Source organism: Ruditapes philippinarum, unplaced genomic scaffold (assembly GCF_026571515.1).
Source record: "Ruditapes philippinarum isolate M1 unplaced genomic scaffold, ASM2657151v2 ctg803_1_1_1_1, whole genome shotgun sequence".
Taxonomy (NCBI): domain Eukaryota; kingdom Metazoa; phylum Mollusca; class Bivalvia; order Venerida; family Veneridae; genus Ruditapes; species Ruditapes philippinarum.
The window spans coordinates 344,397-416,485 of record NW_026866327.1 but is presented as its reverse complement, the minus strand read 5'-3'; the positions used below and the strand labels follow the sequence as shown (position 1 = coordinate 416,485).

The window sequence follows — 72,089 nt, the reverse complement described above, 5'->3', positions numbered from 1 at the left end:
TTAAATTCAATTCATTAAACAAGATACTGTCAATTAAAGACACAAAGGAAATGTGAAAGGGATTATATACTTAATATACAGTGTTCGAAATTAGCAGTAGCCCGATAGCCCCTGACTACTAAATTTCTCCTCGGGCTACCAACTTTTCACAGTAACAAGCCCGACCAGGCTACCATATTTTCAGAGGTAACATAAACAACTGTTTAAATGAATCATGTTAGTGAAATGGCTTGTGGGATAGTTAATATTCCAATCTGGTAGTCTGTCACCAGGCCTAGTGGATTCAAATTCGAATTTCTTACACTGAATAAATTATATATCAAAGGGAAATTCACACAAAGGTTCAATAGAAAGATTATTCTACAATAAGTTATATCACTTTCACTTTAATTGAAATTAGTATAAAGTATAAAGAAATAAAATTAAAAAAAATGAATTAATAACTTTGTGATATGAGCCTTTTTTAGGGCAACAACAACAATATATATTCATTAGGGCTGTGTATTGTCAGGGTGCAGGTGATACGATATGATTCACGATACAGAGGAGCAATACACAAATCGATACTCCAGTAAAAACCTGGATAACTGAATATTTAAAATGTTTTGTGTTAAACTATCATATCTTACATGAGACTTTATAATTCAGCAATTCAAATATATAGCAGAACACATTTACGAGCATGAACATTAAAGTCGTAATCTATAAAATATTCTTACAATATGAACATTCAGATTAAAGTTTTATTTTGAACGTACATGTATGTTAACATGTTTTACAAAACGATCAGGTTAAGTTCCACAGAACAGGTTATGAAATCTCAATGACAAGAAACAAGAACAGTTTCAAAATTATAACTGGTTAGAAAGTATCGCGATGTCCCAAGAGTTTGAACATTCGTTTGTTTGTATTGGGTTTTACGTCACATCGACACAGTTTAGGTCATATCGAGACGTTCCAGCTTTACTTGTAGAGGTAGACCACAGGTGCCCTTCTGTGCATTATTTCAGGCACGAACGGGCACCTGAGTAAAACCACCAACGTTCCTTAAGCTAGCTGATAGCTTCCTCACCTCACATGAAAAAATCCAAAGTCCCTGTCGAGATTCAAACCCACAGCGGCGAGGGGCAAGTTATTTGAAGTCAACGACCTTAACCACTCGGCCACAGACGCCCCTCGGACATTCGTTACAACCCTAATATTCATTGTCTTTGGTCAATTACATGATAAAATAATGATAAAATATGTTAAAACAATAAACATAATCACTATTGAATACATTTAACATTTTCTACATAAATAGTTGTTTAACACAAAATAAAAAAATGGGGGATGAAGTGTCTCAATCAAATTTCTTAAAATGAGGGGTGAACCGTCTGAGGGGTGACTTGTCTGCAAAAAAGGGCCTAGGGTAAAGTGTCTGCGGGGTAAAGTGTCTGTAAATCCCCCTTTCATAGGCTTTGCCTACTTCCATACAAGACGTTTAAATCTTTTCAAAACGGCTTGTATTAACTTTTTTTGATAAATGTGATCAGTACATATGCTGGGATTAACAAAAATACATTTTATTTGGGTTTTAAAGGCGTTTTGAGCTCCACACTCCAAGTGTTTGTGGCTTTATAGATGGAAGTGGCTAGCCCTACGGGCCCGTACGGCTAGCCAAAAGTTCTAGCCGTACGTGAGTCACGTACGACTAGCAAGGACACACTGTATCGGCTAGCCGTACGGCATTTTCAAAATTAGATGGAAGTCGAAAATGCATATGTTATTTTATGACTTTAAGCGAGGATTTTAACCAAGAAACAGCAATTGTCTTCGTATGTTTACTTTTTAGAGATTAATCGCCTTGTTGGCTACAGTAAAAAAAGTACGAATATCGATCTTTGTCATCTCAAGACGTTTAGAAAAAATAGCGTTTGGTCGCAGTTAAATAACATCAATTGAAAAAGTTTACAAAATTTTGATGATAATCCGTTTTTGTTTCATTAAGTTTAATTTTCGACACCTTTAAAATGAAAAATTGTTGTTGGGCTCTGATAATTGGGTCAATTACCGACGGTATAGAAGTTTGTCCATCATTAAGGAAAGTTTGCATGTTCCGTGGAAGGAATTTTAAAATTCTATTGTCAGTGCCTGGTAGGCTTTAATTAAGGCTTATTACTTGATTGTGCTTTTATGTACGATATTTATCTACTGTATTTGAAAATGATACAATAATTTTTGCTTTCAAAGTTTTTTTTTTCAATGTTCTTTTTATTTATTCCACTCCGATCATTATTTATTCGATCCATGTGCTTAATGAACAAAAAATCACCTTTCATACAAATAAAACAACAAATCATAATCATGAGGCACAAAATAACATATGCATGTTCGACTTCCATATAAGTTTGAAAAGTGCCGTACGGCTAGACAATATGTACAGTGTGTCTTGGCTAGTCGTACGGACCCGTACGGCTATCCACTTCCTTTATAAATCATGCAGTTTTTAAAAATTCATCATGTAAATCTACTTGAACATGATAAGAACTTTTGCAAAGAAATCCTCTAATCTTGCAATTTCTGCACTCCTTTCATGATTTCCTTCTTGAAGTTTTAGGTAAGAAAGCAATTTATATATACCAGCAAGCTGAAAGGCAGAGAGTGGAAAGCCGTGGTCGACTGTAACGTTCACTGTCGCTTCTGAAAAGCTGTTTCCATCTGCTGAGGCATCACAAAAATCAATGAATAATGGACATGCTAAATAAACTGGCAAAACACAATCTCTTCGGCATTTACTTTCAAAATTTGTCAAAATTTGCCGTAAATTTTCTTTTTTCGCCATCTTTAAACAACAAAACTGGAGGGTGGTCTCCCTTGGTGCAATTATAAAAGACAAGCTGTTAAATTTGCTAGGGTATTAGAACTGTGGTGGTCACTGACCTAACCGAAATATAGTGGTGTTTGACCTTGGTGAGATGGGACGTCCCAGTATTCCCAATAATGTCATTTTTTTTCATCTATTGTTGTCCCCAAAACCTAGCAATTTTTGAAAGAAAATTGCAGAGGAATTTTTAAGAGTCATATTTTCATAATATTGCTTATTTTCAGGCAGAAAGTGGTGCGATATTTTTTATATTGCATAAATCAAAGAGCGATATTCTTTTAATATTGCTTATTATAGTTACTGTAAGGCACAATATTGTAGTATTGTGCAGGTGTGTGGAACAAAATAAATTTTATTTCGGAAATTGGTTTACAGTAACGGTAAGTGGTACTTTGCATGACCTGTAATTGCCTGATATTTTTAATTATTTGTAATAAAAATATTGTAATAAGTAATTATTAATATGGCAATGGCGATGAATAGGTCAGACACAAAAGGCCCCCACACCAATAAATCTCGGGTTGCGATTAATTTTGTTTCTAAGGACGAGTTGGTTAAAATTCTTGGGCTTAGTAAGAAGGTTGCTGCTATTCTCCTATCTATAAGTGGGACTGGCGGTGATATCACAGCCGACATATTGTCTGCCTGAAATATGTCGTAAAAAGTTTACAGGTGCGGAATTAGATATGATAGATTTTTCACCAAATGAGGTTTTGGAAGAATCCCCTAGGAAAGAGGAGGCTTTAGAGCATCATACTGAAGCTTCTAAAGGGAAAGGGTCCTTGGATAAGTCATTTAGGTCCTTGGGTCAGTCATTTTTAGACTTTTCGGAACCAAAGCCTGGGGCAGTAAAGCCTGATGTGGCCAGAGGGTCAGCTGGGGTGAAAAGCACTTCAGTATTTGGGCGTAGAGAAGGTAGACCTGTGATGGGTGGTAGCATGGGGTATAATGGGCATATGTTTACCACACCTAGGGTTCCCCAGGCTATTCCTGCTGATTTTGGGTCTATGCGGTCTCTATATAAAGAACAGGTGACCACCTCATTGGGGGGTAATGTGTTTGAGCCATTATCTCATGAGGGATGGGAACCAGTTTATCCTGTATCAGCCAGGTCAAGACTAGCGTTAGATAAAATGCCCACACATTTATCATTTGATGACAAGGGCAGCTGGGAAGCTTTCATTTTTAAGTTTTCCAGGTATGCCGAGAGGTGCCAGTGGTCAAATGGGGATAAACTGTGTGCGTTGTGCTGGACGTTAGAGGGCAAAGCTTTAGATTATTATGTAATTATGAAGTGCAATCGTATGCTTCTTTATAAGATAAACTGGAGGCTCGGTTTGGTGACCAAATCTCGCTCAAGGGCAATTTTATCAAGCTTTGCAAAACCCGGGCGAATCTCTTTTGATTACTGTATTCCTAGAAAAGATTTCGCGCATTTTAAGTTAGCGGTTTTCGCGGTAGGCATGATTCCGCGAATCTTTATAGCCGCGAATATGTCACTTATAACAAATCCGCGAACATTTCTAGCTTCAGCCAAATATAACTTAAAAAGTGCAGAATATTTATTATAATCTACTTACACAAAAAAAACCATATAAACACAGGTGCTATAGAAATGTGTAAAGAATAATTTATGTATGTTATTGATACTAGTTTGCACGCTAAAAAAACAAAATATCAATTATTAGTAATTATCATGCTTATTGACGTTATTTGCTAGTTACAGCGTTGACAAACGCATTTACAGTTTGCGAACATTGAATGACTTGGATTTTATTTGCTTGGAGTAGGTGTAATCCTTTGTTAAAAGTACAAAAGCGATAAAGTGCTACATTGATAAACAGCTGTTATGTTGTTATAATGAAAGCGATATACAGTCCGATAATGTGTAAAAAAAGTATCGACATTTTGAAGATAAAGTCAGTTAGGATTCAAATGAGAATAGAAGCTAGCGGGTCTGACTAAATCTTACTTAATAACATAATGAAAAAGGTAAAGAAATATGAAAGTGTTCACGGAAAAACCGTTCTTGTTCAACTAGTCAATAGATGAAAATGAATCGAGTAACGTTGCGCTTTAGGCGCGACTTGTCAAAAAAATAAAATTATTAAAAGCACCTAACAGGCAAGGTCATGCAAAAAACGTAGCCTCTAAAAGCTGTAATTTAGACCGTAGCGACTTTACATTCGCGGAATTCGCGGTTACTACATATCCGCGAAAGTTTGTCTCCGCGAAAATGCCGACGTTGTGAAAAACGCGAAATATTGTATCCGCGAACATTTCTAGGAATACAGTATTTTGCAGACAGGTTATGTGCCTTAGCCGATAAAGCCTTTCAGGGGGTATGTGTCCAATTTATAACAAGTCAGTTTATAAGTAGGTTTTGCCATGGTTTATTAGACCAACAAGCTGGGTTCCATGTTTACATGCATGATCCATCCACGGTCGAACAAGCCAAATTATTGGTCCGTAAGTACCAACAGAGCCATGAGGCCATTTTTGGTAGGAGCAAACGCAGTGAAAGGTGTAAAGGAAAGAGGGTTTCTTCAGTCAGTACTGATAGTTATGAAGTTCATTCTGATGAAGATAACTCTTCCGTGACTTGTGAAACTGTGATAGAGGCTATTGAGGAACTTGAAGATAAGTTTGAGAAGGCTTTCACAGTTGATTAGGCTAAGGTCAAAGGATAGCCCTAAAAGTTTATAAAATGCTTTTAGTTGTTTTAAGACGACAATGTTGGGTCGATATCATGTTTATTCTAATGTGTGGTTCTGCTAATCCCAAAGGGGGGAAGGGAATTGGAAAGAATAAAATGTAGGATATTGATCTGGGGAAAATCATGTTGTAATCATGGTGTTTGGATCCAGGGTGCCATGTAGGAAATCAACTTGAGGTAATTCCTTGTAGTTGGAATAAGTCGTAGGGACTAAAAGCCTGCCTCGTACCAGTTAGTACTAGTGGGGTAAGGGTAGCAGCAGGAAAAGCTCAGCTCAGCCAGTTTGTGATGTTGGGGGTGAGGGTAGCTGCAGATAGGAACCGCCATTGGGGTAATTAAATTTATCTGGTGATTAGTCAGAGAAGAACTTCCATGGGGTAATTTAATTTATCTGGTAGTTTAGCTGATTGCATACCATAGACTGATCACTCATATAAGGTGGTTTATTGGTTTTGGGAGCCACAAGGTAATTTGGCGGGATGGTTGAAGGATCTATCCCGGTGTAAGTTGCTGCAGCACAAATCAAATCGTAAAATGATGTAATGTCTAGTACCATGTGGGAAATCGATTTGGGGCCCAGAACAAATCGTAATCATGGTATTTAAAATGATGTAATGTCTGGTACCATGTGGGAAATCGATTTGGGGAAAATTGCCTTGTGGTAGGTGTCAATTAGTTTATGATGGCCCATGAATTGGGGGATCCTTTATTGACGATGTAGATGTGGTGCTATTGGCAAGTAAAAGATCACTTGGGTCACTAAGGGTCTTGGGAAGCCTGCCAGGGAAGGAACCAAAATCTACGGGTTTCAGGTTAAAATCGCATCTGTCATTGAGTGTGTTACAATCAGTCTTGGTAATTAGGGACCTTGGGAATGAATCCCAGGAGTGTAAGCTCATTATCTAGGAACCATCTTAGTAATAATGAGTTGCGAGCTTATTGGTGATTATGTTTCAAAAGGCCCTAGAGTCCATTCTGGTGTTATTTACAGAAATATGAGTCCCAGAACTGAGATGTTAGGTAACAATATAGTCACCATTAAGAGACGGTTAGCTCCCATATAGACAAGCAAGTTGCATCTGGTCAGTTAAGTTCACTGCTATGTAGGGGGTCACCAAGCACGCAGTTCCCGTCTCTTCTGAGCTAGATGACCTATAATGTAATTTGGTAAGTTGCTTGTTAGGCCGACAAGCAATTTATATGACAGTTTGTATGGGATCTATTTGGATGCAGGCATCTGTTAATAGTCATCATTACAAATGTTCAGTACAATATTGGATTGCGTGGTTGGGGGTTTCTTATGGCAGAAAAAGAATGAGCATCTTGCAGAACTGAAGTAGTAATTGTCATGATGTTATCTGTTGGGTTTAGCTCTTGAAATAATGTCAGAGTTATAACAGTTATCAAAGGAAATGTGTTGTCTTTTTTGGGAGGTAACAATATAAGACTGGAGATTTATGATTCAGGTTATTGTAATGTGGTATCACAGCTTGCGGGTGAAGGTTACTTCTTGTTGGTCATTGAATATAAATCTGAGTCTGGATTGTTGGTTGTCAAGATAAGGTCTTATATTGAGGATTGGGGTATAATCCTCAAGATGCTCATGAGTTAAGCTGGTAGATGTGATAGGTGTTGCGGTAGTCTCTAGATATAGGCTGCATATCCTTGCATCTGAGTTTGAACCAGTGCATGAGTGGGTTAGAGTGTTTTGACAGTAGTAAGAGAAAAGTCTTCAGTTAATCAATTAGACCTGAAGGAGGTTTCTATGTTTGTTGGTGATTGTTAGAGACTAATGTTGGTTAATTCTTCTCAGGGTGCTACTGGTGACAATTCATTCTAATAAATTCTACAGTGGGCTGCTCAGGTGATTGAGTGAGTCGTAGAATTCTGCATAGTGGGCTGTTTAGGTGATTGAGTGAGTCGTAGAATTCTGCATAGTCGGCTGCTCAAGTAATTGAGTAAGTCCTAGTGGGGCTGCTCAGCTGGTCAAGTCATAGCTGAGCTGCTCAGGTGATTGTTAATGATAATCACCTATTTGGTACATGTACTAGAGCAGGGTACAGTACCAGTACTGGTAAGGATCCAGGAAATCATTCAATAGGCTCGTATTGAGTGCTGGATTAGATACTAGAAAGGTCTTATCTGGTAGCTAGCCTTTTCAAATAGGACGGGGAGGAGTGTGGTGGTCACTGACCTAACCGAAATATAGTGGTGATTGACCTTGGTGAGATGGGACGTCCCAGTATTCCCTCAGTCCACATCCTGGTTTCCTGTTGAATGGACAAGCAATAAACTGCTCAGATTAATCTATCTGATTACATCAGTGTGTCAAAGTATCCAAAGAACTTGAACATCTATGTAATTAAGTTTGTTATACCATTATAGATTTACTATAGAACACTAAAATTATCCAGTGGTGCCACTTAAATATGCAACGGAGATTTTTGGCGCAACGAACACAACGGTGGCAACGGAGTTCAAAATTTAAAATGTGGCAATAAAATACAATTATCAATGCATTTTATTAATTTATATTAGTATGTGTTGAATAAAATAATATTGTCTATTCATAGAAATTATCTAATATGAAAAAGACAAAGCCTCAAAGCGAGCTCGATGTACTTTTAACGTGAAATAGTATTATAATCGCTCATTTTTATTTCAAATGCAGTGACGAGTGCGTGTGACGTCACACGGGTGGGAGTGGTTTCGTCTAACTACCGGTTCGTCTAACTGATCTTATATAGTAAAACAGGTAGTGGTTTCGGCTAACTTAATTTATATAGTGAACAATAGCTATTGTATAATGGGCACATTTATCACACATTTTCATGCAATTATAAAGACAAGATATTGAAAATTTAAACATATTATTTATTATTTTCTTTAGTATAATAATGATATTTACATAAAATAATAACACAAGATCTCAGTGAACAAACAACATCATAGAAATATATATATGTTTAAAAGTACAACCTGAAAAAAAACTAAAGAGTCAACACAAATTACATTTCACACAAGTTTATTTTTATAATCTATGTCAAACTATATATACAAATAGTTAAAGCTGAAAAAAAATGCTTTTAATCAGAATAAAATCGACATATATACTAAAAAAAATAAAGCTCGAAAGATTACGTAATCATTATAAACAACACATATTTTTTAAATACTTTATTTTTTCTCTATATAAACAAATGAGGTATGCATATTATTCAAAAGAATACATCATGATTTCTATGTAATAAACAACAATTCTTTATTCACCACTCAAAAGATATAAAACTATGATTTAAACGTTTTTATTACATTAACATATACATAAATAAATATATATATACGTATATACGAAAGTAAAACCTGAAAAAAAGAAATTTTTTAAAATTTACACAAATATATACACATTTAGTGAAACCTGTAAATTTTTGTATTCTTTATTCATCACTTTTATATATAACACTTAAAAACCGTCCTCATAAATCCCGTCGTTGATGTTGTTGCATCCTATTCCGGTGATGTGACTGCACAGTCTCAGTAGTTGGGAAGTAGTCATCTCATCATCTTCGTACTTGTCCCAGGCGTCGAATAAGGCTCCATGGATTCTGGCGTAACTTTTACGATGTAGTCTTGTCAAGAGATGCTGCGAAACTAGACGAATTTGAAGATCAACAACCTCGGCCTCCCTCTATAATAATGGTAGTAACATGTACAATCCCAAGTCCGCACGTCCTGCTCGTGTGTTGATCCTTCTGTGCCATCATGTAATAAATAATGTCGGAATAAATGTAAAGTTGATTTAGTAAACATACAACGTCAATGATTTCAAAAATAATTTCCTATAATTTTTTATATATATATGATTATTAATATATTATTATTAATGTATGATTATATATATTGATTACAACTATAAATCTTACGTCAAATCAAATTCCAGATCTGTTGGTTCATTTGGCCTCAGTTTCTGTCGGTGTAGATTTGCTGCCCTGGTAAGAAGTTCGGGTTTCTGTAAGATGTCCCCGTTTGTTGTCATCTGCGTCATCACTGTATCCACTATTTCGGCAGCCGGTTTAAATACGTCTTGTCTGGACATCTCCTTCAGTTGAAAGACATGTTGATAATTGCACAATATGAAAGTTATTTAATTGTTACATTATTGTATTATTATACGAATACAATCAGAATACATAAAATTGACATTTATATATTAATTCATTTATTAAGCAAGTATGAAAAGGTACCTTAGCTGCTATCTTCGTCTTCTTCAATGCGCCGGGCTCAGGTTGGTGTTGATGCCCGTTAACACTAGGAGTGAACAGGTCTTTGTACTGTTTTACGTTGGCACCACACTTCAGGTTTTTATTTCTGACACTACATCTCCAATAAATTCGCTCTCCCACCGTCCTCTGAAATAATAAAATAAAACGTGATTATAGTTACATCTACATGTATATATCTATATATTAATAAATTGAACAGAATGACATAGTCATTAATGGTGATTGTTTCTATGTAATGGAAGACTATAGATAGAAAATAAAGAAGAAATTAACGACATACCATACGAGTATATGTGTGACCATCACTACTGACAGGTTTCGGTGCCTCACGCTTGGTACCCCCATCTACGAGTTCGAAAGTCAATGGCCCGTCTGGTAGTATTACATCATCTAGCGGAATATCTGTAGGTAATCTAGCGTCAGGTGGGCCTGCTGTCGGTTGTGGTCTCGTTCATTGATATGAAAGGATCTGTCTTCTAGGTAGGTTGAATTCGTGTTCATGACGGTTGACTCATCTTCTTGCATCTGGTGGACTTCATCGTCTTGGACAACGTACGTGATGTTCATCAGTTCATCTTGTAATGGAGAAGCTGGTGTATTTTCGGGCGCTTCGTTGATACATCTGTCACAGAACCATTCTAACTCTAGCGTTCCGTTTACCATCTGTCGGTACTGCCCTGCCGTCAAACCAGTACTTCCTCCTGAAACAACAAATAGAAACAATTGTTATATATGAGTCTATGAAGTTCTCTATAACTACTACAATAGATTAGAAAATAACAATTGTTGTAAATAAAATTTGTATATTCAATAATTTTTAGATATAACATATATATGCTAATTAAATATAAAAGTTAAAGAATTCAGTTCATATTACATTTTAAAAAAACCCAGTTTAGATTTCATTAAGTATTTTACCTAAAATGAAAGTCATTTACTTTTCTTGCACTTCCTGTGCTGCCAATTTTGCGCATCCGTCACAACAAACAGCCTGCTGCCGCATGGTGACCATCTCGGAGCAGTTAATACATGTAAATACGTTATCAGCCATGATTGCTAATGACAGATTCGTAAATTGTTAACTTTTTATATTGATATATCTTGAAGACATGCATCACTTTTGTCAGAATAATCATACAGTTTCACTGTAGATAGTTTTTTTTTACAACGAGTCAGCGATACACTGAAGTGTATCAGATTTCAATGTACAGTTTCATTTATAAACCTGTTGCTGGGAGTATAAAATATGTATACATGTTTAAAGGTCAAATCGTTTAAGCTAGCAAATATGCGCGTTTTGAGAGAGATTTTACATCAGTTAGGAGAGACACGCTGATAGTGTGTAGCGGTTATTTTTTTATTGAGAAGAGAATTTTGTTGTTTTGAAGGGAGTTTTGTTGGTTTGTTGAAGTGGTTGAATATAATTGTGGTGATCTTAATTGATCAGGGTTTATTGGTTGTAATTAGTTGTTTTGGTTGTTGAGTTATATCTGTTTGTGAAGATATAATTGGTTGATATTGGTTGAATGTTTGTCTGGTCAAGTTTATATTAGTTGATGCTTTGTTTTGAGGATATATGTAAATATTGGGTGCTTTAGTTTAAGTTGTTTTCTGATGCTGATTAGATTGTGTGAAGTAAATATTGTTGGATGTATGTTTGTGGTTTATACTGTATCTTAGAGTTGTAAAACTATTCATTTTTGTGTTCTTCATTTTGTGGTGATTTTATTGTTTTGTTTGATCATAAGTTGTTTAGAGCTTGGGCTCGCCAGGTGTCTTGTTTCGTATAAAAGACGTATGCGTGAAAAGATATTTCATATAAGTGGCTGATAAATGATGTGTGTTTGTTTTGGGTGTACATAATGATCAGAGTTTGTTGTTTAAATGTATATATTGATTTGAGATAGAAAAAGATAAAAATACCTAAAAAAAATAGTGTTAACTAAACAACTACATGCTCGTTTTTCCAACTGAGAATATTTCAATTTTATGTCAGGCGGTGCTGCCCAGCCCCCATATCTTGGAAATTGATTCAAGTATTTATTACTAAATCTTTTGTTAGATTAAATAACATCAAGGCAGACATTTCTCCTGACAACTTTCATATCTAACTAATTTCAAGCGAAATAAAGATTATTAAAAGTGAAATAAATGTGAAACTTAAAGGGAGACACAGGCAAAATTTTCATGTCTTAGTTTTGAATTTTTCATTCATTATTCTATAAAATTTCTCAAAATGAACACACTTAACAGTCAAAGGAACAAAACTTTTCTCCATATAAAGAATAAAATGGTGTTTTCCTAACGTGACCCGCGTGGGTCAGGTTACAGCGAAGATTTCACAATAGTTATCACTTTGTACTCTGGAAACGTTAAAGAACATGTTAAATCAATTACTTAGACTTGTTTCAATCATACAATATCCACAATACCTGTTATTGTAATTTGCAGGGTTTGTTTAAATTACATGACTTGTTTTTAAACTATTCGGTGATTCTGTTGGCATCTAAATTTTGTTCAACATATATAGATATATTTACACTTCAAACCCAAAATATATAGAATTTATACAGAAATTTATGCTGGGACTTTCAAAAATGTAATTTTAGGGTGATTTGAGTACAGAAGATCATTTTTATATTTTTGTCATTATTTTGCCTGAGTATTTACCCAGTGCCAAAAAATTATCTGGAACTCTGCAGTATCCCTTTAAAACGTTTGCGACATTAAAATAGCGTACTTGATTTGATTGTTTTGCACGTGCTGTTTGGCGCTACACTCTGACGTCACGTAAACAATACTTTAAACGTCTGTTCAGCGTTAACGACTGAATAAAATATATTGGTGTTCGGATTCATTTTCTTAGTTAGACCATTTTCTTTCATTCTAGATAGTTTTCACAACAAAATTCGACAAAAATTGTTTTTATTTATCAGATTTTTCAAACAAAATGGCGCCTTCAATTTTCATTTTACATTTTCCGTTTTAAAACTGTCATTCGATAGTTTATACACAGCTTCCGTTATTCTGGTTCCCTGTCCAATAATGGTTCCCATAGACGTGCGCGGGTGACCAGTCTACACATCCGTTTTCAGTCAGAATTCCTCAGTTTTTATCGTTATCTTTAAATTCGAAAAATTGCGATGTGTCCAATTTGGTATTTCGGACGAAAGTTTTCAAAACCACCACTTAGCAGGTACTCGCGTTACCGTAAAGCTCGCTTTGCGAGCAAGCCCCTAGGGCCAGCTCGTCGAGCTCGCTATAAACAATATTTTCTATGTTATAAGAATATATATCAATAGAGTAAGATTGCGGAGTCTTATTGATGTTTTATTTAACAATAGGTTATCAATACATCAACACAGTTAAAAAGTGGCGACATTTTTTACGTTAACTGTCTAGAAAAGATTATAGACAGAACCATCTGTAATTGACTCGATAATTGACAAATCTTTGATATAAATGTTCTGTCCAGATTCTTAATGGTCGATTCGCGGTAGTAGAGTTGCATTAACCTTTTCCCTTATATAAGCGTGTTTCGACGGCTTTTTGCCCCCCCCCCCCTTTTTGAGGCCTCAAACAGTGAAAAATGCCCTATTTAGGTCCCAAACACTGTCTTTCGTTTGAGAAATGTTGTTAAAAAAAGTGACGATTTTTTCGGCGCCGTCCCCCATCCAAATATTACATCAGGGGGTTGCCAGAAGGGGGATGTGCCCCCTTCTGTTTGGGGGGTTTGAAGGGGGGCGGAGAAAATTTTGGACTTGTGAGAGGCTTAAAATGACCCCAGGTCGATCATAAGGTAACGTGTAACCAACGCTGAAAAGCCTTTGACTCTATCTCAATCCCTTGAGAAGTTGCATCACTTTGAAATAAATTTTGATGGAAAAAATCGAGGCAAAAAAGTGATTTTTGGCAATTTTGAGATGTCCCCTCGTTGCCATGGTAACAGGAAATTTAAGACTGAGCATGTCGTTACAAAGGCAATGGTCCAGTCAACATTTGTGCCAAGTTTGATTAGTATTGAAGCATTTTTCATAGTTTCATAGCAGTTTGAACTTGTAACAGGAGGCTTTTCAGTGAAAATGGCCATTTTTCACAATATGCTCATGGGGGAAAGGGTTAACACAACATCATGCAACCCATGTTCGATCCAGCTTTTTTGAACGGACAAGTTGTCGGGCTTCAAAACACAGTCACTCTCGAAACTTTGTAATGCTGTTCTGTACAAAGATTCCGTCGCCCATGTCTTTGCGCGCTTCGTAAAGACATTGCCTGGCACTTGAATTCCTACATTTGACTATAACTTTCCTACAGGTTAAATATTCTTTTTTTTTAATTTACCATTGCGATGACAGCAGCCGGGCTAAATATGAATGCAGTTGTATGTATGTCATTTAGATAAGTGGAAATATCGCATGAAATACACGCAGTAGTAAGAAAATGTTATTGCACGAATATCTGCAAATATTTATTAAAAAACTAACGTTATTTTCGTTAAAGTTTACAGTGGTGGCTGATTTTTGCCATGTCGCAGGTTTGCTTTGCGATCGCCAGGGTTAAGCACGAAAAAACGAAAAGTCATAACTTTATTTTATAATCGTATTTTTGCATCGCTCCCGACGGAGCGAAAGTACGACAAAGATGTGACGTAGTTGTATTTTTGTGTTTTTCGTCTGGCGGTGCGAAAGTATATGTTGACTTTTAATAAATGCCATTTCGTATTTTCGCCCCGCGGCGCCGAATAAAACAAGAAAATAGGTTATGGTCATTTCAAAAAGTATAAATATTGGAAACAATGAGTCAAGTGAAACATTGAATGTTTTAAATTAAAGCAATATGGGCAAGGGACCTAAAAGAGAACAATTTTTAAGGTCAGTTTCTTGCTTGTTTGGCGCCAAATGTCAATGCTTGATTTTCAACTTTTTTACCTCAATTCGATGCGTCTCAAATACATACATAGCTATCAAAATGTTTAGATTTGGATAAATACACTAAAATACTGACAGATGGAATATTTCAAAATGATCAATGGATAAAAAAAATCTGGAAACAAAGTGATCCCGCGGAAGCATTACTCACAACAAAATACAGGAGAATTGCAGACTCGGTTTGATTGAGTCTGTACATGAGGGATAATGAAAACGTGCAACATCCATCACGCCCCTAACACCGGTTGAGCAATACTCAATTCTCAACACTTAATAGTGCTGGCATCAATGATCCTGAAGGACCAGAAAAATATAACAACACTGAAGTGAAGTACGGGGCAACTTTTTACAGCTGCCACACAGCACTTGACACCTGCTGTTGTGAAGTATAAAATATAGTTTAGGCATGATGACTACTCGTCTATATTAATTACTAGACAATGTTCAAGTATTCCATGCAATGAGTGACTTAAAGAGAGTACAAGAAATATTAAAACAAAAATCAAGCATATCAAGGGGGTAACTTACACCAAACGTTGCGGTAAATGGCGGATGCCACAACTTTTTTCTATATACCGTAAACTACCAGATTATATGAAATTGAAGTTATATTATTAAAGACCAGTCATTTGAAAAATATGAAAATATATTCAAGGGCGCACAAACACTATGTAGAGCCGGTACGGATTCGGAATTGATTTATGCGCTTCAATATGCGGTTCTGTTCCAAGTTCCCATTTGTTTGCTTACACCTCTTTGTAGATTTCAGTTCACTTTTTTGTTGGTGTATCTTTTCTGGTTCTTCTTGGTCATTAATGACCGTAAGTGCCTGAAATAATGCACGGAAGGGCATCTGAGGTTTTCGTCCACCAGTAAAGTTAAAATGTCCTCATATGAAATACGCTGTGTCGACGTGAAAAAAAAAAAAAAAAAAAAAAAAAACAAAAAAAAAAAACAACAAACAAACTTGTTCATTGATTCAGCCCAGTAGTATTAAAGAATGAATACCGCTTAAGCCGGTGCTATGGGGCGTGAGAGATATTGCACTTTTACACTATCACCCATGAACAATATCAATCAATCAGACTGTTCTATGGAAAGCCTTGACTGTCTTGTGATTATAAACCTAAACGTTGTTATGTCCAAATAGAATATATTGAGTCAACATTTCCTTATTCAATGTGCACTCATGAATATATTATGTTGATCTATAGACAACTGAACAATATATGGTCTCAATGTGTCTTTATATATGATGTCAATCATTATACGATGTGCATTTCTTAAAATATTATGAGGAACCATCCTTAAATAAGGTCAAAATAACTATACATTATGTCAATCTGTCCTTATATGATGTCAGTCTGTCATTGTAAGATGTGAAAGTAAGAATATATTATTTTGAACCATCTTTATATAGTGTCAAAAATATTTGATGTCCATGTTACATTATTTATCATTATATTATGTCAAACTATCAATATACGATGTGCATTTTTCACTATATTATGTGAAACCATAATTAGACAAGGTCAAAATACCAGTATATTATGAGACATCATCCTTATATGGAGTCAACTTAGCAATATATGATTTTAATGTGACATTATTTTATGTAGAATCGTCTTTATATAGAGTCAACTTAACAATATATGATTTAAATGTGTCCATATATGATGTGAATCTTTCATTTTACGATGTGCATCAATATTTATGAATATATTATTCTTATATATGGTCAAAACAACACTATATTATGTTGAATCGTCTTTATAGAGTCATAATAACATTAGATTACGTCGATCTGTCTTTATATGATGTCAGTTTTTCATTATATGATGTTCAATTACGAATATATTATGTGGAACCATTCTTATATAGAGTTAAAACAACACAATATTATCTTGAATCGTCTTTATATGGAGTTAACTTAACAATACATGATGTAAACATGTCCTTGTATGATGTCAATCTTTCATTTTACGATGTGCATTAATGAATATTTTATGTGGAACCATTATTATATAGAGCCACAACAATACTATATTATGTAGAATCGTCTTCATATAGAGTCAACTTAACAATTCGTCAGCAGTTTAGTACCGCCTGAGATTCCTTCAAGTCTTGAGATTTTATCACGTGTACTTCAATCGTTCCCCGCTACGAACAGAGCATAGTGAGATATAGCCCGGTAAATTTAACCCCATCGGTATAATGACAAAAGCACACGATATAAAGATGTATGCACTTCACATAAAGAAGCGGTCTGAATAATAATAGATGTAGATCGTGTAATAACCATTATATATTCATAAAACACACATCGTATTATAATCGATTCACATCGAAAAATGAAAGATTGACATTAAAATTTATATTGATAAGTTGACTCTGTATAATGATGCTACTATATAATATATTCATTAATGCACATCGTATAATAATATATTCACATAGTATAATGAAAGATTGACATAATATATTGATAAGTTGACTGTATATAATGATGCTACCACATAATACACTCATGAATGCACATAGTATATAATAATAGATTCACAGCGTTTTTATGAAAGATTGACATAATTTATTGATAAGATGACATTATATAATGATGCTAAAACATTATATATTAATAATTGCACACCATATAAGAATTGGTCGACATCATATAAAGACACAATGACATCATACATGTATATTGTTCAGTTGAAATCATATAATATGCATAGCCATACTATATTCATGAGTGCACATTGTATAAAGAAAGAGTGACACAACAACATTAATCTTTATAATTATAAGACAGTCAAGGCTTTCCATACTGTTCTCTTTTACAGCAATCCTTGAAGATGATTACAACATAAACAACGGGCATTCAACCGAAACTTTTGACCCGCGAACTGTAAAAGGCATTTCTTCATGTCAGACCTGGGTATGATTACATTGATCAGTAATGGATTTAATTACAATTACTTTCAGATTTTAAGGTCATTGATTAAGATTGATTACTCTCACTTGCCTCTGTAATCAATTAAATTACAGATATTTTAAGAGAGTAATTGATTGATAATTGATTACATTCAATGTAAAGTAGAATCCCTACTTCAAGCCACCCCCTACATATGACTGTTTTTTACAAGATTCTTTAAGTCAATGGTTACATGAACAACCACTCATCCACTTTTAAGACCACCTGATTCAGTCCAAATTCTTTGGTTTTCTCTTAATTTGACCGAACTATTGAGACCAAAGATATTAAAGTCAACACCTACATGTATCTAGATCTTAAATTTGTTGTTATGATCTGCTTAAATGCTTTGCATGACACTTAATTTCACAATGTGTGAAAAACTGTTATATTTGGCTCATAATGTATGAAATAAGGTGAGAAGGTAAATTTTAGAGTGGTTTAATGTTGCTTTCAGCAAATTTATTTTGTGAAGAATTAATTTTTTATTTGATAGTTGATTTATGTATATCATATAATAATTGATATTGAAATCTGACCAAAGAGAATTTTATGTTAAATTTCTTCAGAAAGATGTTTTCCTCTCATCCAATTTCAAAGCATGTTTTATAGTGTCCTTTATATTATATTTGTAGCTTAAGATACATGAATTTTTTTCCATAAAAAATGACTAAAACAGACCATGGTCATAAAGTATGTTAGCAATGATAAGAGTATTCACAATTAAGACCGTTTTGGTCCAGCCCAGATGATGGTCTTAAGTAAGGGCTTTTACTATATAAATGTAAAACAAAAGTTAAACTGTATGGCATCCGTTGGCTTAAAGTAGTTTAATGCGAAATCTAAAAGTAATCAATGTCAATCAAATTGTAATCATAATAACTGACTGAATTTTAGCTGTAACTGATTAATTACAATTAAATTAATCAATGTTGGGCATCATAATCAATTACATGATGATTACAGTGTAAACATGAAATAAATTAAAAAATCAATGATTAAAATTAATGATTACCCCAGGTCTGCTTCACGTTACCTAGTATTGTGACTGTGGATATCATTATTGGGAATGAAATGCTTATCAACATAATCGGGGGTTGTGCCTGCAACAGTTTTAAAGACTTGCGAGAGCGTAATTTGATGAATACTTTTTGAACAGGTAACAAATATCAAGATTTAAATTATTCATAAACAATATGAGGTCGTCGGTCCGAATTCAGTGGAAACCAATATTTTGAATTATCTGTCACTTACAGTTATTAGCATGTTGCTGAGGAGGCCATTGAATCGCAAGGTAAATTTTGATTCAGTGTAATTAGATACATTTGATTTGGATGTAAAGCTGGTTTTTTGCCTCGGTTTTACATAAATTCAGGACAACCTATCAATGGACCTTTTGCTGAAACTGAATTTAAAACCCAGATATTTTTAACAAGCCACCATTTTTCAAAAAATACATGCATGACATAAAAGATTTGTAAGGACAGTATACATACCAAATAAAGCGTTTGAAAAAAGAGTTGCTAAGACCGAGGTATGGGGAACACCATAAGAAATAATGAAGTAAGAGAAAAAAGTATTTAAACCATCAATAAGTTGTCATTCAGTAAGGTACTACTTGTATCACCGGCGCTACCAAGTTCATCTTCATTATAATTATAATATTGTCAATGTCTTTTAAAGGTCCAAAAGTTTATTCATTTGAAACTTAATAAAATCTTCTGGGAAATGAGCAAGAGAAAAACGAAATTATCACATAACGCCTAAAACAACATAATTGAAAATGTTGCAGACTTGGCTTGGTTGAAACATGAAACATTTTATTTGAGTAAACGCCTATTTCAATAACAATTCTCAATGGCGTTGTACAATGGTACATATAAAACATATAAATGGATAAAATGATAAAATCTTACTAAAATAAATGGAAAATAATTGTGAAATCAATTTAAACAATAAAAGAACATTTAGAAAGCTGACATACAAAGAACTCCTCCCTCAAAAAGCAAAACACACGCCAGTCTCCTAAGCTTTGTGTCTACATTAGTCTTCACAGCAAGAATATGCAAACTGGGCTGATCCAACTAATATAGCCACAAACGCTCGCACGCACACCCACAAGTTTAACATAAGTAAAATATTTAGAAGCTGTATGAATACTATTATTATTATTATCTAATGTAAGTTACTATCACATTTGTACTTTATCAGATCACTTTTCTATCAGAAAAAAAACTATATGAATATCCAAACTAGAATAAAGAGAAATAGTCTCTGAAGTACCATGTTTTCAGTTTACGTTTGAAAATGTCTACAGAGTCTGACTGAAGAATGCCTATTGGAAGTTTGTTCCAAAGGCGTGGTCCCACTGTACTAAATCTTCTGTCGTTGAATGTCTTTTTCTTATTGAAGGGAAAAACATAACACTTCTCCGAAGAAGCTGAAGAGCGAAGAAGTCTTGAAGGCATTTTTTTCAGTTAAAAGACTAGTCAAATAAGCAGGTGCATTTCCAATGGAACTTTTGAACATACATTGTATATGTACGGATTTTGAATGTTATTCGAGCGTTGATTTGTAACCAGTTGAGATCGTAGAGTGATTGCTTTGAACTTTCATATTTTCCACGGTTTAGAACCAGTTTTGCACACATGCTTTTGATTCTTTGTATCTTTTTAATTTCACACTGGGATATTCCATAAAGTATTGCATTACAGTAATCTGAATGAGAGATGACGAGAGACAAGACTAATATGTCGGTGGTTTCTTTTGTGAGATATTTCCTGCTGTTTTTAATTTTCAAGTAGTTGAACATTGCAGTGCGCATTTGCGTTTAACATGGTCTTTGCAATTGAGATTTTCGTCCAGATGTTCACCTAAATAACGAATATAGTTCTTTGATTCGATTTCATCACCAGCAATGTTACTTTTGTCAAGAGAGAATTTGATAACTGATGTTTGCTGCCAAACTCGATGAATTCAGTTTTTGTTGTATTCATTATTAATTTGTTTCCATTCATCCAATTGTTTGTTTCTAAAGCACAGTTTTCAAGAGTTTCTATGGAAATCTTTCCTGCATTTATGTTTGACGGGTTGAAACGTATGTTTTCCATGTGATTGTTAGCAAAGCCATGAACCGTGACTGATGGTGGTATAATGTAAAATAAATGATTTAATATAATTATGAAGAACATATTCAATGGACATTCAAAATAGTTCTTTATAAACTTATATGTAAATTTGAATAATACGCAGTAAAGAATCAAATGCTCATTCTTTTGTTTACATTTGTGAAGTGTTTTGCACACTTGCTTTGAAAAATTATCCGTTCACTCGAATTGTGAGTGATTTCTTAATGTCGACTTAAACATAAATCATATCAGACACTTAAAAATTAAATTTTAGACTGCTGTTTTAACGTTCATTCATCGCACATCTGTCACGTCATTGGGATCAATGCAAGGTTTAGGGCCATATGCCCATTCCTTTATATCTGTGATTGTTTTTGCATATTTGTTTTGATGATTCATCCTTTCACATAAGTTGCACATAGCTCTTTGATATACATACAAATACCCAGCTGAGTAATATTGACTTTTTCGCTTTAAATAGTCAGCGTATGTTTCAACACTGATGTGTTTAAGAAAGTGTACAAGATCTTGAACAGACTCGAATTCATCGGTGGATAAAAATGTTCCCTTGGGAAACATTTGTTTCGTTTCGCCAGGGCTTCCACCACGTACCAACATAATTAGATCATAATTGAAATTATCGTAAAACTTCTCTGTTATATACTGATGACAAAACGCATTTTCGAAAGCTAGATAAAACCTAAAAGTTGTATTTAACAGTTTAAAGCAGTCTTCGTCGTGTTTGTAGTGAGAACCACATGTCCACTTTTTCCCACAGTTTCCCAAGACTTCAACGTCAACATATTCCTTTAACTTATTTACATATTCCTGACGTTTAGACCTGGCATTACAATGGGAAACTATTATTAATAGAGTTTTGTTTTTCTTTTGTGAAATTGATTTGTATTCCCGTATTACTTCTGATTTGTGTTTCAGTATTTCTCCGTATGGCAAATATATGTCAGAATTATCTTTGTCATAAGTCATCGTCCAGTTGAAGGAGTAGTCTTTATTTCTATACCACCATGTCCCTGTGTCGCCGTATGAAATAGGAGATTCGTGAGCTGCGAAAATCCATATCTGGCCATTTGGACGAGTGAAGCTAACATTCTTTGGCATTCTACGACCATCAAAAATAACAGCCTGACTGATATTTGCATCAGATGTATTTACAGTCATATCACAGTTATTGTATTTGCACTTTTCAAATCCACAATGCAACGCATCTTTATGATATGTTAAATATGGGGCTGGGTTATACCATAGAATTCGAAACTTTTCCTTCCTTGTAATAATTGGTTCCATCGTTGACAACTGCACTCGATTCTTTAAGAATAAAAACGAAAGTTCCTTTAGAAATGAAATGATATATGCAAAGATGCTTTTTGGAGTTTACCGTAACCCACATGTACTTACAGACTACTTCTAAAATCATGGAAATGATAAAAAGGAAACATTTTACCTTAAATGCATAATTTTACCATGTTTTACTTGAACATTAATATTAGTACTTTTTATAACAGTGAACTTGTCATTCGCAACCGCTTCAACCGACCCGAAGAACATCATTTGTTAGTGACTTTTGTAGTCTCCATGGGAATCTACTTGTTGTATCAGAATAAAAGAATTAAATTGGTAGTTAAACCTCAAATGTTAAAAGTTAAATTTAATACACCAGTTATAATTTTATGATACAGGTGTGTCTAATGTACTTTGTTTCTTAGTTTCTATGAATGGTATGAAATCGTCCCGTCATGGGCTTTATATTCTTCCATGTTAGGAAGATATACAGCTAGCATTCGAGACATCGGCGGGTTAACTAAGGTACCTGTTCTTGCCAGGAATAATGTACATAGGGGCTTCTAAAGTCTTCCTCCATCAATAAAACAGGAATGACTTATACAGTTGTTATTCGACGTAAAGAGCAACCAAAAAAAAAACTTACCTCATTTGCATTCGGAAGTTTTAACAACCTGTTCAATGACAAGAACACACACATCGCTAACACAATGGTTAACTGTAAAATGTAAAAGAAATACTGACCTAAAGCCGATAGATAAGGATTAAAGTTATGGATATACATACAGCACTAGGTTCAAGTTTCTGTTATATGACATGATTGACGTCAGAGAGGACCTCAAACTCAAAATTTAACTTTTTACAATTTAGGATCTGATAACTTTATTATTTATAAAGAGTTTTCTCCTGTTAAAGGAATATTTTAAAGATTGATACTAATCAACTTGTTTGTGATTTCATGAGTTCATTTAAATTTACTCTCTTTTTCCGAATTAATGCCGAAAAAAATCAGCTACCTTTAAACATTTGCTCCTCTTAAATCCTTTTTTGGACGATCTTGGCTTTTAAGTGCTTCTGTGTTAATTACACTTGTCAGAATATTTTAAAACACCTTTTTAAGTGGAACGAAGACATAAACAAATAAATAAATAAATAAATAAAATAAAATAAGCATTCCACGCAGCCTACTTGACTGCACAGATAAACCTAAAATTACCTTAATATTTTGTCATTATTGCGTTGAATTTTACATTGCAAGAATATCGCACGTAAAATTCTATAAAAAAGGCTTTGAATGTATCGGTATCGTTTAGTTTTTAATATTACGTTGCAGTCTTCTTATAATTTAAGTAGCTTTATAGTTTACCTGATACTTTTTTTATTTTCAGTTATTGGTCAATCACCATTATAAAAGACAATCATTTGAAATTCATTATTCAAATATTGAGAAAAAATTATACTACATTTTGTAAACAAATACGAGCTGAATGCAAACTACGAATCAAAATGTGTACATGGAGAATTGGGTCGAATACCAATAAACAATTTTTATAATTTTGATAAATATTTCAAAAACTATAGCATGCATAATTGTCGAAGACAAATATAATTTCCTTTTGTGTTGTCCAACACACGTAAAACTGAGTAATAAATAGTTTTATTGTCTAAAGAATTACTTAAGATTTATGTAATTTAAAATATATTTATTTGCATTTTGCAGTAGACTTTAGTTTGAGTATCATGCTTTTCACATGCTTACCATTTATGTTTTTTTATCAGTCCGCTATAAATATGGCAAAGTTTATGAAAAAATCAAAGCACAGAAGGCGCTGAATTTGTTTTGGTCTCAGAATGTAAGAAAGGTACAGGTTGTGAGAGTATATGTAAAGTGGCACCAATGCTTTCCAGCGTTTTAATTGTAGTAAATTGGCTATAAGACTAATTGCAAAACTGATATTCAATCCAATGTTTATTTGACTTAAACATTTTGAAAAAAATGAGTTGCCTTTACTGGGATTTTAACTCCAGACCTCTCGCTTCCTAAGCGAGCGCGAAAACCCCGCAGCCACGGTGAATTTATATGTGAACGGCCTGAAGAAAACCATATTATTCTAAATTAGGGCTTGTAACGACTTTAACTGTTGTTTAACACAGATGTAAATAATCCTGGAGCTTACTATAGGCATGTATATTTATAAAGAATCAAAGGGCTGCAAGCTCTGTGGTATTTTCTGATTTTTGCAATCTAAATCGTACTGTATATCTGTATGTATTTTCCTGTATAAGTTTATTTTTATGTACTATAATTCATCTTGCAAGGCACCAGAGTTTGATACAAACGGAATTTTGTATAACTAGAGTAGCATCAAAAAATCATTTATGTTCATTTTTTATGACAGCCACACTTAAACCTTGCATATCATGGCTACTTCCTTAACAAAGACACTTAAAATATGAATTTAAAAAAAGTTTCCTCGACAGGAATTTGAACTGCAGTCCTCTCACTCACTAAGCGAGCGCGTTACCCCTGCACCACGGAGAAGTTACACATATGTCTGAATAACATCAAGTCATTCTGACAATCAGAAGCGAGGCTTAGTATAAGCTACAAAGCTTTATCCTCTATTCTGTATGCTTTACTAACACAATGATTGTTTTTATTATATTTTTATTTGTTATGACTAGATTGTGTAAAATTGTATAACATATGTGTAAATCTATTTGAAAAATAAATATTGTTTAAACCAACATCAAGTCATCCTAATTTTAGAACTTCCATTGCATTTCGGGTTTGTAGTCCTTATTAATTTCGAGGTATTTTGTTCATGTTTAAAATTGAAGTAAATAATTTAGCGAAAATCTTCTCGCCCAAACAGTCCGACATGTAGAATCTATATATTCCACTACTCAGTTTGTGTAGTATTCGGTAATCGACATCGCTAAAAATAGTATTTTCTTGATAAAATCATATTCATCCGCGTAATTTGTGATTGTGCATTTTATTGACAATTCTATAAGCCAACGCTATTTTTAAACTTTGCATGCGTTGTAATTTGTTGGATACTTGTAACAAAATAAAAATATTTCTTTCTTTTAAATCGCTAGTTTTAAGCTGTTTTGAGAACTACTTGTTGTTAGGTTTGTCGTGAAACTTCTGTGTCAGAAATTGAATGTCCGCTTTGTATTTACTTATTTTTTTCTTATATATTCAACATTTGTTCTTAATTCAAACATTTTAAAGATAAATATTGATAATTTTCTTATAACATTTTCATTTTGAGATGTTAACAATGCAATAAATTTTGGTTTATTTGTTGTTTTTTTTCAATATTATTTATATATGAGCTGTCTTGTTCTCAAAACATTGTATTGTGGACATTCTAATAATACATGGAATTAATCTTCTTGTTTTAAGCAAATATTACATTTTCTTTCATTAAAAGGAATTGCTTCAGGTTTATGCCATCTACCAGTTTCTACTTTTAATCTAAGCGAAGAAGTCCTGAAACTTGATAAAGATATCTTAAAATTTTCAATATTAACCATTGACAGATATGATTTAAAACCAAAATCACAAAATAATACATAATTGTTTGCTCTTGATGAATCTCTTAAAGTTGCATACCAATTTTGTATAAATGTATCTGCTAATCTTTGTTTTACTACAGCTAAAACTAAATTTATTTCACCAACGCCCTGATTAATCTATACTTCATTGAAACCTAAAGATTGTAACAAAATCATAACAGACTTAGCCCAGGACATTGAATTTGGTTTAAGTTCTAAATATCTACACATAAGATCATATACAACTTTGACATATGTTGTACTACTTGACTGAACAACTTTTAACCAGTATTTTACAACATTAATAGCTCTCATTGTTTTTAAAGATGTCCTTCCAAGTTCACCATAGATAAAATTGTTTTGTGTTTGTCTTTTAACTCCTCAGAACTTCTTACAATACTTTAAATGTATATTTTCTAATACATGACTATCAAGTAAACCCCATATTTGTGATCCATAGTTAAGAATTGGTAAAATAAGTTTATCAAATAATTCCAATTTATGCTTAACTGACATACAAGGGAATCTTATCAGCTCTTTTTCGGGTTTATACAACGCCTTCAATGCTTGTCCAGAGAGTGTTTCAAAAGTCATATTCAAAGATCCGCCAACAGAAAAAAAACAATGCTTAGATATGTAAACTTTTTAACTAATTCAATTGACTGACCTTTATAATAAAAATTCAAATTCTGTCTAAGTCTACCCCCTTTTTTAAAAGTCAAAACCTTTCTCTTTGTACAGTTAACACTTAATTTCAACCTATCACAATATATTTCTAATAATCTTAATCCTTTTTGTAAGCCCACCTCTGCTTCAGACATAATCACTATATCATCTGCATACAATAATAAAAAATATCTTTAAAATACCTAAGTCAATACCTTCAAAACCATTTAACATAAAATATTCTTCTATATCATTTAAATACATAGAAAATTAAAACGGCGAAAGGGATTCGCCTTGTTTTACACCCAAGTAACATACAAACTCTTCACTAATAGAATTATTTTATTACAGAAATTTGTCAAAGATTGATCTATTTCATGGCTACTTACAGCATCATCAACATTTTGACATATAATTACAAATTCATTCATAACGCTATTACTACATAAACTACAAATATACAATTCCTTTTTACTGTTTCCCCATTTATAACTGTAAGGTATAGTTGAATTATCAGTTTCAGTTTTATCTTCAATTTCGAATATTTTACAAGATTTTAGATTAAAATGCACACAGCAATGATCAGACAAAATATCTGGGTCACTCTCTTCAAAGTGTGAAATAAATTGTATCAAATCTGATCTACATAAAACATAATCGATTACACTGCTGCCTTGTGTATTAATGCATGTATATTTACCTACATTATTATCTTCACAACATCTGCCATTTAATATTCTAACACCAGAAGCTTTATAAAACTCTAACAATAATTTTCCATATTCATTCTCAGTTTTATCTAGACTTTTCCTAGGCAATATTTCATCTTGTATATATTCTTCTGGTAAAAAATCATGTAAAATATGGTAAGATTCTTCAACATAATCTAATTTTTCCCCAACTCTAGCATTGTAATCTCCAGTTATAATTACATTTATTATTGTACATATTTTCAAAATTCAACATGTCATCAAGAAAAATTTCAAATAATGATTGATCATCAATATTGTCCCTACTACTAACCTTTGGGGTGTTATAAGGCAAATACACAAATCATTTTCAAAAATAAACAATGGTTTACTAAATTTCATCCATATCAAACAGTCACGTGAAAATTTAACAAGTTCAACATACTGTTTTAGTTTATGATGGACATATATTATTAAACCACCACTGTCTCTTTTTCTATGTAAAATATAATAATCAAAGTTTGTAACTTCATATTTAAAAAGACCATTTGACCATGTCTCCGTTAAAAGAACAATATCATTATTTTCGAATAAATGTTTCATTTCACTGGAGTCTGGTTTATTGTATGTTTTCCCTGTGAGCCCCTGTACATTAAGAAAACAAAACTTGACCTCATGGTCACCCCTGCTGTCCTATTTCTGCTCTGTATTGTCATTGGTCGTCCCCGTGCTATTATTCGTCCGTTTCACATTTCCCTGTACATTTTTATTCTGGGATTCCGCTTTACGCCTAATATCCGGTTTCACATTTTAAATATATGTTCCTTATTATCACTCAAATCATGTGTGAGAAGATTCAATACTCTAGCTTGACTATTTCCAGAAGTCTGACCCCCTTGAACGTAGATTTTGTAATAGCAATTATTTTTTTCTTCTTCATTTCTCACAAGATTTACTTCCAACTTCAAACCTCCACATCACTATATGCTTCTTAAAAATTGCAAAGGCCATATATGTAAGTGTGAATAATTTTATTAACGCCATGAGAGAGGTTTGAAATGTTGATTTTCTTTTTTTATCATTTCAGCTGATGGACGAATTTTTAACCCTATAGCTTGTAATTAAAAAAAGGGTTTCTTTACCAATGGTATCATTAATCAATATACAATGTGGATCTGTGACGAAGTTTGTAGAGCACTTTCGTTTTTATAACATAACATTTATGTCAGGTTTGGAAATACGGTTTTCAAACAGATAATAAGCATTCCAATTGGAACTAATTGTGTACCCCGATAGCTGATTTATTTCTTTACTGCATTGATAGGGATTTTATGTTAAGTTTTTTTCCTACTTCACATCAGGAACGTATACATGCATTTAATAACGCTTCCCGCTACCTCAATATGAATAATCCTCAATTCGATCAAATGGTTACTAAAATATTTCCAATGAACTAACATTGAATAAGACAAACACTTCAGATGTTATGCCACCTTTTTAAGATTTAATCATTTCTATTATTAATAATACGATAGTAACTAAAATCTACGATAAAACTAATGATTTTGATTTTAATATTGTTAAATATCCCCATTTAGATGGAGATGTACCTCATGCTACATCATATTGGGTATATATTTCTCGATTATTAAAATTTTCTAGGGCGTGCAGTCGTGTTAATAATAAATATTTTAATGAACGCAATTCATTTATTACCAACACGCTTCTTAAACAAAGTTAACGCTATCATAAATTGCTTAAATTATTTTACCATCGTAATTCATATCAAGTTTTAGAATTTAATTGTAATTTAAAAGCTCTATTCCGACAAGGTATTAGAAAACCTGATTTCTATGGAGATCTGGTTTACATACTTCATAGGGTCATGGTTCATAGTTCTGCTGTCTTCACTAAAATTAGGGGCGTCCGTGGCCGAGTGGTTAAGGTCGTTGACTTCAAACCACTTGCCCCTCACCGCTGTGGGTTCGAATCCCGACAGGGACTTTGGATTCTTTCATGTGAGGAAGCTATCCAGCTAGCTTACGGAACGTCGGTGGTTCTACTCAGGTGCCCGTTCGTGCCTGAAATAATGCACTGAGGGGCACCTGAGGTCTTCCTCCACCAGTAAAGCTGGAACGTCGCGATATGACCTATACTGTGTCGATGTGACGTTAAACCCAAAACAAAACAAACAAAATCACTAAAATTATAAAAAACGGTTTATTAAAAGAGGATTTGACACAATTATCTTAAGGCATACCGCATGCTTGGTGTTCAACCCTTTTACAGTTGGACGCTATGCTTTCCTGTTTCAATTACATCTGAGTGGGAAACACTATGATAGACAGTTCTTAAATCCCTTTGGGACTGAATTGTTTTAATGTTCGTCTTCTGTCTTGCTTCGTCGGGCCCTTGTAGGTTATTTTCTTGTTGCTTTGCTTTCCTTTAAGGCATCAAGAACTTTAGTAATGGTCATTTGACTGTACCTTCACAATCATTTAAGTGTTTAATTTATTTCGTCTAATATAACCATGATCATTGTTAGAATTTCACTAGGCGGGATAAGTAATAGAAAGAGCATCGAAACACGAGGCTATCTGATTTATACAAGGGGGCGTAGGGTGTTTTGATGTTCTTTCTCATTTGTATCATAATCAAACAACATAAAAACAGGTTCCCTGTTGTCACAATATGAAACCTCGGAGAAAATTAACGAATGAACGAACATCTAAATATGACATATCTGTCGCTTTCCCTTTCTCTGCCATCACAATAAGTAAACCCCAGCAAAAATGAGCCAATCAATGGGCATGCTCTGGAGTGCGGGTAACTAATACCTGCACTCAAGTAAACGCACAGTGCATGTATATGTATACGATTTAACTCGGACCCATTTTCAACAGAAAGGTTCCAAAACTATGATACATTTTTTTTAACACTTTCGTGTCATATAGGAACATTTTGGGGCTAAGACCAGTTTAAACTACCCATGTGGTTTACATTTATGTTAAGCTTAGATATTTTGCATGAAGTATTCCTTGTTGACATGTATGCTAGGGACAATATTTGTCCTGCCCCAGGTGTCAGAGAGATAAAAAAACTTTTATATATGTATTGGTATGTAAAGTTAGAAATCCCAGATCTCAGTTATTTGGCATGTATCATTTATTTATATAAAAGAACCCTGCTAACTTATAGTGACTAGCAAAAGTTGAGAAGTATAACATGACAAGATTAATCCATCCATATGTTTAAAATTATCTACCCTGTAAACTTTGAATTAATGAAAAGAACAATATAATATCAAAATTTCGGACTCTGATTGAGTCTGTTCACGAGAAACAATGAAACTGCATAACATCTCTCAAGGTGTTTGGTATAATTATAAAGTTAAATTGATTAATTATTAATCTTGTGATGTTTTTATGTGTAATTTTGTTATAATGAATAATATCATTTATGATTATATTCATTTTATCATATATAAAAAAAACATTATTTTTTTAAATAAAAAAAAAAACATAATTATTATAATTGTATTCTGTTCATGATTAACTCTAATTCTTAGACATTTCCAAAGCAAATCATACTTTCCGAATTAACCAACTACGTAGATATTTTTTTTTTCAAACAATTTTTGGTTTTATTTGCAAAATTGGCAGATTTTGACTTTTTTGTTTGCTACATACAGACTAATGGACGTTAGAAAAAAAAGATGTTGTTGTTGTAAAAGATAAAACCTGAAAAATACCTTATACAGCCCATCAATAAAATTATGTATTTTTGAGCTATATTTCTTGCGAGAATTGGTTTGTTAAAAATGACAAAAATTTATTTTCCCATTTTACATAGCTTCATAAAGACACAGTAATATAAATTTTATTTTTTAGCTTTAACATGTTTATATTCTTTATTGTTTAAAGGGTTTTATCTATATAAAGAAAAGTTTTTAAAAAAATGTACAAACCAGGAAACCCTTCTTCTGAACCGGAAAATGTAATCCAAACATGCTGTTTTTTTCTTTCTTTTCTCCCCACAAATCTGTTTCGTATTAATTTTTACCACAACTTTACTCCCCGTGAAGATCGTACAATAAAAACAAACGCAAATCAAGGATACATGAATAAACAATAAATATTTACAGTACCAATTTATTAACATATGTATGAAACATATAGCAGAAAAATACAAATCAAACTATTCTAAATCACCATTTGTTTTATTTTATGTCCATACATTGGAGAGTTAACGCGCCTTAATTCAAACATTAACACCCGCTTGTTTTTGTGTGAACTTGCCACCATAGTGAACCAAATGGTCTAGCATATAGGCAAAAATAAAAGCGAGATTCCTGTTGTCACAATATGAAACGCGAGAACAAAAAAGAAACCATATTCATATTTAAGAAAGAGTATTAAAATAATGTTTTATCTCTGCACCGATATGTGCGCTTTTAAAAGGCTGGGCAGATAAACAGGGAAATTAAGTTTTTAAACACTAAAAAAGAGTACATTTCTAAAACAAATCATAAAAGTACCATTGCCAGATGGCCGATGATCAGTTATCACCAGAGCACCATTGAATATACATAAGTTTAATTTTAACTGCGAAAGCATACGTTTGCATGTCAGAGACAACTATACACCGAGTTTAACCCATGTGACTAGATATAATAAGAAATTTATATCATATTACGCATAACGCATCAAGTCTTACATGTCACATTTAAATCAGCTAAATAAACATATAGCCAGGCACAATTTTTATTTAAAGGTCTTATTAAGATTGTCCAGAATTTTTACACTTGTCTATACTAAGACTATCACGTTTCTATAAAATGTGTAAATAAAAAAAGCCGGAAAATGATGCAATTAGCTAAAAAAAATGTAGTAAATGAAATGTGTGCATTATTTTAAAATAAATGAAACATGTGAGAAAAATCATAGCTTTAGCTTATTAATTGATACAAGTTCTTTATTTGATGAAAGTTATTTACAAAATGCACAAGACTATTTAATTCCCTATTGGCTTTACTTTTGAAACAGATCAATTTTGTTCTTCGATGTTGAAGGATATTTTTAATCCGAAAGACATAGACATAGCTTAGTGGATTTTTTTGAGGTTACTGATAGACCAGATATATAAAATTGTATTTCTATGAAAATAGATTTCTTTATTTAAATGTTTAAGTAGCATTAGAGAATTGTTATATGTTATGAAATAACGAACAGGTCTGATGATCTTCATACTCTTACAAAATTCTAAGGTCATAAACACTGAATCAACAAAAAGGTCAGAAAATAGTAAAAATAACAACACTATCAAAACTTCGATGCACATGTTTTGTGTCAAACAGGTCTCTTAAGTTTCTTGACAGCCAAAATCTTGTAGAAAATTAGAATATGTTTTTAATTTACACACGAAAAATTATTTCATGGATGGCATATAATGTCTCGTTACAAATGATTCAAGTGGTGTGTCTACATTATGCAAGACAAGAGAATATGATACATACACTTGCATTTAAGACAGTCTTACTATAAAATGCGTTATCTTGCTTATCTATTCTTGCTTTCAAATCATATTTAGCTGCTCTTTTGTTGCAAGAAGTTCATAAATGTTTCTGTTTTTGTTTTAATATATATATTCATATGTGTCTTCTTTTGGTATATTAAAAACATTAGTTTGAACATTCTGTCTGAATGCTTATTCAAACATTTTCGCGTAAAAACCTTTTACACATCTATTAATATTCGAGGATTTCTTTTCAGTTATCATTCTCATAATTATAAAAAAGTCAATAAAGTATGTTGTTTGAATAAATGGGAAAATAATTATAACCGACATGATATATGACCCGATGCAAGAGCCGAATTTATATATTGTAAACTGTCATATCAAGACCATCACAGTCGATCACTTATAACACATATACATTTGTAAATCATGATTGATAGTTAGAGCGATAGAGGTATTAAAGTGGATTTAGACTGACCTTCTTATATCACTTTTATTCAAATGTACATGTTCAGTTTTAAAAGCTCCATAGTAAGCAAACTTTTTAGAAAGGACAAATTAATGTTTAATCAATATCGCAACTCTCAGGAGAACATTAATTATACAGAAATATACTTACTATACATCAATTAGTTTGACAGTAAAGTAATTCTATTTGGTAAAATTGGAGCTTGCGATAAAGCGAATATATTTTTTTCGCCCACTCCATCTTTTACATCATTTTAACCGCATTTTATGAATGAAATGTATTAATGACGTCATTTCAACGCAGTCTGGTCTGCTATTACGTGCCTAGGATGATGTCATTTAGCTCCTATGAGTGAAGTTATAAATCCATTTGCTGCTGTAAGTATAGTCATCACATTGTTTTCCATGATGAAATATATTTATATAAGATAATCCTTTAAAGTATGGTACATATATGGAAAAATATGCAACAAAACGTATCTGACATGTATATGGACTTTAGCTCGCTATGTTCTTTGAGGGCAACTGTCCATGAGCGGCAATTTGTCAAGCTAAATGACTGTGATCCAATCCAAACTACAACACATGATAGATATTATCGGCTATTGGTACTTTTCGTAACGGAACGGAACGAGGGGCACCAATTAGAGATATTGAACCTTGAGCAGCTCAACAATTAGCTATTCGACCACTTGAACACTCCACCTTAATATGTGAAAGGTTATTTTAATGTATCAAAATCACATACCATAGCATATAATTACAGTGTCACATTTTTTTTAAAAGGACTGTTCCTTTTGTTATACTTTAATACTTAAAACAGCAAATTATCTATTTTAATGCACTCAAAAAATCCACATATGTGATAATATTTATAGTGCTCACTATATAGGGCTTCGCACCTTTCATTTAGAGATTCATTTTTCCCATTATGTCCATTGGTTGAATTTTAAAATAATGAAGATTATTAGGGGAGGTTAACATATTTCATCCTTTTAAGTTTGTTGAGATTATAATTGCTAACTAGTTGGGACATGTTTCATTAAACATATAGTGACTTAATTATAATCTTGAACTATTCTTGACAATATTTAATATGTAAATTAATAACAAATTAATAAGCTGATCTAGCTTTGTTATTTGAGTGCACAATTTACATCAACTGAATGATCACACTATTCACTAAGTCAAACAATATAAAGTAATAAATTATGTTTTGTTTCCTTCCTTAAATTAGATGCAAAAAAGGACAAATGTAATGTACAAATACTGCATGGTTAACGGGTTCAATCCACGATGTAGGCGGGTTAGCTCCCTTAAATGTTCCTGACACGATTCAAACCAACAGCTGTGAAAGGTACAATCAAAATTGATAAAAGAAAGAAATACCAAACAATTTGATAGCATCTTATATATGGACACTTAATAAACTATGAACACTTGAAAAAGTTAAATTTTCTTTAATGCTTGCAAATAGTCTGTTTAAGTCGTTTATATACTTGTGACTGAAATTGGTCATAGTTCTAGATAAGTTAAAAAAGACAGGTTAAAGCATCATGCCTCCAAATTCAAGCTATGTTTGCGATAATTCTAAAAATATACCTAAAGGTGAAATAAAGTGAATTTAACAAAGGAAATCATTTACGCATTGCAATCAGTGCTTGCAATCCACATAAAATACCAAAAAATAGGGGTACAAAATAAGCAAAAATAGCCGTAGGACCTCTTACTGCAGTAACGCAGTTGATAAATACTGGGATTACTGCAATATCTGTTCTTGATCACATGACATGTAAATAATTACACGTACATGTACTTGAATTTATAGAAATATTTAATCTTTAATCATTGACGATGTGTATCTTTTAATCAGAACGTTATTTTATGATGATAAGTAAAAACCACTTGCACAAACCCTGATGTTGCATGAATTATATAGCGACAGGGCTGGATGTCCGTTTAGTTTGGCTTCAAACACCATTTAGTGCTCAAGAGTATGTTTTTATCTGGTTTACACAAATATAGAATATCTTTTGCACGAGTTTTACAACATTATACATACTCTTTTAAGTGAGCCTTACAGACAGGGTTCGTGCTAGCTGTTAATAAAACTGTTGTCATTTTGTCACAATTCAGAATAGAATTCTTCACGTTTTAGTGCAGATGATATGTAAGCGCCCGGATAGCTAATTGGTTCAGGCGCGGCCCGGTATTTTGATGGCCACGGATTTGAGTCCATTCAGGTTGCACTTTTTCACCCTGTGACATTTTGCGCCAACGGTGGACCGTGACTACATTTAACTCAGACTTCAATCAGCATTGTTTCAGTACGGTACGGACAGGTTGGAACTGCTCACTATTAAGGGTAGAGAAAGTGTAAGCGGTTGGATAACTCAGTCAATAATAGCCACAGAACGGTATTCCAATAGTCTTGGATTGAAGTCCTGATCTAGCTAGATATCTTTTGACATTCAGCGGGGTATATCTCAGAGTTTAATTCTGTAACTCTATTGCTGTTTATGATGTTGGTATTTTTTTTATTATTATTTTTGTTTCGAAAACAAAGATACATTTAATTTAAGTTATTCGCAATATCGTCTTTTTTACGGCAGGATGAGTTCTTATATCATAACACTAAACTACGATCATTTACAAACACAAACCAATTGAAAATAAAATCAATACTTATTCAGACATGCTTAGGATTAACAATGTTATTTTGTTTTTATATAATGTAAATTTAAAGTTAAAGCATTTTCGTTTCAAACTAATCGTATTAATATTTTTAATATATTATATATTTACCAATTCATATAATGTAATATAATTCTCTCTTTTTAAATGGACTTGTATATTTTAGCGCGTTAAATGCTACTTTTCTTTTGAATATTAAGTTGTAACTTACTATTTCACTTTCAAATTCTAGAGTCACTAATTGAATATGAGAGCTGGTAATTTAGACACATGGAAACTCCTAAACAGTTTAACTTATTACATATATGACAAATAAATTAAATATAAAATATGGTAAACAAGATCATCAAGGAAAGGCGGCGTGTACTGAACGCAACATAACACGACCAAGCAACAAGAACCAGCGACCAGGAGCCAAGGAGGACCCCAAACAAAAATAGGAATTTTCCACATTCATTCACAGTTTTATCTAGACTTTTCCTAGGCAATATTTCATCTTGTATATAATCTTCTGGTAAAAAAATCATGTAAAATATGGTAAGATTCTTCAACATAATCTAATTTTTCCCCAACTCTAGCATTGTAATCTCCAGTTAAAATAAAATTACATTTATTATTGTACATATTTTCAAAATTCAACATGTCATCAAGAAAAATTTCAAATAATGATTGATCATCAATATTTTCCCTACTACTACCTTTTGGGGTGTTATAAGGCAAATACACAAATCATTTTCAAAAATAAACAACGGTTTACTAAATTTCATTCATATCAAACCGTCACCTGAAAATTTAACAAGTTCAACATACTGTTTTAGTTTATGATGGACATATATTATTAAACCACCACTGTCTCTTTTTGCACATTTAGATTTTAATTTTCTATGTAAAATATAATAATCAAAGTTTGTAACTGCATAGTTAAAAAAGATCATTTGACCATGTGTCCGTTAAAAGAACAATATCATTATTTTCGAATAAATGTTTCATTTCACTGGAGTCTAGTTTATTGTATGTTTTCCCTGTGAGTCCCTGTACATTAAGAAAACAAAACTTGACCTCATGGTCACCCCTGCTGTCCTATTTCTGCCCTGTATTGTCATTGGTCGTCCCCGTGCTATTGTCCGTTTCACATTTCCCTGTACAGTTTAATTCTGGGATTCCGCTTTACGCCCAATATCCGGTTCACATTTTAAATATATGTTCCTTATTATCACTCAAATCATGTGTGAGAAGATTCACTACTCTAGCTTGACTATTTCCAGAAGTATGACCCCCTTGAACGTAGATTTTGTTATAGCAATTATTTTTTTCCTCTTTATTTCTCACAAGATTTACTTCCAACTTCAAACCTCCACATCACTATATGCTTCTTAAAAATTGCTAAGCCCATATATTTAAGTGTGAATAATTTTATTAACGCCATGATGGAGGTTTAAAATGTTGATTTACTTTTTTTATCATTTCAGCTGATGGACGAATTTTTAACCCTATAGCTTGTAATTCAAAAAAGGGTTTCTTTACCAATGGTATCATTAATCAATATACAATGTGGATCTGTGACGAAGTTTGTAGAGCACTTTCGTTTTTATTACATAACATTTATGTCAGGTTTGGAAATACGGTTTTCAAACAGATAATAAGCATTCCAATTTGAACTAATTGTGCATCCCGATAGCTGATTTATTTCTTTACTGCTTTGATAGGGATTTTATGTTAAGTCGTTTTCCTACTTTACATCAGGAACGTATACATGTATTTAATAACACGTCCCGCTACCTCAATATGAATAATCCTCAATTCGATCAAATGGTTACTAAAATATTTTCAATGAACTAACATTGAATAAGACAAACTCTTCAGATGTTATGCCACCTTTTTAAGATTTAATCATTTCTATTATTAATAATACGATAGTAACTAAAATCTACGATAAAACTAATGATTTTGATTTTAATATTGTTAAATATCCCCATTTAGATGGAGATGTACCTCATGCTACATCATATGAGGGTATATATTTCTCGATTATTAAGATTTGCTAGGGCGTGCAGTCGTGTTAATAATTTTAATGAACGCAATTCATTTATTACCAACAAGCTTCTTAAACAAAGTTAACGCTATCATAAATTGCTTAAATTATTTTACCATCGTAATTCATATCAAGTTTTAGAATTTAATTGTAATTTAAAAGCTCTATTCCGACAAGGTATTAGAAAACCTGATTTCTATGGAGATCTGGTTTACATACTTCATAGGGTTATCGTTCATAGTTCTGCTGTCTTCACTAAAATTATAAAAAAAACGGTTTATTAAAAGAGGATTTGACACAATTATCTTAAGGCATACCGCATGCTTGGTATTCAAACCTTTTACAGTTGGACGCTTTGCTTTCCTGTTTCAATTGCATCTGAGTGGGAAACACTATGATAGACAGTTCTTAAATCCCTTTGGGACTGAATTGTTTTAATGTTCGTCTTCTGTCTTGCTTCGTCGGGCCCTTGTAAGTTATTTTCTTGTTGCTTTGCTTTGCTTTAAGGCATCAAGAACTTTAGTAATGGTCATTTGACTGTACCTTCACAATCATTTATAATAAGTGTTTAATTTATTTCGTCTAATATAACCATGATCATTGTTAGAATTTCACTAGGCGGATAAGTAATAGAAAGAGCATCAAAACACGAGGCTATCTGATTTATACCCCGATGTAGCCCCCGAGTATTAATCAGATTGCCGAGTGTTTTGATGTTCTTTCTCATTTGTATCACAGTCAAACATAAAAACATGTTCCCTGTTGTCACAATATGAAACCTCGGAGAAAATTAACGAATGCACGAACATCTAAATATGACATTTCTGTCGCTTACCCTTTCTCTGCCATCACAATAAGTAAACCCCAGCAAAAATGAGCCAATCAATGGGCATGCTCTGGAGTGCGGGTAACTAATACCTGCACTCAAGTAAACGCACGGTGCATGTTTATGTATACGATTTAACTCGGACCCATTTTCAACAGAAAGGTTCCAAAACTATGATACAATTTTTTTAACACTTTCGTGTCATAAAGGAACATTTTGGGGCTAAGAGTGAGGTTTGGCGCGCCTAAAACCAGTTTAAACTACCCTGTGGTTTACATTTATGTTAAGCTTAGATATTTTGCATGAAGTATTCCTTGTTGACATGTATGCTAGGGACAATTTTTGTCCTGCCCCAGGTGTCAGGGAGATAAAAAAAACTTTTATATATGTATTGGTATGTAAAGTTAGAAATCCCAGATCTCAGTTATTTGGCATGTATCATTTATTTATATAAAAGAACCCGGCTAACTTATAGTGACTAACAAAATTTGAGAAGTATAACATGACAAGGTTAATCCATCCATATGTTTAAAATTATCTACCCTGTAAACTTTGAATTAATGAAAACAGCAATATAATATCAAAATTTCGGACTTTGATTGAGTCTGTTCACGAGAAACAATGAAACTGCATAACATCTCTCAATGTTTTTGGTATAATGATAAAGTAAAATTGATTAATGAATAATCTTTTGATGTTTTTATGTGTAATTTTGTTATAATGAGGTTCATATATAATATCATTTATGATTATATTCATTTTATAAAAAAAACATTATTTTTTTAAATAAAAAAAAACATAATTGTTATAATTGTATTCTGTTCGTGATTAACTCTAATTCTTAGACATTTCCAAAGCAAATCATACATTCCGAAGTAACCAACTACGTAGATAATTTTATTATTTTTATTTTCAAACAATTTTCGGTTTTATTTGCAAAATTTGCAGATTTTGACTTTTTTGTGTGCTACATACAGACTAATGGACGTTAGAAAAAAAAGGTTGTTGTTGTAAAAGATAAAACCTGAAAAATGCCTTATACAGCCCATCAATAAAATAGAGTATTTTTGAGCTATATTCCTTGCGAGAATTGGTTTGTTAAAAAATGACAAGACCTTGTATTTTTCCATTTACATAGCTGCATAAAGACACAGTAATATTAATTTTATTATTTAGCTTTAACATGTTTATATTCTTTATTGTTTAAAGGGTTTTATCTATATAAAGAAAAGTTTTTAAAAAAATGTACAAACCAGGAAACCCTTCTTCTGAACCGGAAAATGTAATCCAAACATGCTGTTTTTTTCTTTCTTTTCACCCCACAAATCTGTTTCGTATTAATTTTTACCACAACTTTACTCCCCGTGAAGATCGTACAATAAAAAAAACGCAAATCAAGGATACATGAATAAACAATAAATATTTACAGTACCAATTTATTAACATATGTATGAAACATATAGCAGAAAAATACAAATCAAACTATTTTAAATCACCATTTGTTCTATTTTATGTCCATACATTGGAGAGTTAACGCGCCTTAATTCAAACATTAACACCCGCTTGTTTTTGTGTGAACTTGCCACCATAGTGAACCAAATGGTCTAGCATATAGGCAAAAATAAAAGCACGATTCCTTTTGTCACAATATGAAACGCGAGAACAAAAAAGAAACACTAGTCATATTTAAGAAAGAGTATTTAAATAATGTTTTATCTCTGCACCGATATGTGCGCTTTTAAAAGGCTGGACAGATAAACAGGGAAATTAAGTTTTTAAACACTAAAAAAGAGTACATTTCTAAAAAATCATAAAAGTACCATTGCCAGATGGCCGTTGATCAGTTATCACCAGAGCACCATTGAATATACATAAGTTTAATTTTAACTGCGAAAGCATATGCTTTGCATGTCAGAGACAACTATACACAGAGTTTAACCCATGTGACTAGATATAATAAGAAATTTGCTTCTATATTCATGTGAAATTTGTGTCAAACTATAATTGTGTCGGGGCTTTAGGCGAAAAATTAAGAAAAATAAGGAAGTAAAAAAAAACAGAAATATAAGTATTTGCGACTCAGTTGTTTCAAAGGTAGTTCTGCTCCTTAAGAAATAATTTAATCAAACAGAACCTTCGCAAAATAAATACAGAAAACATCAGCAAAAAAAACAACAATTTACAAAAACATATAAAAGAACTAAACAACAACACATTTTTATACCCCGTCACACTTGAACTGTGATTTTACTGCTTTCCATAGGCAACTTATCCCCAGTTATAAAGTACGAATCCCAAAATTGCCTCAGGACGCCAAACAATGGCGACGTATTTTTACGTGTACAAAACAAACGCTGAAGATCTACGGTCTGAGTGCGTCCATATTGAAGCTTGAATTGACCCCCTTCCTAGATCCCATAAGCGTGATAACTCGTGTGTTGACATTACGTCTTTGTTTGATAGGATAATAAAGACATCTTGGCAACGTCGGTATCAAGGGCATTTCGACATATATTCTGTCCATATTATAGTTGATGAGAATCGAAAAAAAGCTATGTCAACCTACATGATCTCGACTAATCTAAATATATTTTATTGTCAATATATCCATGTTAATATACATAGAAGAGAAACAAATTGCTTTCGAAATAACAAATAGTAAAAGGGTAGGGCCAAACTTCTTACAAAATTGACGATCGGCCGTTACCTTAAAATATTTTGATCAACATTGATGGCATTCATAATGAAGAGTTGTGACATGTAAACATATAAAGCGACCAGAAGAAAAAATCAATACAGGCTAACATCAAACGGATTAAACCAATTTAAGAAGTAGAACAGACAGAATAGAAAATGTTTGTTTGTATAATAACGCAAGGTTAGGGATTCAGCATGTAGGATTAATCGTCAGAAAGGAGCAGACAGCCATCATAAAAATGCTTGTCAATTGTTATGGTACCAGATTATTTAGTTAATACAACTGACTGATTTACACATTTATCAGGTGTTTCGAAAGCAGTCAGTAGTTTTGATAAAATTTTTGGAAAGCCGGTAATATTTGTTCATTATTGTTAACATCCACCACAGTAATAGATCAACATCAACATTTTGTGGATGAAAACATTTTAGTTTCTGCAAGGAGTATATGAATCTCTGAGGTTTAAATAATGGACAGCAAAATAGATTGTGCTTGGCATCCTCACAAGGGTGCCCACATCTACAAGTCAGGCTTTTTCTTAAATGATATTTTTAAAGGTCCGCATGTAAGTTGATACAATAATTTCTTAAACGAGCATGCATAACTGATAAATATCTGATACCAAACAAAACGTGTTTAGGTACTACGGGGGTATTTTTATTTTCTTTGGCGAATTTCAGTATCTAATGTATTCCATTATTCAGTTACAGAAGGTATAAATGATTTGTTGTACATTTTGGTGCGCCTAGCTATAGATGTGTAAATCCACCCCACATAACGGAAGCATATTCTAATATTGTCGCAAGAACATTTTGGCTATACTATTCAATAGACACTTTGAACGGTCATTTCATTATCAGAAACATGCCCGTATCTTCAGCACATTTGTGTGCAATCTATCAGGACCATACAAACATAATTACCTTTATCCGTTTCCTATTTAATGAAATCTGTAAGGTGAAAGAGGTCAACTGTAAATTGGCAACTGTAAAATGTCAACTGTAAATTGATTTACATGTATGATATTCGGTAATTTCACAACTAAATAATGATTTATATATTTTCAGGGTAGAAAAGGATCTTGGGTATGTGTCTTTATGGTATAAACGTTAGTTTAGACAGTAGTTTTTCTCAAACATAATCTAGATTGTCAAATATATAATTAAAGTACAAATGTAAATGGTATTGCCTTTGTGATTAAATTTGTAAATATGAATTATTGCCTTTGTTAGAGGACACAAATCTATTTATCAGCTAGTTATGATTCGACGGAAAGACTACACAATGTACTCCGGTGATAGGGAATACTTTTAATGTTTGAAATTGAAAATTTTGAAGAAAAAAAATCGTTTTAAAGACGGAATTCCTTGCAGGACCCTCGTACTCTAAATAACAAGTGGTCACAGTTGTATAAGGAATACGACGTGTATTTGCACCATCAATACAATATTGCATACTGTATAGTGAATTACAATCCATATACTACATGATAATTATTTATCTATTTCAATAAAGCAAGGTTTTAGTCACACTGAAAGGAGTGGAACTTTCGAACAGAAGAAAGAGCTTTGCATTAATTTGTAAGTTTATTTTGAGTTATTTCTTTTTGAATACTTCGATAATCATTTTTTACTTAGATCATGAATTCAGAGGCTCTGGAATTTGTTATATAAGATCTTATTTTGTATAATTTTGATTTATTATTTCTAAGCATTTCAGTTAAATAACGATTCTGATTCTTATATTAGTTCATTTCATTTTTTATATAAGATCTTATTTTTTTATATTTTTGATTTTAAATATTCTAAGCATTTCATTCAGTTTAATAACGATTCGGATTCTTATATCTATTCATTTTATCTTATTCTTTAATCGAACATAGTCCATTTTGCTATCCTGACCAGTATGTAATTGTAATTAATACATGTATTATGTTTTGTAATATTTAAATTTCCATTATGCCTTTTTCAGTTGTTAATTTTCTCACATGTTCTTAATTAATTATTTTAACATTATGAAGCTTATGTTTTACATTTCTAAAGAATTAAAAAGAGACTTACTGCGTCTTTAAAGAATTCACTCATTTAACAAATTAATGCGTATTTTATTTGTTTTTCAATAAGCATACAAGTTTGAGGTACCTTTTTATATTAAAGTCAGATGTTTAATTATTACAACAATTGTCAAATTCTGACGTCATAGAAAGATAAACCCTTAATCAGTAGAAAATTGAAAACACATATGTTTCATTAAAATTACAAGTTGCCGGCGATTTTTCTAAAAATTAGAGTTTTGTTTTGATAAATGCTTCCGAGGGATAACCTTTTAATTTCATATATATATTAATATGTATTTAATTTAATATATATATATATATATATATATAGAAATGAGAGAATATATACACACATACCACCACATCGATATGCCAGTCAAATTACGGCACAGCGCCTAGCAGAACAGTCATGAAAGCATAGCCACTGCTCATCCACCATCACAATAATGATGGTTTCAGAACAGCTTTATATACAGTCACAAACTGCACTACACACTGAAACAAGCTCAACATTCACATATATAGAGTTTGTTCTCTGTTATCATATCTCACAAATCAACGATGACATTTTTATTGTCTTCTTCACTGATTGGGACCAGAGAACTATATATCTATTTCCGAAAGTAAACTGGATCCCGTAAGATCAAGTAGATCCGTAGGATACAATGAATTTAGACAGATAAAGTATATATAAAGGGAGATAATTAAATTCAATACAGTTATACTTTCCCCTGCGTGGGATCACTTAAGATACAAGTGTGCAGATAAATTGATAGAAATGAGAGAATATATACACACATACCACCACATCGATATGCCAGTCCAATTACGGCACAGCGCCTAGCAGAACAGTCATGAAAGCATAGCCACTGCTCGTCCACCATCACAAAAATGATGGTTTCAGAACAGCTTTATATACAGTCACAAACTGCAATACACACTGAAACAAGCTCCACATTCACATATATAGAGTTTGTTCTCTGTTATCATATCTCACAAATCAACGAGTAATTGGAGTAATTATCTCCCTTTATATATATATAACTATATAGGTCTGGATTTTTTAAATTTGCATGTTCTCTGAGCATACTGAATTCTGTTTCTAAAATTTTAACAAGGTCAATGAAAAATAGCAAATTTTCTGCAATTTTAACATGGTCCATAAAAATAGTTAATTTTATGTAATTTTAAATGATCTGAGAATGAATGCTCAAATCTTGTATATCGTTTTGCAAGTGATACCACTACAATACTTCTGCAGTGTTGAAAAGTGCCTAACAATAAAAAAATACTTGAGAAAAAAACTAGTTGTTTGGCTGATTATAAATAAAAATTCTAAAAACAACTACTTAAAATTACAAACATCTTCAAAGATAAAATTTAAAAGCAAGCAAGTGAAAAAAAAAAAGAAACAGAGTTCAGAATGAAGCAATGTACCTTATACAAAGGAACCTGTCTAATCAAAACTCGTCCGGAACAAAGGTTTCCGGATTAGAAAGGTTGCCGGATTAGAAAGGTTTCCGAATTAGAAGGTTTTTTTACATGTTTTTTTCATGTTATTTACAAAATAGATTAAGGAAAGAAAACGGGAATGCATTTGAAATGCAATTTAGATATTTTACTTTTGAAGTCTCTTATCGTTCATTTTAATGCATGAATACAAAAATAAAGAAATAAGATTAAATAAATATGCAAAAATATTATGTCCTCTGGGGTAAGTTAACCTACGATGTTAAACAGGAGGCCGAGACATGATTAGATATTCGTACCAGCATTTGTCAATTGTTGATTACTCTTATCCGATTCAGCGACTATCCGAATTCACTAACAATTTCCATTAATTTTCATTACTTAATCACGTATCATTGAATTACATCTAAACTTACAAAGATAATCTCTGTACATAGTACATCTAAACTTACAAAGATAACCTCTGAACATAGTACATCTAGACCAACAAAGATAACCTCTGTACATAGTACATCTAGACTTACAAAGATAACCCCTGTACATAGTACATCTAAACTTACAAAGATAACCTCTGTGCATAGCACATCTAGTCTTACAAAGATAACCTTTGTACATAGTACATTTACAAGACTTACAAAGAACTTCTGCACATTGTATCAGTGCTAGACCTAATAAGATATCACATCAGTACAAAGTACATCTACATCTACCCAACTTTCAAAGGTCACCTCTGTTTCAAGCTCAGTAAACTAGACTAACAAAGATAATCTCTGCACAAAGTCCATCTACTAGACCTACTGAAATACCCATGTAGAAGACATAACAATATCCATGTAATCGCTTTCATATGCAAATTTGCTATTTTTTCATACAACAAGTTACCAGGAAAAGACAAGCAAATAAATCATAGCATACAATAAACTTACATTTAGATTATACTTTATGTATTCCAAAAAAGTTTACATTCATGTGAAATATTATCATGCCTTGAAAATACTTTCCTAATAAGCACCGGCGAAAGCAGAATTCAACATTTAATAATGGTCATGGTGAATTTTTGAATTTAAAACCATCCACAGATCAAACTTTTCCCCAGAAATTCACCTTCAACATTTTTCAGAACTCGTTTGAAAAAAACAAAACAAAACAAAACACCTTATGACTAAAAATATATTTAACAAACTTTCAGGATTTGCAAAATGTCATCTCCCAAATAAAACAATATTATCTTTCCATTTGAGAAAAATGTAATGAAAATGTTTCGCAACAAAGCAAGAAATCTGAAATTGACCCAGGAGTGTAGTGCTGATGAATGTGAATGTTTTATATACTTTTGTATTACTGACGACTCGCAAAGTTAATCGTGTTATTCCAAAGTAAATCATGCGTCTTATTCATAAGTCTAAAAGACTCGTCTGCTTTACAGCCGATTAAACTTCTTAAAATCCAATGACAATGCATTTCAGATAAATAAAAACATGAAAAGGACAGGTTGCTTTCCGCTCAAGAGTTGTTTAAAGCATTGTGTTAATTTCCTCTTGTTCATGGGTACACAATTCGCGGTTTACCATCATCGTTACCATACCTATGCCATTTTGAAACGCAAAACATTATACGCATCTTTGATTAAAAGACAATTTAAATTTCGAAATCTTAGCATTGCAGCGTTTGCAGTAACTTCCATCCAAAGTTCCGTCAACTTGTGACGGTTTTCCAAGAAAGTTCCTTAATGAAGAGTGACTGGAAAATGTCTTGTATGCATGTGTTTTAAGAAGCAGGACTTCAACATTACTTATATTATACATTTCACAAGCAGGATATGATAGACTGTGAGGGTCGTGATGATTTCTGTAATTTTTCTTAGGTGCTAGATGATTGCGCCAATCCGCTGACATTTGTTTTCCACAACAAACCCGAAGAATATCCCAGTATCGCAAATATTCCACGACATGTGTCATATTTTCATCTGATAAACCAAAGAATTTTTGATATTCATATGCGATAAAATGACCCCTTTTTGAGACAAGATTAACATCTGCAATATATGGAATAACTATACGCTTTTGTTTCAGTTTTCTCACTTGGTCTTGTTTTGGCTTTGTCAATGGACCTTTGGAAGTCATAAAAACCCAAGAACCAGATGGTATGAAAGACAACGCTTTATCGGGTATGCTGTGTTGTTTTATAACTCTATACTTATTGTTTGTTTCAAACCTATTACTATAACATCCGACAGAATTCTTCTCATCCTCATGTAGAAAAGCCATCATTAAACACAATAAATGAAATTGTAACGTTGTCGCTGTACGAGGTGTGCCGTACTGTACAATGAGATTTGGAACACGTTTGAAACAAAACTGAAAAATAAAAGAAATTTGTTCTAAAAACAAAAATATAAGTTACATAATTGCTAGTTACCACAATTCAAAAAAACATATATTAAAAGTCCGTCATTTAAAAAAAGCACAATAATACAACACATCAGTAAAGAGTGATCTTTATAGTCGACTAACACAAAGTCCATGCTTCAAATGAATAGTGTTTTTCATATTGTCTTGTGTGTTTATGAAATATTAACATTAGAAGTGAAAGAAAAATATAATGTGTTTATGAAGACAATTACCAAACATGCCACACAAACACGAACATTCAGTTATTATATTTTGCAGACTGGACGCCTTCATCAATGGAAAACATAGCAAAATTACCATAAGCGACTTCATAACAGAAAAATGGAGAAAATAAGAATCCCTTAAGAAAGTCCAAAACGGCAAAATTGATAATGTTGCAGGCTTGATTGAGCCCGTTAATGGATGGTACTGTCAAGTGGAAACTAGCGTTCACGCCATCTAGCACCGGCTTAAGCAAAATGCAACATTTAAACATGAAATGGTAAAATTTTGAAATTATAAACACCCGCAGATGTGTTCATACGGTGGTTATCATTGAACCTTAAATGTGACTCGTCCGTGCCAAAAGCGGCGTAAGCTTCCCAAATTATTAAAAGCGTAGAAAACAATGGGCAGGACTAAACAAAATGGAATTTTGAAAGGGGATCAGAGGTTATGAAGCCTGCATATCACAGATAAGACGTCAAAAGACAAAGTTCAAAAGCAGGCAATATATCCTAAGAGTGTTTCTACATTATTTAAGTAGGAATATTGGAACCACCAAAATCGAAAAAGCCAAATAGTTGAAACTCAAAGATACCATTAACAAAAAAATTATGTCGTGCTGAACAATCTTTTAGGATCGGAAACATTTAATGTACGCGGCGACTTTTTACAACCTCCTCACGGCACAAACAACGCTTGTGTGGCGATAAAACAGATAAAATAAGAATCCCTTAAGAAAGTTCAAAACGGCAAAATTGAAAATGTTGCAGGCTCGGTTTGATTGGACGGTAACGTCAAGTGTAAACTACCGTCCACCTCCCCTAGCACCGCCAAGGAACACGCGTAAAACGCGCGAAATACGTTATGGCGTTTTGCGCTAAAATAATATAACATGTAGAAACAAATATTCATGTTATAAATAAAGCTGGTACATTAATAAAAAAAGGATCTATAGTAATATTAATGTCCATTAGACAGTGTTGATAAAAAGATAATACAGTAAATTTCACATATAGCGAACACGGTTATAGCGAACTTCCGGTTATAAGGAACAATTTTTTTGGCCCGAATTTTGCCCTTCTTTATTTAATGTAAAAAATTACGGTTACAGCGAACACGGTTATAAGGAATTATCGCTTATAAGGAACTAATTTTTTAGTCCCAATGCTATAAAAAGTACAGAAAATTACACTTTTATAACGAACTCCAAAATATCGGCTATCCGTAAACAAATCACGCATTTTCTACTTTCGTTTTCATCGGCACAGATTAAAACTTGGCCGAATGTAGCGGATATATTAGGAACAAAAAATGACGATGACAGTCAATCTTCCGAAGACGAGATCTATTTAGATGATCTGCCGGTTGTGTCAAAAAATGAAGCTATTGATTGTTTGCACAAGATTAGGTCATACTTCGAGTCTAATGCACATAAAAATTCATTGGATATTGAATTTAACTTGAAGAGTTGTAAACATTTCCAAACTAAAAACAGCGACTTCTTCAAAGCAAAGTGATTATTTTTGTGCATGATACTGTATCGTTCATAAATAACAATATTGCATATATGGTACATATCACATATCTTATAGATATATATATATATAAATAAAAATTATATTAAAAAAAAACAACATTGCAATTATTCCTTTTTTTTAATCAATATAAGGGAGACAACAATGACGAACCAAGAGTTATTTCTCTTAATCAAATGCTCTTCTAAATGGAGGACTATGGTAAACAATTAGTTCGTTATATGTAAAACTGTTCGCTATAAAGACTTCTGATACAAGGAACTAATTTGTTATATGCTTACACGGAACTCCGGATATAAGGAACAGATTTTGAATGTCCCAATGAGTTCGTTATAAGCGGAGTTTACTGTAATAGAAATACATTTTATATTCATGTAACATATGTTTATATAAATCAAACAATACCTTATTATAAAGGCCATTTGGGACTATAATATTTAAATTATGGATCCAAAAAGATTCCTTTTCTTCTTTTTTCCAAGAAGACATATGGAAATTTCTATATAACACGGTCTGTTTATCTTTCCGTCTTTCTATATGTAAAATACATTTACATGACTAAGGAATTTTTGTATTAAACATCAACGTTATACTTTGTGATGTGTGTGGGTCAGAAAGCTAATACAAAAGTCGGTAAGGTATGCTTTCATTTATAACTTTTTATTTTCAGTTTTTTAAAAGGGTCAAATGTAAAGCCCAGCTCATACAATGGAATAATCTAAATTTGTTTTGGCTATACATTAATTTGGGCAAAAATCAGTATTTTTTCAAGTATAACCGCTTGTTCGGATAACTTTTTCATTTTACCTCAAAATATTGATTTTTCCCCCAAACAGCAATTCACTGTGTGGTTAACACATATGAGTGGAAAAAATGTTACTGTGGAAAAATAAGTTATTTTATGACCTCACTTTTGGCTTTAAAACCCAAAGCAGACCATAAAAGTCACATGATATTGTCGCCGTGGTCGATTTTGTATAAATGGTGCTAAACATTTTAGAATAGGGCAATAGATAGTCATCTGCCACACATGATGCGTATTTGGTCAAAGGTTGTCACAATGTCAACGATGTTTCGAACGTGCGTCGGACAGACCATACTGACCATTTAGTGTGTGGAGTTCAATAAATTATTATTATGGTCTAATTTTTAAGGAATATACTGCACATATTCCTAGTCATGTTGATGTTATTTTTACACGATAGCTTGTACGGTTTTAGGTCATATCTCATATGATTTCTAAGAGACATAAGCACCAGTAAGACCAATGTCCGGGATCAACTGTCATGGATAAAGGATGGAGGCTATCCGAATGGGATGCTCTGGCTTTTAAGCTAAGACGGGCGGGAAGAGAAGTGTGTTGTTTTAAAACTACCAATTAATAAGGCATCAAAACTAAACTCACATTAAACTATGAGAGTAGGGTTTAATTTAATAGTTTTGTTTATGAATTGGAGTATGGGTACGTAAATGTTAAATATGAACATTTGTACTTTATATCAAATGTAAATATTTAAAACACTAGTATATATTATTAACTATATTTAAGAAAATTCATACCTCGCACGTTCCGTTTTTCTCTACTTCAGTTGTATTTCCAGTTTTCGCTTCTTTTTTATTTTCCAATTTTCCAACACTTTGACTTTTCGTTTTTGAATTATAATTGAGAAATGTGTCATGATGAACACCAAGTTTTGTAAGTAAACAAGTAATAAATATCAAAACGAATGTTATAGTTAAGAGGAAGACGTGTGCTTTTGAATTTTCCATTATTTGCACTTTTCCTTTAGCGTGGCAATACTCTTTTCGATTTTACATTCATTCTATAAATTCATTATACACAGTCAACTTGTTTTTATAACATTTGCATATTCTTTATATATTATTTGTTCTTAATTTCTCAATAACAGTAAATAAACTGAATAATGACGTGTCGGTTAAACAAGCTGTTTCATTGGCCAGATGTACGCGTTATTCTTACTTTTTCGATTTTATATATTTGTTATTTTTATTTGTTGTTTGTTAACGTCGCATCAACACAGTAGATACTGTTATGTTTATAGACTTTATTTTGAATATGTAAAAAGTGTGTTAAAAAGTATCCGTTTCCTGAATAGCTTAGTAGGTAGAGCTTGATGTCGTGGGTTCGATAACTTCTCATGCCCCTTTCATTTTTAATAATTTTATTTATTTGATGTTTAAATTCATTCATCTTCTTTCAAGAAAGTTCTGTTAATGTTCATTCTGGACTATTCTTTATAAGTAGTATATTATTCTAGATTGTCCATTGATAGTATATATATATATAAATAAACAAGACTGATGCGGTTATACTATTTCAATCTAATTTTGAAATTAAAAGGTTATATAAATATATATCTTTACATCAAAGACATGCCAGTGACATTAAATGAAATTGTAGTTTTGATTTTATCTTCCGCTGCCTCTTTAATTTTCAAAATTCATATATCATTATTGTGAAATGATTCTGCCAGAACTGTGTCTTCTGTATTAATTCTTTCATCTGGTGATGGTGGTACTGTCATTGGTAGTTTTCACTCTGGATCACGACAGTAAGCCACTTGAATTTATCAGAGCACAGGTCAGCCACCGTATCTGGTGAATAACAGTCCATTCAATGTGTGTATCAACAATAGCAAAATACTTCAAAAAAAAATGCCTAGAAATTTATCCACGATCTCATTAAGGCACAAATTATTTTCACACTCTGTTGATATAAAATTATAACTTGTATGAAGTTTCTAGTCATAATTGACACAGTGTCAAAATAATGATTACATCAATTATTTTTGTATGGAAGACAGATGTCGCCATTATTACTGTTCAACAAGCATACGATCTCTGAAGTTGTGCAGCAAACAGTGCATGTGCCAAAAACATATCTAATAAATATACATGTATATGTATCATATATGTAGCTGGCTTAGTAGATCTAGATCTATGGCATATTATCTTTAAGAGTTTATAGGTAAGATTAAAAGAAAATATAAGCCTTTATTGGGTTTGCTTCTTTTGAAAATTTTGAAAAGTTCATAGTATTGAAATCAAGCATGGAATCAAGAACGGAACATAGGATATACTATTTAACATGTCATAAGTATAATAATTATCTAACATTTGTCCGCAAAAATTCCGTCATGTGGTCGTGCACCATACAGTGATGACACTGCGTTTTTGAAGTTATAAACATGTATAGCCGCTATCTTGGCAATATGTCCGCAATATTAGATTTTCAAGGCTCAATTTCCATATTAAACCAAAAATTTGGTTTTGGCTTGTTATATGGTTTTCCTTTTTTTTCAAATTGACTGGACTATAAAAATATTTCAAGATTATGTAAACGAACTTAACTTTTGATCGTACTTAATTAAACATTTTACATATAACTGGTTTTCTAATTCAATGATGCTGCCGCTATGATATTTTTTACTCTTATTTTGCAGAACTGAAGAGGAAACAATGAGCAAGACAAATATCCGCCATGATTCTGATTCTATGCTCTATCAAAACGATAGTAAGTACATGAAATAAAACAACTCTCTTGTACAATAAACATGCTTTTAAACACTAAATAATTGTTTTTGGACCTTCTCTCTATAATGTGTATTATTCATGGCCCTACAACTTAAATGTACTCCGTTTAAGGTTTCATATTTATGTGATATAATAAAAAAATTACTTGTTCTTGTCTGTAGTTTTACATCGCCTTATGAGCCTCTACCATGTTTTCTTTAAATCATTACCCTTGAAGCCAAACAAATTTAGCATAATTCATATGTAGACTTACATCTAAGATGAGTTGACTATACTGAACACATCGCTCCTTTAACTATTTGTTATGTCTTTTAACATGTAATTTAAAAGTGCAAAACAAAGTTCTTATGACAATTTTATTGTTAGAGACCTTTGAACTAAAGAACTCTAATTTTGTCAAAAGATATCATAACGTTTTCTTTTTTGACCAATGATAAACCAGCTTACAGCTGATGGTTTTGTAACTTAAAATTTCATAAGGTAAAAGGTTGGTAAAATAAGATTAAGTACAGCTATGCTGAAATAAATATGTTGGGACCTTCATTATAGAATCTTGGGATACATGCATTGAAAGAAGAAGTGAGTCTGATGCAAAGATATTACTAGAAAAGAAGATTCTACCGTCCAAAAGTGAACTGAATAAGGCGTCCCGTGTATTTGGAAGAACTTCAGCAATATTTTCAAATATTTGCTCTAAGATAAGCCAACATATAAAGGAGAATTCAGAAGATGTCATCGACGTTTTGCCGTCGTACAAATCTGACTCTACGTCTATTGTTTTTATAGTTTTCTTAAAGAGGGCGTCTCAATTTTTCATATTTAAAGATAATGAATGTTATAAAATATCTGAAAACGAACCGAGTGCTGACGGAGAATATGCTGCTGTCTATGAAAGGAAAGTTGAAACAAAGAATCAATCTGATGGCAAGGTTTTCGAACAGCTAAGAAAATGCATCAACAAAAACGCTGACGATCTTTTTAAAAGGCATAGTAATCTTAATGTGATATTACCTAGCTTGAAAAAGTCCTTTGGATACAAATCAGGCCAACATAAAATTATAGAAGAACCATGTATAGCGCTGTTTGTGACAGCTAAAGGATTGATTCCATTGGCAGAGGAACGTTTTAAGAAAGATATAGATGGGTTTCGAACGGATGTTTTTGGGGGAGAATTCGAACCATATTTCGGAGGACCAAACGAGTTCCATGAACATCTGAAGATTGGTCTAGCAATTCAGGCAAACATCGAAAACGGAAGCATAGGAACCCTTGGAGGATTCATTGAACATCCACAACATGGACTTTGTGGAATAACGTGTGCCCATGTTATCTACACTCTCGATGAGCTTAAAATGATCAAAGAAAATACACCGTTTAAAATGGACAAATTGGTTCATCAGCCCACGGTCTGCCATTCTCCAGCATTTGGTAGAGTAGTTCTTGTTGTTTACAATGAAGGAGATGATATCATGTCGGGTATGGAAGTTGCTATTTTCAGTATACGGGACAGAAAACCAAAGGATGGCAGCTTTCCCAAAGTTTTAAATGACATCCAAGCAGGTACAATTAATTTCTTATTTAATTATGGATCTTCATAGTTTCCAAATGATTAGAGCTTATTATACCCCCGCACAACAAAGTTGTAAGGGGGGGGGGGGTATGCTGGAATCAGCTTGTCCGTCCGGCCGTCCGTCTGTCCGGCCGTCCGTCCGTCGGTTTTTTCTTGTCCGCCCAATAACTTAAGATTCCTTGGACCCTCAGTCTTCATATGATGACCCCTTTTGATTTTGAGGTCACTAGGTCAAAGGTCAAGGTCGCAGGGGCCTTGACTTCAAAAAGCTTGTCCGCCCAATAACTTTAACTTAAGATTCCTTTGACCTACAGTCGTCATATTTGGCATGGAGGTTAGTCATGATTAGTAGATGACCCCTATTGATTTTGAGGGCACCAGGTCATAGGTCAAGGTCACAGGGGCCTTGACTTCAAAAAGCTTGTCCGCCCAATAACTTAAGATTCCTTTAACCCACAGTCTTCATATTTGGCATGGAGGTAAGTCATGATCAGAAGATGACTCCTATTGATTTTGAGGTCACCAGGTTAAAGGCCAAGGTCACAGGGGCCTTGACTTCAAAAAGCTTGTCCGCCCAATAACTTAAGATTCCTTTGACCCATAGTCTTCATATTTGGCATTGAGGTTAGTAATGATTAGTAGATGACCCCTTTTGATTTTGAGGTCACAAGGTGAAAGGTCAAAGTCACAGGGGCCTTGACTTCAAAAAGCTTGTCCACCCAATAACTTAAGATTCCTTTGACATACAGTCGTCATATTTGGCATGGCGGTTAATTATGACTAGTAGATGATTCCTTTTGATTTTGAGGTCACCAGTTCAAAGGTCAAGGTGACAGGGGCATTGGTTTTAAAAAGCTTGTCCGCCCAATAACTTAAGATTCCTTTGACCCATAGTCTTCATATTTGGCATTGAGGTTAGTAATGATTAGTAGATGACCCCTATTGATTTTGAGGTCACCATGTCAAAGGTCAAGGTCACAGGGGCCTTGACTTCAAAATGCTTGTCCGCCCAATAACTTAAGATTCCTTTATCCACAGTCTTCATATTTGGCATGGAGGTAAATCATGATTAGTAGATGATTCCTTTTGATTTTGAGATCACCAGGTCAAAGGTCAAGGACACAGGGGCCTTGGTTTTAAAATGCTTGTCCGCCCATTAACTTAAGATTCCTTTGACCCATCGTCTTCATATTTGGCATTGAGGTTAGTCATGATCAGAAGATGACTCCTATTGATTTTAAGGTCTCCAGGTCAAAGGTCAAGGTCACAGGGGCATTGACTTCAAAAAGCTTGTCCGCCCAATAACTTAAGATTCCTTTGACCAACAGTCTTCATATTTGGCATAGAGGCTAGTCATGATTAGTTGATGACCCCTATTGACTTTGAGGTCACCAGGTCAAAGGTCAAGGTCACAGGGGCCTTGACTTCAAAAAGCTTGTCCGCCCAATTACTTAAGATTCCTTTTACCCACAGTCTTCATATTTGGCATGGAGGTGAGTCATGATCAATAGATGGCCCCTATTGACTTTGAGGTCACCAGGTCAAAGGTCAAGGTCACAGGGGCCTTGACTTCAAAAAGCTTGTCCGCCCTATAACTTAAGATTCCTTTGACCCACAGGCTTCATATTTGGCATGGAGGTTAGTCATGATTAGTAGATGACCCCTATTGATTTTGAGGTCACCCGGTCAAAGGTCAAGGTCACATGGACTTTGAATTCAAAAAGTTTGTCTGCCCAATAACTTAAGATTCCTTTGACCCACAGTCTTCATATTTGGCATGGATGTTGATCATGATTAGTAGATGACCCCTTTTGATTTTGAGGTCACAAGATCAAAGGTCAAGGTCATAGGGACTTTGACTTCAAAAAGTTTGTCCACCCATTAACTTAAGATTCCTTTGACCCACAGTCTTCATATTTGGCATGGATGTTGATCATGACTATAAGGTGACCCTTATTGATTTTGAGGTCACTGGGTCAAAGGTCAAGGTCACAGGGACCTTGAGAAAAAAAGCTTTTCTTCTCAATTGCTAAAGAATGTCCTGTCCGCAATGTATTGATTTTGACATTTTCACATTTGAAGCATGTAGAATACATAACTTAGCAATGCACTGGCTTAGTAACCTCAGATTTGGCAGGGAGGTTGTCCTTGACCTCTAAATGGCCACTGTCGATTCTGACAAAGTGGTATGCGGGGGTATTCACGCCATGATAGTGGCAGTTCTAGTTTGATTTGATTGAATAATGATCAGCATATATCGGTTGAACTGGAGGAGACTTAAGGTTTGCCCTCCGCCATTCAGTTCGTCATTCCGTGTCCATAAAACTGGATCCTGTGATAACGCAAAAGTTACTGATTTTTTCTGAAACTTTAAATATTTATAAATACGATCTAGAGATTATTAACGTGTTTTCTTTTAGTTCCGATCTTGAAAAGTGTGTTTGCTATGACAATAAATATCCTTAAAATATGGCAAATTATACACAAAAACTAAGTCCCGTGATATAGCAAAAAAAACTGAAAATATTTTTATGAAACTTGGCATATAGGTAGTTGCAGTCTGGAAATTATGCACATATTTTTGTCTTCCTATGTTAAATAATTTGATGTTTTGTCAACAATTAAACTTAAAGTACATGTATAGCCAAAGTAACAATAGTTTTGATAATTCAAAAAGTACTGTAAATAATTTTATAAAACCTCAAAGAAAGATGGCAGTCTGGCGATAATGCACACCATTTTAAGCTTGACTATTGGGAGTATTCTGAGAGCTTTTTTACTCACTAAGCGTCGGCGACCGCGTGCAGATTTCTGATTAAAGTATATGTTTCTTATTATCACTCAAATCATATGTGAGAAGATAAACATTCTTTACGTTTGCTATTTCCAAAATGTATATTCTTTGAAATGTTTTTTAGAATTTTTCTAGATATTAATATTTTTACACAAAATTCTTCATTTCTTAAAGAATGTACTTCAAACTCCAACATCATAGTTATATGACAAGGTCTATAAATCAAGTATTCATATTTCCAGAATTATTCCCCCCCCCCTTAAAACTAAGAAGTAGACATAAAAACAACCTACTGTTCGCTTTAAATCAAAATATCCAAAAAGAAAACGATATGGCGATATCAATGGCTAAAACGTTTTCTTCTAAATTTAATGAAGCTTCATATAAATGTTCCAATGACGAGGAATACAATTCTCCCTCTTACTATTGATGATTTAGTTTCTTCTATCTGTTTCAGGAGCTTGATATTGACATATACGTTTCCTAAATTCCCGTTGTTGATTAAAATTTTTGTTGAACTTATATTTGATATAAGATATAAGACTTGATTAAAGACATAATTTTGTACAAATTAAATATACTTTTGCAGTTTCACTCCCCATAATTCTGCTCCACATAGAAGCACTGATAAAACCTTTATTAGAAATATTTTTGCAGATAGACAAGAAAGGTTTTAGAATAAATAAGATATATAAATAAGGATTTTCCTGGTCTTAATTGTCAAGCTTCTATTATCTTAACAGAAATAGCCTATTTGAAAAATGAATACCGACATAATTAAAACCACTAAATATCCATATATTATTGTTTACATTTGACCATCTCTCTCTTCTTGCTACACATCCGTTCGTCCTTTTTGAATGCATGAACTTTTGCATTACATGTAATGATATACTAAAGTAGAGAGAAATTTAAATTGAAAATGTTGCAGACTCGGTGTGATTGAGCAAGTTCATGGACGGTACTTAAAAAGAGGATTCCGTCCAACCCCTCTAACATTATCTTTTAATAGAATTCGTCATACAAACAAGAAATCGGTGAAATTGTGAGTTTAAAAAATACACATTTTGTGTTAAAACGGCAGTTAATATGTAAACTTCAATGTGACTCGAAAGTGCAATTCCATTAGAAACGGCGTGCGGTCCCCAAATTAAAAGGAATGCTTGTGCCCTGAACGAGAAACAAACGAGAAACTAAATATAATGAAAATTTGAAAAGTGTCCGCCTGCATATCACAGACAATGCGTTCAATGGTCAAAAGACAAGTTAAAAAAGCAGACAACATATCCGGAGGATGATTATATAGTAGTTGAGTAGTAACCACCCAAGTAAAGTAGAAAGAAATAAGACTAAATTGGTTTAAAGCAAACTTTTTATAGATTAAATTGCATTTGACTCGGACAGGATAGCGATACCATCTACAACTATAAGGAGAAATATTTCCATAGTATCTGGAAACATTTGCAAACCTCTTACATTGATTTTTTAAGATTTACATTTTTTCAGTATATCATTAGGCGGAATCAATAATACAAAAATGGTAGCAATTGGTCTATAACAGTCTTCCTGAGCATAAATGCATAAAAAATATCAAAAGAAGCAAAATTAAGAACAATTTCAAATGGAGCAAAATGTTTATATGAATGTAACTTGCTATTTTTATAGCGGTAATCTTAAGTAGCTGCATATTGTAAATGGCGGTGTTGATAGATACTTCTCTTCATTTACTTTTCTTTTTCCATTCACGACTATCTAGTTATAATTGACTCTTGTACTTTGCATAATGATAACCTTACATTATTGATCAGTGTCCTCATAATTGAATTTACTTTTTTTTCAAAGTCAAAGTCAAAATATATTTATTTTTCATCAGTTCACAAAAAGTGACAACATGATACATTCCAAAAATTATGAAACAATTAAATTCGGGTAAAAAATAGGACAAAGTAGGCTAGCAAAGATCACATTTTAAAAAAAGTGAGGATCCTTTCATAAAGAAAAGGAAAAGTTGATTTAAAGTATCTTCTTTTGTATATAACTTCAGGCTACGAGAAAGTGTGAGAAAATTATTATATTCCAATATGACAAATTGATTCAAAAATGATAAAATAAAAAACTAATAGGCGGAGAAAAGTTGATTTAAACGTAGTTAATATACACCAAACGATTTTTATTATTATCTCAATTTGTCTTGATATGTCGATTAGGTTTTTGTTACGTAAGGCAACGCTCCTATTTTTATATTTACAGACTAATGCGCGTGTAGTCTGTGACCTATATCCGCGCGACATACTCAGTCTGAACAAAAATGAGCCGCGTCACGACAAAACCAACACTGATAATCTTGATGTTTTTCTATTGTCAGGATTTGATGATGATCATCCACTTTGTTTCAATTCCGGCGATATTTGTGAGATGGCCAACATAAAACCTAGGACTGAAGTTTACAAGCTTGGCATGAGTTCTGGAATAACGAGAGGTAGCTTTGAATTGCAAGGAGCTGCAGTGCGAAGATGACAAATGACATTGTCAGAGCTTTGGATTTCATTTAAAAGATCAAATTGTTATTCTTCCAATTGGACACGATCCTTTTGCAGAGCCTGGTGATTCTGGAGCGTTAGTTTTGATGGAAGGTGAACAAGATTCAGTCGCTATCGGTATTGTTGAAGGGGGTATGCATGGTCTCGTGTTTGTCACACCAATTTGTGATATTTTAAGAGCTGCTGGTTGTACGGAATTAAAAATGTGCCAGTTCAAAACAGAACAAAAAGCGTATTCGACTGACTCTGGGGTAGGAATGGATGTCAGTAGCTGCTTCGTTGAAATGTCGTCTTCTCGTGTTTAATCGTGGAGTTTATTCTTCACAATAATCCTATTTGAAAACAAATGGTTTTATTAATTCTTTAATTTACTTTTAGTTGTTAAATGATTGATAGTATTTCAAAGATCTATAGGCCCTAATATATATGTAAATGTAATTACAACAAGTAAATCAAGAGATCAGGATGTTTTGTAAACTGGTTTATTCAAGGATCTACTGGTTTTCGGTCTTTCATGACCTTCATCAAGATTTATAAATGTAAATGTATAAAAAAATTAGCTTGCAAGATTTTTTCAGTCTTTTATGACCGTCATCAGGATTAATAAATGTAAATGTGTAAAAATATTTGCTTGCAAGATTTTTCCTTAGTCGCTCTTTTTGGATTCCGTTCTTTTTAACGAAATTTATAAATGACCTTTTTACTTTATTATAATTCCATAGCATCGGACTTACATTTCACTCATGGGCGTTCTGTTAATTACAAAAATGTAAAATTCATGATTGAAATATCAGGATAAAATTCTGGAGAAAAAGTTGTCCCTTGGAAGCATCAATACAACATGATTACACAAAAGTTGCCGACTCGGTTTGATTTGATTCTGTACACGACGGATACATGATGGAAAAATTCAACATCCCTTACGGCCCTAGTACCTGCTTATTTATAAGCATTTTTTTATATATTTTTTATCTTTATCAAATGATTAATCTATAGTTTAAGTACATAAAATTCAAAGAATAAGCAAAAATTGATGAGAGGAAATAAAGATCTGATCATTCTAAAAATTTGTAAAAGCTTTATTTGTGAATGCCATTATGACATAAGAAATCCCATCTGCAGTTAAAAGTATAAAAGTAATAGAATAGAAATAAATAAAAAAGACAAAATACTAAAAATATACTGAATGTATTGAATTTGTAAAAGAAATGTTTCTAATGTACCGTTGCCGACATTGTTTTTGCTTTTTTTTCTATACGTGATAATAACTGAAACATTTAATCTAAAACGTATGTAGATGTTATTATTGTTTCGTTCCATTTTAATGAGATTTTAGGAAAGTAGCCTTCTCTACTTTTGCTAAGCATCAAATGTTTAATTGTGAATTTTTGCAATTTGCAATGATTTGATAACCGTTGTATAAATATATTTTTGTATGTCAACTTTATGTTAATCAACATTATAGACTAATGTTGCATAAGTTATGTATTATGTATTATTATTATTAATATTATCATCATTGCTTAGCATCGGACATTTTGTGCAACTGGTGAATATTAATGTACTCTTTTGAATGAAGGTATTTTTCTTGTGTTAAATGATTTATAACCATTTTTCAGATTCTCGCTAAAAGGGACAGAGAATGGTAATAATTTTTTTTCAATTGAAATTTCCATAATTTTACTGTTAGGGTAACGTACGAATTTTTAAAAATGTACCACACACGCACTGACGTTCTTATCGGACATACATTGTTGGGTTATTCCTTAAAACTTCTTTTGATTTTATAAACGCCATAAAGCTTAACCCTAAAACACAATTTCTAATCCCAGTGTTCAGTTTGTAAGGATGAATCGCATTATGTAAACTTACACTTTAAGTGTAACTCCCTAATGTTCACTTGGCATAGACACACGTTCGCTCTGTTCGCTATCGGTGTGATGATTATATTGAATGTGTAACATAAATGGAAAAGGGCTATATGCATAAGGATCTCGCTATTTAACAGGGTCTTTTAGTCTTTTACTGTGTGTATTACAGAAGGGTCACCAGTTTTTTTTGTTGTTGTTTTATTTTCATCAATTCATATTTGAAATTATATGTTTTAAGAAGATCAGGGTTTTCATACACATAGGCGTAGCGCCCATTATGCACAATGCGCACGTACTATTTGTTTGTTTGCTTTATTATTATTTTTTATTATTATTATTATTATTATTATTATTATTATTTGATTCTTAGAAATATTGATAATTGTTTATACTGATTTTTTATCAGATATTGATTCAAACCAGTTGTAAATGTATTAATTGATTTTTGTCTGTTGATAATGTTATATTCATGGTGTATTCTGATAGGATACAAGATTAGTGCCGCGGACTGTATCTATTTGACATTTAACATACTGAAATCGAAAGTAATCAGTTTTTTCCTCTAGTGCCCGTGCAGTCTTATCAGGCTCGCTACTGTTGGCTGACTTCATTTTTATCATAAAACCCTCAATGACTGACTGACAACATTTTAAAATTAAAATCCTCGATGGCTGACTGACTTCATTTTTATCTTTAAATCCTAAATGGCTGACTCAATACAGTTTTATCTTAAAATCATCAATGGCTGACTCAATACAGTTTTATCTTAAAATCATCAATGGCTGACTGACTACAGTTTCATTTTAAAATCCTCAAGGGCTGACTAACAACATTTTTATTTTAAAATCCCCATTAACTGACTGACTACACTTTATCTAACAATCCTCAATGGCTGACTGACTACATTTTTTATGTTGAAATCCTCAATAGCTGACTGACTACAGTTTTATCTTAAAATCCTCATTGGCTGACTGACTACATTTTATCTGAAAATCCTCAGTAACTGCATGACTACACTTTTATCTGAAAATCCTAAATGGCTGACTGACTACAGTTTTATCTTAAATTTCGTTACTGACTGGTTGACTTCATTTTTTATCTTAAAATCCTTAATGGCTAACTGACTACAGTTTTATCTTAAAATCCTTAATGGCTAACTGACTACAGTTTTATCATAAAATCTTCATTTTCTGAGTACATTTTCATCTTAAAATCCTCATTGACTGACTAATTTTTTTAAAACACAAACTCTTAATCAACAACCAAACGAACATTTTTTAAAGAAAAAAACAAAACATGTATACATGTACGTATTTGAATATTTCATCACCAAAGGCGGTTATATTTTGTTTTTCATACTGTAACATTATGTGAGGTAAATGTATAGTTGTAATTAGTTTAGCATGGTCATTGATGATGTTTATAATTATAATTAAGACATTTAACATCAGCACCTGTGTTGTAATGTTATCTTATGTTACATTCTATTTTCCATTTTTAAGCTTGTCAAACTCAATCTTGAATGTTATCATTTCAAGTTATATCATAGATGTTGCTTTTACCTTTTGTTACATTGACCTAGTCTATATAGGACAGTGTTAGGGACATTATATGTAGCATAAAGTATATATCAAGTCAAACAGAATCTGAAGTCTTCAGTAAATACTTACTTTTTCACAAATTTAATATAATCTAACAATCGTTAAAATATAATTTAATAATAACAGAAAATTGGAAAATAAAAAAGTATTTTAAAATAAGTAGATCTAATTACATCATTAGTATACTACATTGTAATGTTCAAACATGATTATTATTATTATTACATTATGATTTGTAATGTTTGAAAATCTGGAAAACGTTTTTTTCCTGTTTTACCAGCGACGTCTTATGCCGACATTTCCTGATTGATCGTGTTTATAACTGTGCCATTATCTTTTATTTCTTCAAAAACTTTCGAATCAAGATCAAGAATTGTTTGCAATTTAAAGCAAACTTAGCGTAATTATTTTAGAGAAAAAAAATATATATGTGTTTGTATTTCATATATAGACTAAGGCGTCGTGATAATTCATATGTGTGTATTTATCACATTCTCATTCCACATTCAAAACTAAATAGAGGATATTGAATGAATGTAAGTTCAATACTGAATTTTTTGAACGAGTTGAATGAATTCAGTAGTGAACCTACACGAATATAATATTCTATTATTACATACTCAAAGTAAAGACCGTTTAAAGTGAAACAGAATCATTTTTCATCGACGTGCCTATAGTGTAACGCTAAAATTTAGCGCGTCTTTACGCTTTGTTTGTGTAATGCAAAAGACGTCTGCACGGCCGTGCAATACCGTTTTTACGGAGTCGCAAAATCGGCACGGATATGTAATAAACAAACCGATATTGCACGACTCTGGACATAGTTTGACGTGACAGCATTACTCGCTTATGTCAATAAAATTTGATTATCTCTCTTATGTGACATGTGATTGACATAATATTATATTTGTACAACTTCAATACTAACATAATTACTTAATTCAACTCGTTCAATATTTTCGTATTAAACTTTAGACACTCGTTCAATATCCGCTGTATTTTATTAAACAAAAAAATTGGGTTTTGTATGGTGGCTGATTTGAAACGCTTTTGTGAGTCTCGTTGGCGCAAGCGACAACACGACAAAGTGTCAAATGGCGCGTTGTCGCGTTGTCGCGCTGTGGTCTTGTCGCTAACGGGGTACGCCAAACGGCGCGCTGACAGTGCGACAACGCGCCGTCATGTTTTCGCTAGCGCCAAATAGAATCACAAAAGCGTACCAAACCAGCCACCATAGTTTTAGGATGACTTTATAAACACGCATTACGCGAGAGATACAAGTGTATACATGTATTAAGTACATTTATTTTATTTATGATATTTTTCTGTTAATGTCAATTTCGATGTTTTGTCAATGAATTACTTATAGATAAAACAATATGCATGTATCATATTTGTATAATTATAGTGAGCATTAATGTAAATGAATGAAACACTTAATTAGCATACCAGGTAATTAACATTATGTGCATTTTTGATGAAAACATTAATTTGCTAGGCGGACATAGTAAGTTACTGAGACAAATTATGATTAAAGACAATAAGCCATGGTTGCCTCCGGCCGTCTGACCGTTAGCTATAGACTGCGCGCGCATATCTAGCAATGTAATGATAAAACATAGCACGGTAATTATGCAAACTGAAATACCGCTTTTAAAGTATACATAAAGGTTTTTGTCTTTATAATTTGCAATGATGTATTTATTGTTGCTGAACTTGCAACATTTAGCTCCTTTATAACTATCTATATGCCTCAAATTTTCATTTCAACATCTTTCATTTAAGCCGGTGAACTATTCAAAACATTGATATTATATTGTTAACAATGTACAATTAAACGCTGATTTTTAATAACCATTTTATCTGACTTGTACCCTTTTGTGTAACTGTAGAAACCATTTCGCTGTATTACATTGGAAAAAGCTGTAAGACTTTAAAATAAGTCATAAAAAGTGTTATACATACATTGCTTTATTGATTACACGTTTTTATGTATGTTTCATCTTCTTTATTCAAATATTTATTCTTTTTTCTTTTTTTCTTTTTTATTTATTTAATTTTCTTGGGGTGGGGCGGGGGTTGGGTGTTCTTTAACTTGTCTATTTGTTTTGTTGTTGTTGTCTTTTTTTAATCGCCTTTGATATTTCCATAACATGTGATAATTTGTTATATTTTCTATAATTATTAACTTTTTTAAATATGTTGAGAAGTTTCTCGTAAATTTGATTTCAGAATTTTGTTTAATATTTTAGAGACAAAAAATATGATTTGATAACACATCATACAATTCACTTGTATTGTACAAAATGTATGTTTTAATCGGAATAAAAGCATCTATTCACAAACACGTGTTGTAATTATATTTGACTGACGTTGTAGTTGATAAAATGAATTACAAAACTCACACAGAACAATCAGTTATTCTTACTTAAAGATATACGTACTACTCTCCCTTTTGCTTAAATCCTTTTTTTCAAAAATGTATTGAAATAATGGCAATTCTTATCAAATATGTATAATTTGAATAAGAAATGCACAATGTTTTGGAAACTGCATTCCCTTATACTGATCAAGTTCATTTGGTCTTTCCTTAAAATAAATGCCATTTTTGTTAATGACACTATGTATCACTGTTTACATATAGTGTCTTATCGCCATACAATACTTTGATAAATGTTGATTAAGTTTATTTAACATACACTTACATACCTGGGTATTCAGTATGTTTTTTATTCTATTTCTTTCTTTCTCTCTGTGCGTGCGTGTTGGTGTGTGTTGTTGTTATTGTTGTTTTGAATCAGATAAGTCAAAGCAAACTATATTTATGACTGTGGTTGGTTGAAAGTTTTTTATTTAATATACATTCAATACATTCATGTATTTATAATTATATTCATATATTCATAATTTATACACTGAAGCAAAATCAGATGAACCAAAAGCTGTGTATGCACATAGTAGTCCTTTTCCTAAGGTGGATTGGCAAACAATGGGTACATTTTCAATACGTATTTCAAATATTGTTTAAAAATGAAACATTTTGATACTCATGTAAAATATTGCGTGAAAACGTGAAAAAAAATCTGTTGATAATGTTCAAAGTGAGACAATATAAAATGATAAACTTTAAAACGTTTAATCGTTGATTTGTGCATCAGACATTCAGTATAAATAGCTAATTATCTACAGGTTAGCTTAAAGCATTTTAGAACATTAGGCCTTATCTCCGCGTAAACATATATATTCATACATAATTAATGATATACATGTAATGACGATTGACATGTCTATACGATATTTAAAACACCTTTACATATTACGTTGAAACCTTCCATGTCAGTCTTGTCTGTAATTAAGAAATTAATTTGCATATCAAACCTGAACAGAATTCAAAGTTAAAAGGACATTTATAAAAGAAAAAAGGTCAAACATTCTATTTATCTTTTTTTTTAATAATTGTTTATCGGATGTTTGATGCTTATCACGTAAACAAATGTCGGCTGAAAGTTATTTGTCTTTAAATAGTAAACGCTATTAATCTTCCATACAAAATATTAAATAACTATAACTATACTAGTTACCTAATTACGATAAATGAGAGAAAAGAGCAAATTGAGATACTCAGTTACATAGGAAAGTGTGCACTTGGTGCACTTGGAAATTCCGTATGCATGCTAACTAATATCAAATACTAGTAGAATAACGAAAATCAAAATCCTTAAGAAAACCCAAAAATTGCAGAATTATATTGACCATACAGTGGTTTATTTTTTGTTGAAATGTGATAATTATAAGAATTTTGTTTACGCGTAAATAGTGGAACAGTAAAAAGTTAAAATTGTGAATTCACACATTACATGCCCCTTTCCTTTCGCGGCCCTTATGTCCACTCCTGGTTTTGGTTTGGTGCCTTCTTGGTGACCTAACAGGGTGCGTCCTGTGAACGTTTCCTTTGCCTATGTACATAAAGTTGGTTCCCTATTCCTTATTCCTTTTTCGAATAAGGAATAAGGAATCAGTTCCTTATTCCTTTTTCGAATAAGGAATAGGGAACTAGTTCCTGATTCCTTATTCAAATCTAAATAAGGAACAGCAGAATTAGTATTTATTTAAAATAAAATTTATACCTCATTCAAATCATTGCATAAAGAATCTGCATAAAACATTTTGGAAAAAAATGTTAAAAGTCGAATAAGGAATAGGGAACCAGTTCCTTATTCCTTATTCAACTCCGAATAAGGAACAGAAGAAAATACGTAAAGAAAGACACCAGTTGCAATTATTTTTGATAAATCTGCATTAGAATTGCAAGGATCAATCATAAAAATCATGAAATAAAGCATCTGCATAAAAATATTTTTCAAAAAAATGTTAAAGTCGAATAAGGAATAGGGAACAAGTTCCTTATTCCTTATTCAACACCGAACGTAAAGAAAGACACCAGTTGCAATTATTTTTTATAAATTTGCATAAGAATTGCAAGGATCAATCATTAAAATCATGAAATAAAGCATCTACATAATTCTTTTTTGAAAAAAATGTTAAAGTCGATTAAGGAATAGGGAACCAGTTCCTTATTCCTTATTCAACTCCGAATAAGGAACAGAAGTTATTACGTAAAGAAAGACACCAGTTGCAGTTTTTTTTGATAAATCTGCATAAGAATTGCAAGAATCAATCATTAAAATCATGAAATAAAGCATTCTACATAATTTTTTTGGAAAAAAAAATAATAAAGTCGAATAAGGAATAGGGAACCAGTTCCTTATTCCTTATTCAACTCCGAATAAGGAACAGAAGAAAATATGTAAAGAAAGACACCAGTTGCAGTTATTTTTGATAAATTTGCATAAGAATTGCAAGGATCAATCATTAAAATCATGAAATAAAGCATCTACATAAGTCAAGTCAAGTCAGCCTAGGAATTACCGGAGAGTGAGCTGAAAGTCTTAGCATGGAATTGCAATGGTTTAAGTGACGCTAAATTAAAAAATAAAGACTTTATTTCTAAAATTTCGGAAAGTGATATATGTATTCTTACTGAATCCTGGACTGATGAAAATTCTAATATTGAAATTAATGGTTATACATGCTTTAATTTTTATAGAAAATTTAAACATAAAAGGGCTAAAAGAAACAGCGGTGGAATTGTTATATATGTAAAAAAAATATTAAAAACGGAGTAACTATTGTAAGAAACCATTGTGACACAATTATATGGATGAAACTGGACAGTGAGTTTTTTAAGACAATGACTGATATATATTTATGTGGAGTTTATATGTGGTTTGATGACTCGCCTATTGCGAGTATTGAAAATGTAGACTTATTTGAAATGTTAACTAATGATGTTTTTTATTTTGAAGACCTAGGTAAAGTGTTATTAGTAGGTGACTGGAATGGGAGAGTAGGCAATAAATCAGATTTTATAGTATGTGATGATAATGTAAAATATATCGATTCTGACGATTATTTTCCAGATGCACCATTATGCAGGGCCTCTTCCGATCCTATTGTTAACACGAGAGGTGAAAAGATCCTTGATTTTTGTAAAACTACTTGTATGAGATTAGCTAACGGTCGTTTAGGTAAAGATTGTATCGTGGGGGCATTTACGTATTATAGCCGTCAGTCAAACAGTACAATTGACTATTTATTATTGAAAGAGTGCAATTTTCAGATTATAAGTGAATTCGAAATATGTCAATTTAATGAATTTAGTGATCATGCACCACTTTCGTTTACCGTTAAATACTTAGATACTAAATCTAATCCAAGAAATTTAGAAAGTCAGAGTACATATTTTAAATGGCGTGATGCTGACAAAGATAAATTTAGAAGGGGTTTATTAGGAAGAATGACTGATTTAAACGATATTTTTGAGAGTTCTTCTTCGAGCGACATTGAAAATATTGTTTTAAAGTTTTCAAAGATCATTCAAGATGTAGCCGAGCCTCTTTTTAAGCGAAAAGGTAGAAAAAAGGGTGGAAACTCTGATTGTTCTTGGTTTGATGAAGAATGCTACGAAAAAAAGCATAATTATCTTAATGCTTTGTCGGTTTTTAATAATTATAAAAACGAAACTAACAGGCATATTCTATGTGACTTGAAAAAAGAGTTTAAAAACATTGTTCGTAAAAAGATACGACATATAGACTTAAAAGGGCACAAGAATTGTCTGAATTGAAAACTAGTAAACCAAGAGAGTTTTGGAAACATTTCAAAAAACGAAATGTATCACAAAGTTCGGATATACCTATTTTAGATTTCCAAAATTATTTTGCAAATATGTTTGAAGAAATAAGAGCTACACCTAATTTTGATGCAAATATTTCAAATGATAATATTGATCCTAATATTAGTAACCCTACTTTCGAAGAGCTCAATATACCCATATCTTGCGAAGAAGTTAGAGATGCGGTGAAGCGATTAAACCACAACAAAGCGTCTTGTCCAAGTGATGACTTATTGAACGAATACTTTATATTTTCTATTGATATATTAGTAGGCCATATCACTGATCTTTTTAACAGAGTTTTTTATGCGGGCTTTTTTCCAGAAATATGGTCTGAAGGCTTTATTATACCTCTTCATAAAAAAGGTGATCATACTAATGTTAATAATTATCGTGGCATCACATTACTAAGTAACTTTGGGAAATTGTTTATAAGTATCTTGACAAATAGAGTGGAAAAATGGTTTGATGAGAATAACATTTGTCAGACGCTCAATTTGGTTTCAGAAAGGGGTGTAGTACAGTAGATGCAATTTTCGTGTTACACAATTTAAAAAACCATATCTTAACTCAAAAAATGCGATTACCTTGTGCTTTTATCGACTTAAAAAAGGCGTTTGACTCTGTGAACCGCAATGCATTATGGTATAAATTTTTTAATATGGGATTAGATGGGAAGTTGCTTAGAACTTTTAAATCAATGTATTCAATTGTTAAGTCGTGTGTTAAACATTGCAATACATTTTCAGAGTTTTTCAATTTATCGGTTGGGCTACGACAAGGCCAAAATAATTCGCCCGCCATGTTTGCACTATTTTTAGAAGACCTAGAATTATTTTTACAAAACTCTATCGATTGTGGATTGAATATATTTGAAATATGTATAGTAATATTGTTATTCGCGGATGATATGGTAATAATTGGTAACTCGCAAGAGGATTTACAGCTAAGACTAAACTCTTTATTTGAATACTGTAATCTATGGGGCCTAGAGGTATATACCGCCAAAACTAAAATAGTTGTTTTTCGGAATAGAGGACCAGTACTTCCTCATGAACGTTGGTTTTATAATAATGAAGCTTTGGAAATCGTTGACGATTTTAATTATTTAGGTGTAGTATTTAATTACACTGGGTCCTTTGTACTTCATAATCAATATCTTATAGGTAAAGCTTTGAAAGCAATGAATGTTTTAATATGTAATATTAACAAGTATGAAATTTCCCCTTCTGTTTCCTTACAATTATTTGATGCTTTTGTCGGCTCTATCATAAATTATGCTTGTCCAGTCTGGGGATTTACAAAATCTAAAGATATAGAGAGATTACACTTGAAATTTTGCAAGTTAATTCTTGGTGTGAAAATAAGCTCTTGTAATGCAGCAATTTATGGTGAGCTAGGAAGATACCCACTTTATGTTAATAGATATGTTCACATAATAAAATATTGGTTTAAAGTGATACATTCAAGCAATATAATTGTTAAATGTGTGTATATAAATACATTAAATCAGTGTAAAAAAGGAGTAAAAAACTGGGCATATAAAGTAAAAGGAATTTTAGATGAATTTGGTTTTTCTGAGGTGTGGAATTGTCCTGAACTTTATAATCCAAAAGAATTTGTTAATATTTTTAAACAAAGAGTCATTGATGTTTTTAAACAAAAATGGTTTTCAGATATTGTTAATAATAACGTTTTAAATACATTGTATAGACATATCAAGGATAATTTTTCTATGGAATGCTATTTAGATAAAATTAAGTGTATGAAATCAAGAAAACAATTAGCCCGTCTCAGAATATCTGCGCATAATTTAAGAATAGAATCTGGTAGATATGGTAGAAACAGACTTGAAAGATATGAGCGAATATGTCAACTTTGTAATACACAAGATGTCGAAGACGAATTTCATTTTATACTTGTTTGTAATTTGTACCAGGAAATACGCACTAAATTCATTAAAAGATATTATTATAAAAAACCTAGCATGTTTAAATTCATAGAATTACTTCAGTCATGTGAAAAGTCTATATTATTAAATTTATGGAAATTTATTTATTTTGCAAATAGTAAAAGAAAAGATATGTTGATAAGCTTAGGTTATACATAAATGTAATGTTAAAATGTTGTTATTATTTTCATAGATATTGTAAGCGTTTAGATTTCGCTAGTAATTTTAATATAAAAATGAGATTATTCTGATATTAAAAATGTGATTATTCTGATATACATTTCTTTAATACAAAATCAATTTTTTCGCAGCAATATATGTTCATTCTCCAATATACTGTAAATCTTTGAATTATATCATGTGTTTATCTATTTATAATATTTGATATATGTAATGTAACAAGATACTGTATTGTATACGTTACGGAAATAAAATTTCTGTTCTGTTCATAATTTTTTTGGAAAAAAAAATGTTAAAGTCGAATAAGGAATAAAGAACCAGTTCCTTGTTCCTAATCAACTCCGAATAATGAACAGAAGTTATTACGTAAAGAAAGACACCAGTTGCAGTTATTTTTGATAAATTTGCATAAGAATTGCAAGAATCAATCATTAAAATCATGAAATAAAGCATCTACATAATTTTTTTTGAAAAAAATGTTAAAGTCGAATAAGGAATAGGGAACCAGTTCCTTATTCCTTATTCAACTCCGAATAAGGAACAGAAGGAAATACGTAAAGAAACACACCAGTTGCAGTTAATTTTTATAAATCTGCATTAGAATTGCAAGGATCAATCATAAGAATCATGAAATACAGCATAAGCATAACAATATTTTAGAAAAAGAATGTTCAGGTTCATTCGACTCCGAATAAGGAACAGAAGTTATTACGTAAAGAAAGACACCAGTTATAGTTATTTTTGATAAATCTGCATAAGAATTGCAAG

The 72,089-nt window shown here is 32.4% G+C and overlaps 4 protein-coding genes across 4 annotated transcripts; 1 reads left to right on the top strand and 3 right to left on the bottom strand.

Annotated features, from left to right (window-relative positions):
* Window positions 1–8,768: 8,768 nt before the first annotated feature.
* On the bottom strand, window positions 8,769–10,702 carry LOC132732139 (uncharacterized). The gene is made up of 4 exons (XM_060718505.1): window positions 10,146–10,702; window positions 9,827–9,991; window positions 9,506–9,681; window positions 8,769–9,334 (listed from the first exon to the last, which is right to left on the bottom strand). Exons 1-4 carry the CDS (start codon window positions 10,146–10,148, stop codon window positions 9,271–9,273), a joined length of 408 nt encoding a protein of 135 aa, XP_060574488.1. The 5' UTR covers window positions 10,149–10,702; the 3' UTR covers window positions 8,769–9,270.
* A 10,484-nt stretch (window positions 10,703–21,186) lies between these two features.
* LOC132732141 (glycoprotein 3-alpha-L-fucosyltransferase A-like) lies at window positions 21,187–22,197 on the bottom strand. The gene has a single exon (XM_060718508.1). The coding sequence runs from the start codon at window positions 22,195–22,197 to the stop codon at window positions 21,187–21,189; it is 1,011 nt and encodes a 336-aa protein (XP_060574491.1).
* A 24,287-nt stretch (window positions 22,198–46,484) lies between these two features.
* On the bottom strand, window positions 46,485–51,266 carry LOC132732136 (uncharacterized). The gene is made up of 2 exons (XM_060718503.1): window positions 50,585–51,266; window positions 46,485–47,231 (listed from the first exon to the last, which is right to left on the bottom strand). The coding sequence occupies exons 1-2, from the start codon at window positions 50,792–50,794 to the stop codon at window positions 46,485–46,487; spliced, it is 957 nt and encodes a 318-aa protein (XP_060574486.1). The 5' UTR covers window positions 50,795–51,266.
* A 179-nt stretch (window positions 51,267–51,445) lies between these two features.
* Window positions 51,446–59,707, top strand: LOC132732137 (uncharacterized). The gene is made up of 3 exons (XM_060718504.1): window positions 51,446–52,559; window positions 53,129–54,139; window positions 59,309–59,707. The coding sequence occupies exons 1-3, from the start codon at window positions 52,505–52,507 to the stop codon at window positions 59,458–59,460; spliced, it is 1,218 nt and encodes a 405-aa protein (XP_060574487.1). The 5' UTR covers window positions 51,446–52,504; the 3' UTR covers window positions 59,461–59,707.
* The last annotated feature ends 12,382 nt before the right edge of the window (window positions 59,708–72,089 follow it).

What these genes read in the sequence shown, in the direction of transcription:
- LOC132732139 (XM_060718505.1), bottom strand. An exon ending in AGACGAAGATAGCAGCTAAG is followed by an intron (nt 9,682 to 9,826) that starts GTACCTTTTCAT and finishes TTTCAACTGAAG; the next exon opens with GAGATGTCCAGACAAGACGT. An exon ending in GATCTGGAATTTGATTTGAC is followed by an intron (nt 9,335 to 9,505) that starts GTAAGATTTATA and finishes ATGATGGCACAG; the next exon opens with AAGGATCAACACACGAGCAG.
- LOC132732141 (XM_060718508.1), bottom strand. Translation starts at nt 22,197, where the DNA reads ATGGAACCAATTATTACAAGGAAGGAAAAGTTTCGAATTCTATGGTAT.
- LOC132732136 (XM_060718503.1), bottom strand. Translation starts at nt 50,794, where the DNA reads ATGGAAAATTCAAAAGCACACGTCTTCCTCTTAACTATAACATTCGTT. An exon ending in AGAAAAACGGAACGTGCGAG is followed by an intron (nt 47,232 to 50,584) that starts GTATGAATTTTC and finishes TTTATTTTTCAG; the next exon opens with TTTTGTTTCAAACGTGTTCC.
- LOC132732137 (XM_060718504.1), top strand. Translation starts at nt 52,505, where the DNA reads ATGAGCAAGACAAATATCCGCCATGATTCTGATTCTATGCTCTATCAA. An exon ending in TATGCTCTATCAAAACGATA is followed by an intron (nt 52,560 to 53,128) that starts GTAAGTACATGA and finishes CCTTCATTATAG; the next exon opens with AATCTTGGGATACATGCATT. An exon ending in TTTAAATGACATCCAAGCAG is followed by an intron (nt 54,140 to 59,308) that starts GTACAATTAATT and finishes TTCTATTGTCAG; the next exon opens with GATTTGATGATGATCATCCA.